General features: G+C 51.0%; 1 protein-coding gene across 1 annotated transcript; it reads left to right on the forward strand.

Moving 5' to 3' along the window:
- The first annotated feature begins 24,268 nt into the window (after positions 1-24,268).
- SH3GL3 (SH3 domain containing GRB2 like 3, endophilin A3) lies at positions 24,269-58,832 on the forward strand. The gene is made up of 9 exons (XM_090263586.1): positions 24,269-24,437; positions 35,852-35,920; positions 36,642-36,714; positions 38,996-39,139; positions 40,696-40,829; positions 42,007-42,165; positions 44,368-44,471; positions 45,188-45,297; positions 58,314-58,832. Exons 1-9 carry the CDS (start codon positions 24,393-24,395, stop codon positions 58,517-58,519), a joined length of 1,044 nt encoding a protein of 347 aa, XP_090119712.1. The 5' UTR covers positions 24,269-24,392; the 3' UTR covers positions 58,520-58,832.
- The last annotated feature ends 2,116 nt before the right edge of the window (positions 58,833-60,948 follow it).

Consider the following 60,948-nt stretch of genomic DNA (forward strand, 5'->3'; position numbering starts at 1 on the left):
ATATTTCTGTGAATGTAATTCCCTCTTGTAAGCGGTCACCTGTTATAAGAAAACATGTTTTCACTTTTATTCTCGTATTTACAATGAGGAAGATAACACTATAGCAGAATAGGATTGCTCTGAGCCTGCCTTTAGAATTGGTTCTTTTCATTCTTATAATAAAAAGGCTTCACACGAGGGACATGTCCCCTCTGTGCTGCACTTAGGCCCCGCAGGAAGAGCTCGGCTGTCTGTCTTGCCCGCAGCGGGCGAGCTCCTTGACATGAGTCCCCTGTCCCTCTGCCACTTTGCTCCGCGTCTCTGAAGTGCTGGCCTGTGCACTGAAGTTCCTCCTCAGTTACGTTTCTACTACACGGAACCCAGCCTCTGCTGTGACAGCGTCCCGTACTCACACCCACACCACAACTGACATTTTCACAGTGAAACTTGTTCCCCAGTGAGTTCATTGTTTTCACTTAAAAAAAAATTAATTTTAGATGGAGCATGATAAAACGTACCATCTATATTTTATTCCAGGATTCGGGGGCATGGTCTAGTGAACTATGATGGGGCCCACTTGCAATCCCGTGAATCAGAAACGCTGCTTTTGTCTGGTTTAAAAGTCTGCACAGAAGTCGAGGGTTCCAATTGGTGGCTTCATGTAAGGGGAGGGACCTGGGAGCACTTCCCTGGCAGAGAAAGGTGCTCCATTGGCCCACGAGCTCTCTAAAGATCTATGCTGTGTATATAGATATTTGAGAGAGAAAGAGAGAAACATCGATTTGCTGTTCCACTTATCTATGCATCATTGCTTGATACTTGTATGAGCCCTGACCAGGGATTGAACCCACAACCTTGGGGTATCGGGACGATGCTCTAACCAACTGAGCTACCTGGCCAGGGTCTATCTACCTCTAGTTGTTAAATTATAATTCAGGACTCCAAATGCTCTTTACCCTGAGAAGAAAGCATGAATTCAGAAATGTTTTCTTTCTTCATATTAAAAGAAAAAAAATCCTTATTTTTTTACAGAAAGGGTTAAGTACCTAAATGCCCTAAAGCCCGAAGGGCTTGTCTGGCTTCCTGTCCTCCTTTCTCCTGATGAATTGCCTGACACTTCCCCAATCCGCAGCCCTTCTCTTTAGAAAATACCATTTGGTTCCAGTCATGGCAGAAGCCCAGGCTTGGCTGATTTAAGGCCATGCAGGAATGTGACAGCAAATTTAAATAGTTTCGTATCTACAAGCGCACGGGGTCCTGAAACACAAGTGTTAACACAAAACACTCGACGCTGGCTGTAATCGTCTGTGGCTCCGTTACTCTGTGTATCTCTGATTCTCTTTAGGATCCGAGAACCTGGGTCCAGGTATAACTTTCTGTGTTGCTAGACAGACCGCGTGAAGGCTGAACTGTAATTTCTGGGTTCAGATTTTAATGGGTTAACTTGTAAGAACAACTCAGAAACACGTTTTCTCTTACTAATTTGATCTTGCTTGTCAGTGGTCACGCATGGAGTCCATAGAGAAGGGGTTTATCAATACATTGTGGGGTGTGATTTTAAGAGGCAAATGAACAGCTGTGCCAATAAAAGAGACCCTTTTCAAAAGACTCTCCCAGAAGGATCCAACAGTTTGGGCAGGTCCAAGGTGGGAGTTAAGAGGTAACTATTCCCTTTGCAATTCAAAAACGTAAATGAGAATAATTGTTTTAGAAAACAGAGGGAATGGGCTGATAAATTTGAGCTCTAATTAGTAGCCTCTTTTTCAGCTCATGCTTTAATTTAACTGTAGATACCTTTCCCCTTTGCTAATCAACATGAACCCGGACCCGTCTGCTTCAAGACCATGGGTACCATCCCTTCTTTGGGTTCCCAATGTGGGTTTCCGCAGTAGGCAGAGTAAAAGAGTAAAATGTTGCTTTGAATTTAAGCAAATCGTGAATTTCAAAAAAGACCTTGGCAATGTTTTTTTAAAATCTCCTCCTGGGGTCTCCTTAGCACGTCCGACTGAGGGTGAAAAAACTTAATTAATTCCCTTACCCACTAGAATCCGTTCCGGGCTCTGGTACGTCACTCAGGGGTCCCTCGTGCTCCCAGGTTCGGCTTCCAGAGGGGGCTTTTCTGTCTTCCTTCTCCCTCCCCTTGCAAACCCAGACGATCATTAAGTCCTGCCAACTATTGCTGTAATGCGTCTAGAGCATATCCTCTGTGTTCTCCACTTGAGAGTGTGTTGCAACCACCAGGGGAGCTTCATAAAAATGTACAGTCCCAGGACGTGGCCCCCCAGGATTCTGATTCAGGGTGTCTGAGGTGGGTCCTGAGGAGTCTGCATTGCTAACGCTGCCACCAGGTGATGTGGGGGCCTGAGGCATGAGCATTAGGGACCCGAGGGAGAGGGAGAGAGCACGGTCCAGGCAGCGAGGCCAGGAGGTGAGAACCCTGGGCAGGAGTGAGGAGGAGGAGGAGGTGGGGGCCTCCCAGGCCCTATGACACCGATCTGCTTTGGGGCCTGAGGTGCAGACGAGTCTCTGTTGGGAATACCAGTTGGCAGCGGGAAATGAGGATCAAGAGCTGAGGAGAAAGATCCGAGCTGGATTTGATCGTGAGCTCTTGGGGAAAGGGACTGTCCATGGGGATGAGAAGGGATTCGAGAAGAAACTTCATTTAAAGTGACTGGGAGGACCGGCCAGCGAAGAATATAGGAGGAAGGGAGACACAAGTGCCGTAAAAACCAAGAAAAAAAGGGAACGTTGAGAAAACAGGAAGTGGTTGACTATTTTGTAGTCACCTGAGTTATTTTTGTGCCCTGAACAGGGCAGGTACATAATCAATGGTTTTTAATTTTTAATTTATTGATTTGAGAGAGAGAGATTGATTTGTTGCTCCACTTACTGATGCACCGTTGTTTGAGTCCTGTACGTGTCCTGACCAGGGATCGAACCCGCAACCTTGGCCTATCAGGACAATGCTTTAATCACTGAGCTACCCGGGCAGGGCCCGTGTTTTCTGAACAGACCAGAAATGCTGCCCACGAAGCGGGGAACTATGGGGAGGCTGCTGAAGGAAGCCGTTGGAGGGTCCCTGTGTGGCCTTGGCAGCCAGCGTGGGCGCTGAAGAGGCCTCGCTGGGCAGGGGCACGAAGGAGGGGCGGCAGCTTCGCAGGGCGAGGCAGGTGGCTCTGCCGCGGGGCAGGAGTAACGGGGTGGGCATGGACGCGACTGGATTTCTTTCCCTGGAGAGGTGACCGACCTCCTTCCTTCCATGGCTGAAACTATGTCTTCTCCCAAGTGTGTGGCCTCTGCTTCCCGACCCAGTGATCATGACCTGCTGTGACCCGGTGTGATGTTACCGTGTAGCCGCCGTGCCTGCACGGCCCCGCGGCACCCCCGTCGGGTGGGGGTTCCTCTGCACACTGCTCCCCTGACAAGGCCGCCCTCCCGCCCCTGGGCTGGTAAGGGGTCCGGCAGGGGCGCACCTCGTCCTGTCTGACGCGGAAGGCTCGCTCCCCGACCAAAATGCCACGGCTGCTTTCCCCCCCGAGTTCCTGACTGCTGGGCATTCCAGACTGCTCCTTCTAACTGGGGTGTCGTGCCTTCAGTCGCTGAAGGCAAAGCCCTTGCAACTCTGCCTCCCCCCGCCCCCCGCAGCCCCCTGTCTGCCTCACTCACCCCTTCGCCAACCACACAGAGAGTCAGCAGAGGGGCTGCCGGCTGCTCCCCTCACAGAACCGCGTCTGCTCTGCTCCGTGCCTCCCGCCGGGGCAGGAGCATGCCCGGGCGGCCTCGTGTGTGGTCCGCAGCTCCCGGAGCCCCTTCCGTCCTGGGGAGAAATCGCATCCACGCGGCAGCGCCCACAAAAGGGGAGGCACTGTGGTAGGTGCCTGGTGCAGGGCACCTCGTTTATCCCGCCGGCAGCTGCAGGGAGATGCTATCACATCTGGGCTGCACGGTCGTGGCAACCATGCCTCAGGGAGGGAAGTGGCTTTCAGGACACCTGGTCAGGGCGTCAGAGCTGGCACCAGCCCAGGTCCACCTGCGCCCTAGCACCACCTGATGGTACCGTCCTTCAGCACGAGGATGAAACCCCCGCCCAGCGCTCTGCAGCCTCTGGCTGGGCTGCTCCCGGAAGGTCTCAGAAAGGAAGTATTGGCAAAAGCAATGCTTAAAACAATGTCTCCACTTTGCGCGTGACGCTGAGACCTGAACGGTTTACATGATGAGTCTATTAAGTCCCACCCGTCCCGGAGTCAGGGCCCCCCACCCTCGTGTGTAACACTGTCGCTCGCCTTAGTCACATCTCTGGACCTGGGCTGAGCGCTTCGCATGCGCGCGCTCTGTTTCCTCCCCACAAAACTAGGGGCAAAGCGTCGCGCCCACGTGGCAGACGAGGGACAAGAGCGTCGTCTCCATAACTCACCCAAGCCAGGCCAGGGCGGGGCTGGGACTCAAGCCCCGATCTGCCTGGTACTCGCCCCACCCTGCTCCTGAGCTCGGAGAAATGTCCTTGGGCTCACCCAGCCCTGTCACTCTGTCCTCTGCCCACACAACACCCCACTGATGACGTGGGCCTCTTTGCTTGTCTGTTTTCCCCACCAGACTGGGAGTGCCCCGGGGGCAGAGATTCTGAGTCACAGTGCCTTCCCGCACCCCGGCCCCTCCTGCTGTGTGGTAGCCACCAGCCTGGGGCTCATCATGGCGGCAAGCTGGGCTGCATCGGCGGCTGTTCCAGCAAAGTGAGGTTTGCCTCCCTGCACTATTCATCCATTCATACATGCATCCATCATTCATTCATGCATTCATCATTCACTCATTCATACATGCATCCATTCATTATTCATTCATTCATGCATCCACCATCATGCATTCATACATCCATCCATCATTCATTCATGCATTCATCATTCATTCATTCATTCATTCAACAAGTACCTATTCAGTGTCTTCACTGTTTTGGTTGCAGGACACACAGCAGAGAGCAAGGCAAACAGGAAGCTGAATTTCCAAGGGGAGCAGGCAAATGTATTCCCAGGACCTGTGCTTGGTTTCACTCTTCTTCCTCAAGGCGGGGACACGGGCGGGTGTTTGCTGCCAGACTTTTTCCTGTCTGCTGAGATGTATGGGTATATCGGCTGTATGCACGTTGCTCAGGCTAAAAAAGAACCTAATGAAGACTGAACAGCCCTGGCTGCTGTGGCTCAGCTGGTTGGAGCATCATCCTGTGCAGCAAAAGGGCACGGGGTCAGTGACCTGTCCGGGCATGTACTTGGGCTGCGGGTTCGGTGCCTGGTCAGGGTACGTACAAGAGGGTCACTGGTTGAAGTCTCTCTCTCTCTCTCTACCCCCTTTCCTCTCTCTCTAAAAGCAGTGAAAAAATGTCCTTGGGTGAGAATTTAAAAAATTTAAAAAAAAAGAAAGACTGAACAGACCAACTCCGAAAGCTGAAAAGTCACCTTCGGAAAGCCTCTGACGGCTCCGTCTCTAATCCGCATGTCTTGCTCACTGATCCCGAGTTATGGGAAACAGCCAGGTCCGGGCAAGGGCTGGGAGTGAGCCATGGGCACCCACACGGTCCTCGGATGTCACGGGAGAGGCGCCGGCCCTGCCCTCTGATGCATTAGGGCTACCTGGGGCCAAATCTCCTCCTCCCCTGTGTCCGCACCCCCAGCCCAGGAAGCCCACCTCGCCTCCACGTGCTGTTCAGGACGCCGTCCAGGGGGCGGGTCGTGCAGGCGTGTGGACCTGCTCTTGGGGAAGGAGCTCGTTTACAGCCGTGTGGGGGGGTGCAGTCTGGGTTTCCCAAGGCACCACGGGAAGGTCCAAAAACCCAACACAAGGGGGAGCGGAGGGGGTTGGCTGCCAGGTGGTCCCACTGTCGGGATCCAGGCTCTGAGTCTGTAAATGGCTTCGGACTGGCTATGCGCCCCTCTGGGGGACCCGCAGCCATGGCCTCGCACGTCCCTGTGCCACTCCCAGCACTGTCAGCATGAGGTCATCCTACCAGTAGGTACTTCCTGTCCCTTAAACACCGACTGGAGACGGTCCCCACCCTCTGCCTGGCTGTGGGCTCCCAGACTCACCTAACCCCTGTGGCGTTCCCTGCCGGCAGCACCAGGCCCTGCCCCTCGGCCTCCTCAGTGCTGGGACGGGCTTCTCTCTCCCGGCAGGAAAGGAGCCACGTAGGGGGGTGGCGGGGAGGGACATGTTGGGGAGCAGGCTGTCTGCACCCAAAGGGCCAGCTTTCCTGGGCAGCGACCCCACTAGGTCTCCCAGTGATTGGCAGGGTCAGTGCAGGAACGAGGGTCACTGGGGAAACTGAGAGCTGCTGAGGACAAGGGGCCCTGGGGGACCCCTCAGGGGTGCACAGCTTCCTGGAGGTGAGGCGGCTTTGCGCAGCAATTAGGAAGTGACTCTTAGGTCAGGAATGTCGGGACCGCACCACAGAATTCGTCTCTCCCTAGTCAGCCGATAGTGACACAAACCGTCCTGCTGGGGTGGGAACAGGGGACGGGGTGACCCTGGGTGTCACGTCTGTGTCAGCCACGCTGTGCACACAAGGGGCGCACGACAGACCTCTGTCCACTGCTGCAGCTAGGAGAGCAGTCATGTGGTTTTTCCTAGGGCTTGAGGCACTGCGTGTGCATATGTGTGTGTGCGTGTGTGTGCATGTGCGTGCGGTGGGACAGAGGGCGGGAGAGGGGACAAAATGGTCTCAGAAGTTCGCAAGCTCCAATGGGACCGGATCAGGACTCCGCTGTGAAGGCAGGAGTGGAGAGAGTGTTTCTGGAGGAGAGAGTACGGGGATCCTGGGGACAATGGGTTGAAGTGTCACGGGGTGACCGGAAGGGAGAGGGGCGCTTCTCCTCCGTCCGCCCTGAGCTCCGTGCGGCAGGAGCGCAGGCCGCTGGGCCTCAGGGAGCACTTGCTGCTCGCAGTTCCAGGCGATGGAGCCCCAGCGCGTGCCTCCTGCCTGGGCCGTCCCCGCGGTCACAGCACCACAGGCGCCCCCAAGTGGCTTCTCAGAAGGAGACCTGAAGAAAGAGGATGGCCCTCAAGAAGGTGAACACCCGGGACACTCCTCACCCCTCAAAGGTTTCGGCGCCGCGTTCTGGGACCAAGGAAGACCGATGACGGGCCCGCGTTGTACAGGCAGGAGAGACCTGAGTGACCCGAAATACTCGACTATGACATTTTATTTCTCTCTTGTCTCCAAATGCAATGACATTTATCACGTGCCTTCTGATTCCAAGTCAGGATTTGTTGATGGAGAGAAATTGGACACAATAGAGGAACCACAGGGGGAGAATCAACAGGACTCCCCCGCTGGTCCCCAGGAGCCACTGCCATGTATGTTGTACCGTATGACACGCGTCATTTTGTGACTTGGTTTCTCCACTTAGAAGTCTACCGTGCGTCTCCCCCATGACAGTAAGCCTTCTTTCATGTTGTTGTTTCATGGTTGTTGAGCTCTCCTTTCTGTACATCTGCCAACAAGTATTTAACTGATCCTCCTCCTGGACATCGTTAGGGTAGCGTGCCACGGCCAGCCGTGAAACGGAGCTGTGAGGGCCTGGCGTGGGCGCCACCCCTACGCGGCTCTCAGGGTGAGTCCCCAGGGAGAGGGGCGCTGGTCGGACGCTGTGCACGTCCTCAGGGAAACCGGCCTCCAGGGAAGTCTGCAGCGTGGAAGACGCACATGACCCTGAAGGCTGAGAGGAAAGGCTTTCTGTGACAGCTATAGCTGTGGATTTCAGTTCCAGACCCTTTTCCATTCACTGCTTTATTCTCGCTCCCAGAACAGTATGCGTGACATATACTTGTCACTTAATCGTGTGACAGATGAATATAAAACAAAAACAGTGTAGGCCCCAGTCGGGGAGCTCAGTGGGTTAGAGCATCGTGGCAACACACCCAGGTTGCAGGTTCGATCCCCGGTCAGGGCACAGACAAGAACCCACCAAGGAACGCGTCAATAAATGGAACAACAAATTGATGTTTCTCCCTCTCTCCCTCTAAAAAACAAAAATCATTTTTTTTTAAAAACAAAAGACAGTTGATGAAGTACCTGCTTTGTATTTTTAATGAATAGCAAGACATCTTTTCCCCCTATTAAAAACAGTCAGGCCGTAAAAAGAAAAGAAGGTGATGTCTGGACCTGCCTGAACCGCGATGGTTCTGATGCCGTGGAGCCCAGGCTGGGCCCGAGGTGCTGCGTTTCTAACACGGTCTCAAGCGGCCGGGGCTGCTGGGCTCCTCCCTGCTCACTGCAAGTTCGAGAACCAAGCAGCCGGGGAAGGATCTCCGGGCAGGAAGTGACTTTTCTGTCCCCATCTCTTTGCACCAAGACTCACAGCCAACATCTCATGAGATCCAGAAAGTGCCAGCGAAGGTCCCCTGTGGAAGCTGGTTACTCCAGAAGTTAACACACACACACACACACACACACACACACAGAAGACAATGTATATTTTGACTTTTTAAAAAGAAAAATGATGTTCTTGGGCAGCCTTGCTTTTCAGAAACAAAAGCTTTTCATCATGCTTTGATTAAAGGTAAGGCGTGTTCTTCATCTGGACCCACCGACAACCGCCGACACGCCCCGGTGTGGAAAATGATTGCCAAATGCTGTGGGATCCCCGGCCGTGCCGGTTCCACACCGGGGCTGGAATTCTGCGCCCGGGACAGATGGATGTGTGGGAAATTACTCTGCTTCACTGCACGTTGCCGACCCTGCGTGATTATTACCCAAACTGCCGCTAATGAACACGTACGGACGATGACTCATCCCCCCGACCCGACTCTTCACAGCGTCTGCTCCGCCGGAGCCGTCCCGATCGCTCCTTTTGTCATCGGACGTGAAGACGGGGGCCTGATACCCTTTGATATACTGGACATGACATCCTAACAAACCCTTGCCTTTAATCAAAGGAATCAGACATATGCCACCGTCAGAAGTCGGGCGGGGCGCACGGAGCAGATGTGTTCCTGCAGGTCAGATGGAATGAGCGGATTTGGAACGTACACTTGGCATAATCTTTAAATTAACCCCGGGATCTAATTTTAAAATAAAACCCCACATTTTTCACAGAGACGTCGTAGCCAGCAGCTTCTAAGAGCAGTGAGAAAGCAGAATTCCTGAGACAACTTTCCATAACTCCATGTGGAAGGACAGCGTTACCTGGGGACGTTGGCCATGGACGTCTCACGTTTTTCAGTATCTAAAGAAAAAACAAACAAACACCTCCACATTCAAACACCAAAAGGGACCTATGGCTATGGATTTCTAAGCAACCTTGTCATATAGGCCAATAGGCTACCTGCGTGCACATATTAATTTCTAAAAATCGTATCACCAGATGCATGTCTGCAGTAGGATTGAAATAGTAGTGTTTCCTGACAATTCTGCAGAGCTCTGTTCTTTTCAAAGGGGATTCGGGGTTTGACGGAGGGTCTGCTGTGGGGTGTGGGTACCAGTGCTGGGCCAAGGTGCAGACGGTGGCCCAAGGGGGCCGATTATGTAGAAACGGCCCCTGAAGTCTGTCTGACCCCCCTGACCCCCGTTTCCTCCACCCCAACTCCAGGCTGCTGCATGCGGCTGAGGGAGGGCCGGGCGCCATGAGGCTGTCTGCGTGCGCCGCCCCCCCACCCCGTGACCTGCCAGCTCTGCCCCCCACCCCAGTGCCACCTGTGAGCCTCAACACAGTCCCAGCTCTTCCCCAGCCCACCTTGCCCAGCATATGCCACCTGCTTCCTCCCAGCCCTTCCTTTTTGGCCATCAGCATTGTTTCTGAAAAGGGAGAGACCAAAGGAGCTGCTCTCTGTAGAATTTCCCTCCCTGATCCACACAAGGGCTCCTCATTTTCTCTGCTTTCATGGGGTGGGGGGGGCGCAGGGTGAGGAAGACCATCTCCTTTGCTTGTGTAGGTGGGAATCCTGGCTCAGCCGCTCGCTGACCGGGACCCTGAGGACACGGGCGAGTCTGTGGTGGGCACAGGCTTGTGGTTTGAAGGGCCCCCTCGTTGCTCCCGTGCAGGGACGAGATTAGGGGTGGAAGGCGGGCAGAGGGGCTGCAGGTAGGAGGCTGTGCATGCACTTGGAGAGAGCAGGTATATCGGAGAGAAGCCGAGGTACCATCAACAGGACACACCATGTAGTTTCGGTGGAAGAAGAGGAAAGAAAAGCGCTTGACGGCACGGGGAGGCCTCTGCTCCGTTTGCTCAGGATTACAGGCACAGTAGCTGCTGAGCGTATATTCTACTTCCCTCTCTAAGCGAAATGAGGGAACATGGAAGTACTTGCCGATTACAGAGTGATTCCAAGAAGAGGAAGAAAGGTCCGCTAGTACAGTGCGATGCAACGGAGGTGTCCGGCCCCAGGACCACCGATGCCATCTGCAGCGGAGCGCCCGGTGATGTAAGGAGAGGAAGCCCTGGAAGGGAGGACCCCAAGCCTCCCCAGGGACTGGAATGGCAAATGAGCAAAGGCAAACTCTCCAGGCTCCATTACGTTGTCTGTGCGCAGCCTGCCGCCTGAGATGGTGTGGGGGACCCCAACACGCCCCGCAGAAGCGGCCCGCTTTCCCTAGAAGATCACGGTCAATACTGGGAGATGTCTCCTGGCAGGAAGCTCGTACACTCCTGAGACCATTAGACAGAGCAGACGCGATCCGAGCAAATATCTCAGCGTCCAACTGTGAATGGATAATGGAATCTGTGAAGGCGGATCAATGAGCCATTGCCGTCTGCAGATGCAGAGATGGGCCGGTGCTTGGGGAGACCATTCAACGCTGGAATGACAGCTCGCTCAGGCTTGGACGAAATGGTTCAGGCATAAGGAGCCCCAGCCGCCAGCCATCGGGGCGGGAGCACAGACCTCACCACAGCACTAGCGGGGACACCCTGAGATGAGGGTCATGGCAGCCCCCTCTGGGAGCTGGACCTCCCACTGGGAGTAGAGCCACGGTTGGCGACAACGGTCTTGTCCATGGCTGGTTGGCTGGGAGCCTGAGAACTTCTCTGCCATTCTGGGGCGCAGGAGTCAGGCTGGGCTTTGGAGTAGGGAAACCAGGAGCCCAGGAATGCGGAATGTGGAAGGGCCAGGGGGAGTGGGAAAAACTGTCCAGATCTGCTAAGCTGGAAAAATACTGCTTTTGACTGCTGGTCTGATATTAAACAACACGCCTCCAGCGGGTGCCTCCCGCCGCCTCTCTCTGGAGGTGCAGATCTCTCCTTCAGCAAAGTTCTGCAAATTGGGGTACGCAGAACGCATCTGTGGCTGTGAAAATGCTCATTCTGGAACACTGGCCCAAGAGAGTCACACTCAGTGGGTCTGGTGGGGGGGGCTGGCTCTGGATGAGGGGTAGCTTAGGGGTCTGTGTTTTTTGAATTATTTGTTGATTTGAGAGAGAGAGGGAGAGAAACACTGATTTGTTGTTCCACTTATCTATGCATTATTGGTTGCTTCTTGTATGTACTCTGACTGGGGATTGAACCCACAACCTTGGGGTATGGGGACTCTACGCTCTAACCAACTGGGCTACCCGACCAGGGCCTGTCAGAGTGGATTTAAAAATTAATATGTCTTCTATAGGAAACTCGCTGTCAAACAGAGGCAGATGTGGGTTACAACTACAGCCCAGAAGCCCTGTCACGCCCAGCGATGGGGGTGCCTGGCTCTGTTTGTGCGTGGACTTGCCCTACTTCTCGGTACACAACACGGCCAAGTGTACCCCCTGGTTTCTAAGGCCACCTCCCCCAGCGTCTCCCCTGGGAGGCCAGTGTGGGAGGCAACTCCTCTGCTGCAAAATAAGCTATAAGCCCAGCCCTCAGCTGACCCATCCATTCCCAAATGGGTGCTTTCTCGTAGCTCTAGCCCAGATGGGCTTGTACGTTGGTGCTTTTCCCCTCCAAGCCACACACCGCTTTGGCCCCTGAAATCCACTGTTTTCGCCTCTTGGCTCAGTTTCCTGGGATTCAGCAGAGGTAGCAAGGTGCTGTGCCGCCCCAGGCAGAGCCGGCCTGTGGAAGGGTAGCCCCAGGCCAGCGACACAGATCCGCCCACATGGCCAGCTGCTGGCCCAGCTCCACGTCCTCCTCGTGTGCTCCTCGGGAGAAATCGCGCATCTGCTGGCGATTAGGGGGAGCCGAGGGGTGGTCTGATCCCCTCTCAGCCAAGAGCATGCACACACCTCATTCTGAAGAATGTCCGACAAATTCCTTTTAAAAATGTACCTTGCTCCTTCCTAAAGCAATACGTGCGCACTGTTTTCAAAGCCACACGGTATGGGGAAGTGAGCATCCTCTCTCCAGGACTTCCTGAACCTCAGCTTCTGCGCCCCGTCTCCCTGCTCAGCACAAATGCTGTCAACCTTGAGGTTTCCACCCAACATGCCTGTGTTACTGGTTATCGTTATTAAAAGTTTAGAAGTCACCTAAAGGAGACTTGCTGTTATTGGAGTCCGAAACAACCCACATGCCCGCTCCCTGTCTGCTGTGTTTGGTTATGTCGTAGTTTTCTGTTACAGTAATATTTGGATCATCATTATGATGTTTATACAAATATTGTTCACAGGTATAACATGTCCTGTATTATGATTTTATTCCCGTTATTGTACCATGTTTAATTATTAAGTTTTTGTTCACTTAGTTTTTCTTTAGGTTTTCCTAAAATCCTTACCTGAGGATATGTTCACTGATTTTAGAGAGAGATTAACAGAGAGGGAGAGAGAGAAAGAGAGAGAGAGAGAAACATTGATCGGTTGCCTCCCGTGCACGCCCTGACTGGGGGTCAAACCCACAACCCAGGCCTGTGCCCCGACTGGGAAACCTGCACCCTTGTGTGGCACAGGACAGTGTGCCCACCCACTGAACCACCCACCCAGCCAGGGCTGTTCACTGAGTTTTATAGCAATTAGTTATCACAGATTCGGTCTCACACATTCCAAAAGGCTCCCTGATGCAAACACGCCAGCTCGGCTGTCACTTCCGTTGGGGACAGCCCTCCGGGAGCGTGTGCCCAGCACCCTCCAGGGCGGGCGGCAATGGGCCTCCAAGCTGACTCGTCCTTCCCTCTCAGCCCCAGCTTCTCTGGTCCAGCCCAAGGAGAACAGGTCATTCACTGGCCGTGGGGGCTGGGCTTGGAGTCTGGGATCCCCACTGATCCCCATTCGGACCTGAAACCTCTCCCGCTTTCTGCCGACCTTCCGTTCTCTCTTTGGAGGCGCCTGAGCTCCAGCTCCCGAGACTCGCTGGCTGCTGCTCCCTGACTCTGAGCGGACGTGGCACTTCACTGGGTCAGCACCATTTCCGCCACTGCTTTCCGCTCTCCCAGGCTCGGTGGCCGTCTCTCGCCTGCCACCGCTTCTCTCAGTCCCTTTCCGTGCCGTGGGTGCCATTTGGGGAAGAGGCGAAGACAAACACGTGTGATGTCTGCCTGGCTTAACGCAAAACCTCCTTCAGTCAATTCTTACCTTTCTGTCCGGGTCCTGGCACCGATCTGCCCGGGGCACAAAGCTGGTGGAAATGAGTCCACCCACGTCACCCCCAAGCGCCATTCATGAGCAGCGGGCCTTACTCCTAGGGTTTTTGGCTGCCCTGGGCGGACCATCGTATTTGCCGGTCGGCTGGGGATCTCCTCTGTGCTTGTCCTCAGTCTGTAATAATCCTGCTCGGTGCCCAGTCCTCCTATCCCTCGTCTTGTCCCTGACAGGACCGCCCTTAGCCATGGCCTTGGGTGCGTACCCTCCGTTGCGGGCGGGGCCGTGGGAGCGGGTGTCTCTGTTTTGTGGGGACCAGCCCTGGAGACAGGGTGGAGGGGCCTCAGCTTCTGCCAGTGGGATGGAAAGAGGCCATTATGTTCATCTGGTCTGCAGGTGGCGTGCCTGCCATATATCAGATATCTTGCGCTGTTGGCGTATCTCCTGGATTTTATTATCCCGGACAGAGTCTGCCTTCTTCCCAGACGGGGGTGATGTGGGGAGCACGCTTTCCAGTCCTCTCAGCGTTGGAAGGCCCAGGCTCCGGGGAGAGAATGGAGGAGAGAAACCACAAAAATATTCCTGAAACTGAAGCGAACGATGTTGGGTGCATTAATTAGTATTTTGTGGTCCCTAATCCTTTATTTATTTTTATAGCTTTAAAAACAAAGTGCAGCGGAGCTTAACACATCGATGCTGTAGCTCCTGCCTCTTCATCCTCACCAGTGGGCAGACCTCACTAATATAGCATAAACCCTCTGCGCGCTATGATTTGCTTGCTGATTCCCTGCTGTGTATCACGTTCTGTAAAACAGATTTTTAAATAGTGAAGTGAAATTAAGACACTTCATAGTGAAACATTTGATATCTTGGATATAAATGCTGGGGATTCGTTACGTCAGTCCTAGAAACAGGAAAATAAAGTTGGTGTCATTAGAAGGAGTGGTTAAAAAATAGTTATTGATACAACCAAAGGATATCAAAAGTTCTTTGGCGGTATCAAAAATATCTCCAGCCCTGGCCGGGTGGCTCAGTTGGAGCGTCATCCCAGGCACCGAAAAGGTTGTGGGTTCGATTTCCGGTCGGGGCGCGTATAGGAGGCGACCGATCGATGCTTCTCTCTCACATCGATATTTCTCTCCCTCCCTCCCTTCCTCTCTCTCTAAAATCAATAGAACGTATCCTTGGTTGAGGATTTTTTTTAAATGAGGCCCCATTTCTGTCTGGATATTAACGAAATGCAAGACAGCGAGCTAAAGGTCAAGATTGTACAAAAGGTGACCTCAGCCAAGACCTCAGGGGAGGATCCAAGCGATGTCCCCCAGGGGCTGGGAAGAGGCTCAGGTTCTTTTCCTGAAATTGAAGACCTTGGATTGGGGTGGGGGGCAACATCCGGCACCGGCTTCCTGTGGGGAGGGGACGCCACCCCCCGGAGGGGGGGCCTTTGTCAGGGTCAAAGTCAGGGAGAGTTGCTGCAGAGAGGCCGAGGGGAGATGGGGCTCCCTTTCCCCACCGTCAGAGGGAAGGGTGGGAGGGAAATGTGGGTTCCCAGGATTTGCTCAAGTGGAGAAGGGGGGTGCCGAGGGGGACTCACACCACATGGACTCAATTTTCTATATAAAAATCAGGTGAGGTCATCGAGCCCGAGTCAGCGTTGGGGGAGGACGGAGCGAATGGAGAACAGAGAACAGGCGGTACTCAAGTTTTTAGCCTTAAATGTGGTGCATGGGGGTGGCCGGGACCCAGGTCGCAGGGGATTTGTTTTTTTATTTTTTGGGAGATTTGTTTTTTAAGCAGCAGGTAACGGATCTGCGAAGGAGAAAATTCAGGGTACTTGTTCCTCGTCCTTGATCTATGTGATGATTTAATTCCTGTTTTTCCCATCACTGCTACACATAGTCAAACTTCCAAAGTTACGAACTTCATGCAATTTCTTTGCGCATCTAGAAAAACGCATGTATCGTAAGAGTCCAGTTCTGTGTATTTTCACAAAGTGGACCCTCTCGTGTCCCCCACACCCGGACTGACACACATTGCAGCCCCACAAGCCTGCCTGTGACCCCTTCCAGCCGTGACCCCTTCCACAGGAACCCGGCATCCTCGTTTCTAACAGCTTAGGTCAGAACGTTAATGCCAATCCGTTCCTGCTCTGTAAGGCCGTGGGGAAGATCTCAGCTTGGTCATTTGTCTCAGATTTCGTGGGGAGACGGAGGTTAGGTCCTGTACAGTCAGTGTGTGTGTGTGTGTGCACATGTGTGTGTGCACAGAGATGGGCCAGACAAACTCCAGGGGTCGGATGGAGGTGGACGCTCTGTCCCCAAGGGCACCAGGGGCTGTGCTCCTCCACCTCTGTCCTCCCCCATCACTTAGCTGCATCTGTTCTTGTCCCCAGCATGGCTGTAAGTGACTGTAAAGTCACAGAAAGGGACAACGCTGCTCAAACTGTCACATGCCTATGAAGCTATTTTTCCAGCTCAGAGTGTGGTGGGGAGAAGAAAGGCCCAAGTCACTACAATGAAATAAGGGTCATTGTTGGGCACAGAGGAGCTCAGTCTCCAAATTCACAACAGAGAGTCCTGCAGGACCTATTCAGGGACAAGCACTTTGAGGGGTCCGCTCTGGAGACTCCGGGTTTTCCTAAGGCCCGGGGACTCTGTGTGAAACCTGCCCACTCACCTTAAATGTCAGCTCCTGCAGGACAAACCGATTCATCTCTGCTGGCCCAGCCCCCAGCACAAGGCCAGGCACACAGTAGGTGCTCAACAAGTGTGTCAAATGGATGAACCCAATGTACTGTAAAGCAATAGATATTCAGGTCCTTAGCCCCGATTCTCTGCAGGCTGATGGGTGGACTTCTGAGGCCAGAGCCTGGGAGGTGGGTTGGTCACCTGTTACTGGGGACACTCCCTCTCTCTGAGCTCAGTCTCCTGATCCCTGACGTGGAGATCACAGCTCACAGCATTTCCGTGACAGTGCTTGGGGCTGATGTGTCACGTGCACAACTGTGAAGTTTTCACTTTGCATACCCAGGGCTTCCTGTGGCCTGGACCCCCGGAAGTGACGCAGGCCACCAGTTCTACGCTTCAGGTGCGGTCCTGCTCTACTCTTGGGGCAAAATCTGCCCAGACCAGGTTCCAAATCTTACGCCCACCTTGACCAAGGGCGTGACAAATAAGATTAGCTTCCAAAGTTTGCCAGCAGAAGAGAGAAAACTTATGTCTCCACAGCCCAGGGGAAGACAGGTCTGGAAACGCCACCGTTTCGCATCCAGCCATGGGACCTGGGGGTTGTGCGTGCTTACTATTCATAGAAATAAAGCTGCATCCAGGGTGCCTGGGAGACTGGTGGGGTGCCGCAGCTCAAAGTGTGGTCCCTGGACCGACTGCATCTGTCGTCTGTGAGAAATGCAGAATCTCAGGCCGTGGGCATCTCCTGCAGACCCACGGAACCGACCCTTCATTCCCCAGGGGGTCTCTGTGCCCTTTAAAGGCTGAGAAATGCCGCTTTAGAGAACTTTGGACTCATAAAATTTGACTTTGTGCATTTTAAAGTTCTGTCGGTTAATTTTGCGGTCTTTGCTTTCATCTTGTGGCCATAGTTATAGTTGCAATGAGTTAACTAAAATACAAGTCAATCCAGGAAGAGATGCTGTAAAACCTTTTTTTAAATGATTTGAGGTACATACAGGACAAGTGGGAGATTCTTGAAATACTAAAAGCTAAGTGTATTGATGTTACATGCGTAAACCCGACAAAATTCTACACTTAAAGGGAACCAACCACCGAGAGAAGTAAAAAGAGAAATGGGAAGTCAATGGGGGGATTGATTTTTTTCCCCCAGAAAAATGGGGGCTCATAGAAAATGAGTGGATAAAAGTAAACTTTTATTTCTGGACTAGCAAACATTTTTCCATTAAAATGGAATGTCTATATTTTACTTTGAGGCTTTATTAGAATGATTCAGCGATCTCTAATTCTGTAGCAATTACTTCCAAGTCCTAGAATTGGTGTCTTCCATCCAGCCAGATGTGCTCATGGGAAATCCCTGTTTCTTGTGCTCCCGCCTTTGCTGGCCACCCAAGCAGGATCCCCGGGCCGTAGTCCAGCCTCTGGCTGCCAGCTCACGCCGTTCCAGGGACGTCAGTACTAGCAGGACCATAGCTCCCGTCACCCTGAATACGCAGTATGACCGATGGCACCTCACATTCCCATTTCCCGGGTCCTTTAACTCCATCTTTTCTTACTACAACTCTCCCCTCATCATCACCCCAACTTCTTGCTAATCTAGGTCCTCAAATGTCCTCTTTGTAGGCATTTATTCCATTTATTCATTCATTAAATGATTATGTTTACTGAGCAGTTCTGAGACTCCAGTTCTCTTCTGGCCTAGGAATGCCATAGTCTACAGAACAGAATAATCTCTTGCCTCTCTAGAGCTCCCACACATGGCTATTTACATTTTATATTTGAAAATGAAATAAAATTAAAAATTGAGAGCTGCAGCCTTGGCTTGTGTGGCTCAGTGTATTGAGTGTGGACCTGTGAACCAAAAGGTCATTCGTTCGATTCCCAATCAGAGCACATGTCTGGGTTGGGAACATGCAAGAGGCAACTGATCGATGTATCTCTTGCACGTTGTCGTTTCTCTCCCTCTCTTTCTCCCTCCATTTCCCTCCCTCTAATAATAAATAAATATTTTTTAAAAATTGAGAGCTGAACCTGACACCTTTTACGTGATTAAATGATCAACAGCTACAGTTGGCTAGTGGGTGTTGGTATGGGATGGTACACTTGTGGAAATTCCCATCATCACAGAAAGTTCTACTGGACAGTGCTGCCTTACCCATTGCGGTAGTAGGAATAGATGATAAGAATTTAAAACAGATATTACCATGGTACAGGTAGAGAAAGAGCTATAAAGGAAAAGAAAATGATTTTTAAAAGAGTACACAGTGATGGTACTGGGATGCAGGGACTGTGATTGTAACTGCTGACTCTAGCAGTCACTTCTTCTTTCTTGAAGTTCCTCCTTTGGTACCATGACACTGAACACTGTCTGTTCTTCTTCTACATCTCTGGCTGATGCCATAGTGATGGAAAGCCCTTCTTGACATTCGTACATTAGGAACGCAAGAGGCCCGGGCATTATCCGGGCTCCAGAGGTATCCAAACTGTAGCAGCATTTGTACACTCAGCATCATTCAAAAGAGCATCTGTGACAAGGCTAAGGTTGCAAGTGTGCTCTTTAAAAACTTTGAAAGGTCTGATAGGCTTATGGTTCCTAAAGGTTTACCTCTAGTTGCAATTTCTTAGTTTCACCACGAGGTGGCAGCATTGTCTTACAAAAAGTAAATGACAAAAAATTATTGGCCCATGTCAGGAAACTAACCACTGTCTGTTAGGCTTATGGTTCCAAAAGGTTTATCTCTGCTATTTCTCAGTATCACCACATGTTGGCACAATTAGTTTACAAAAATAAATGGCATAAAACTACTGGCTGATGTTTATGGTTTCTAAAGGTTTACTTGTGCCATATTTCAATAGCACCACAAGGTGACAGACAGCATTTTACAAAATTATATGGCAGAAAACTAACCACTGACTGATAGATATATATCAGGTTGGCCAAAAAGTTTTTTTCCCATAAGATTGCTGTAGCAGTGCTTAGTTTCTTTAACATCATTTGAAACAATTTTGTTATGTTGTATTGTGACAGCTGTCATATCAGCGTGCATTAAAAAAAAGTACCAAAATTAGTGAATTGTTTTGCAGCCATTTTAATATTGAGGATGGAAGAAAATACACATTTTTGGCGTGTTATGTTTTATTATTTCAAGGAAAGTAAAAACACAATTGAAATGCAAAAAACAATTTGTGCATTGTATGGAGAAGGTGCTGTGGCTGACTGAACATGTCAGAAGTGGTTTGTGAAGTTTCTTAATGCCATTGACAGTTTTGCCAAATAATTCTTTGCTGTGGGGCTGCCTTATGCATTGGAAGATGTTTAGCAGCGCCCCTCGTCTCTACCCATTAAAAGCCAAAAGCGGGAGACAGCCAGCAGGCCCACAATATCCAAATCAATAAAGTTATTGGTGAAAATGAAAAAAGTGGTTTTTATTTTACGGAAAAAAATTAAATGGACTTTTTGGCCAACCTGTGTTTCCTGAAGGTTTACGTGTGCAATTTCTCTGTATGTCCACAAGGTGGCAGCATTGGCTTACAAAAATATATAGCATGAGCCCTGGCTGGTATGGCTCGCCTAGGCTGCGGGTTTGGTCCTCGATTGGGGGCGTGTACAAGAGGCACCCGACTGATATTTCTCTCTCACATGTTTCTCTCCCAACTTTCCCCTTTCTCTAAAATCAATAAGCATGTCCTTTGAGTGAGGTTAAAAAACTATGCCATGAAAATAACCACTGACTGACATACCATAGCTTCCACTTACCTCTGCAATATCTCTTGGGCACTACAAGGTGGCACATTAACCTACAAAACTAAGTGACGTGAAACTAAGCACTGACGCGTGCTCGTTTCTTAAATGTTTACCTGTGCCATACCTCGATGTTACCACGAGGTGGCAGCATTGGCTTGCAAAAACCCCTCACTGCGCGCTAATTCCTTTGCCCCAGCAGAAACCTCCAGCACCATTTTATTAAAAGTAAAAAAGAAATCTTTAGGAGTAAATGTGAAAAATAAAAGTGGCATATCTGTAATGAGCAAAAGCCAACTAGAATTACAGCATCACCCAGAATTCTAGTTGAATATTTAAAGAATCCAAATAAGTGGAAGCATGTATTATAGATAATGAACTAATGCATATTAATTTACTAGTGAATTATTTTTGTTTTCATTGTGGAGATGGTACCCTTCACCTAATCTTTGTTTTAAAATACAAATATTTCTGATTTTTCTTCTATACACTTTCAAATGAAAAGAGTTCTCTGGCCTTTTCCTGAACCGATCAATTGATTTTCCACCAGCTTCATGTAAAACAGTAAGTGAAGAAAATCTATAGATTTGTCCCCCGTGGTGATCCCGCAAGTTCAAGGCAAACTGCCACGTTCAGCATCTGGGAATCATCACGTCTGCTGCGTTACCTCATAGAGGGGCACACATCATTCCCAGATGTATAAATTATAAAAGGCCGGTGACGTTACGAGGAAAGCAGTTCAGCCTTCACTCTCTCGAAGCTCTGTGGCAGGCAGGTATGCGGGGAAGGTAAGCCCAGGGCAAGGCTGGTCTCAGTCTGGTTTGACTAAGCACTTGGCACACTGCACAGAGGCTACACAGTGGGCCAAAGCCCCGCCCGTCATGCCCGAGTACCCGCTGCCTCCCCAGAAGGGAGGTGGGTGAGAACTTTTTTTGTAAGGGAACAATAGAGACAAAGCTAGAAGTGGAGGGGTCATGGTTAAGGGGACATTTCAGGGTTATTTAAGACATCAGCATTTGAACTCAGCTCTCCAAGGGCTGCGTGGAACTACAGTCTGGAGCTTGTCTCAGGCCGCAGGTTAACGACAGAGATGACAGTACCATCCCTCCTGTCACTGGTCTGTGCAAACCCCCAAATGCCCCAGGGTCCTTCAGTTTAGAGTGACACTTGTCTGTGCCCCAGGCACAGGGGAAGGGATTGAGGAGTGCAGACTGGCAGCTACAGAACTGTCACGGGGAGGTCAAGGCCAGCCCAGGGAACGGAGTCAATAATATGTAAGCGCTGTGCCTGGTGCCAGGAAGGTGCTGGAAATACCAGGAGGGACACTTTGTAAAGTACGTACATGATTGTCTAACCCCTGTGCTGGACACCCGCCACCAATGCAAAATAATATTGAATGTAAATTGTAATTAAAAATTTTTTTTAAATGAAGACTTAAGAATGAAAAAAGCCCCACTAGAAATATGCTCACATTATTTTGCACAAAAAAACCAGCTCTGAGAGCAGCTTTACAAAAAAAAAAAAAAACGTGGCAGCTGCGTGTTGCTATAGAAGTTAGTATGAAGTGTGTCTAAGTATTAAAAAGTAGTTTTAATAGTAAGCGTGTTATTTCAAGAGTGCAGGACTGTCAGCACATTCAGACTTCTAGGGCACCCTCTGGTGTGGCGTGTGGGGCAGGAAGAGAAGGGAGCAGGGGGCAGGAGGGTACGTTGGAACTCGGTGACTCAACGGGCGTTAATGTACTGGCTTTTCTCCAGGTTAACAAAGGCCGCCTTCCTATTAAAAAAGAAAGAAATTTCAGGACATGTTGTTTGATTATTGTACTATAAGTCTAGAATTTGATATGCAGTGAACAGAAGAAAGCAAAACATTGAGAAAGATTTTTTATTGATTGATTGATTTTCGGGGGTGGCAAGGGAACATTTTGTTGTTCCACTTATTAACTCATTCACTGGTTGTTTCCTGTATGTGCCATGACTGGGGATCGAACCTGCAACCTTGGTGTATTAGGACAGCGCTCTAACTGACTGAGCTACCCAGCCAGAGCCTGTGAAAATTGTCCCAGATAACATCTGGGTCACAGAGGAAATTAAAACTACAATGACAAGTTTATTAAGCAAATAATCAGAACTTCATTACACAGTGAAAACAAGGTGTGGAATCAAAACCATACTCAGGAGGTAAATTTACAGTTTCATACATGTGGATTATAAAACAGGAAAGAATAAAAATAAACCATACACTGAAGTGAAGAGGCCGAGGAGCCCCCAAATAAGCATCACTGAGCATTTGTGTTGCTGTTGTTTTTAGATCATTTTTTAAAAATCACAATTACTTTTACAAAGGACAAAATGCCTGTGAAATATTCTGAGGTTTGAAAACTATGAGAATACGATGTACAAATTTATGCTTCATTAGAGGAAGAGATAACTCACCAAAATTAACTGAAGAAGGAAACTTGACCATGCTACCAACCATGAAGAAATGCCAGAGTTGTTTACCCCCCCCCCATACAAAAGGCACAGACTCGGATTGGTTTAGGGGGAAGTTTCTTCAAACCTGTGCTATTGAAACAACTCTTGGATATGGAGGGGAAAAAGGCAGATGAGCCCGTTCCGAGCAGCCCTGGACTAGCCGAAGACAAGGGGGACAGGGCCCCCAGTCCTGGACGAAGCTGCCTTTGCCTCTTTGGGGGTGGGGGGAGGACGGAGCCCGGTGACCCATCTGAGCCCACAGCACTCGGGTCAACTCCTACTAACTCACCCTCCGGATGGCTGCCTTTATCCCTCCACTCAATTCATTAATTTTCTCCCACATCAGAGGAAGAATGTTCCCATCCACACCCTCTTCAGGGAAAGAGGGGAAACGGAGGCAGGGGGAGGCACAGTTACCAGCCCAGGGCTCCCTTGGAGGAAGTCAGGGGTAGGGCAGTTGTCAGCTAATGGCAAAGGCGAGGCGGGGTGACTTCTGTCCTGGAGAAATGCAGGCAGCCAGGAGTGGACACCAGGACACAGGCAGCAAACGGGGTGTCCGGGGAAAACGGGGGGTGGCGCGGTGGTGGGAGGCTCTTGCTCATCCTGGATGGGTATGCCAAAGGCCCACAAAGAAGAGCTTCTTTTTTTAGGTGCAGAGTGGAGGGGGGAGGTGCTTCAGTGTCAAGCATGGCTGAGTGGGTGGTAGGTGCTGGGAGCCCTTGGGGCCTTTGAGGTCAGATTAAGTGCAGATGCTGACCTGGACAGGGGGAACTGGGATGCTCTGCCCCCTGGCTGGGCCTTGGCGAGGGTGCGCACTTCTGGTCCCTGTGCAAAATGACACTGTAGGCGATTGCTGTGGCTAGAACTTCCAACACTATGTTGAATAGGAATGAAGTGAGTGGACATCCTTGTCTTGTTCCTGATCTCAGGGGAAATGCTCTCAGTTTTTGCCCATTGAGTATGACGTTGGCTTCAGATTTCTCGCATACGGCCTTTATTATGCTGAGGTATGCTCCCTCTATTCCCGCTTTGCTTAGTTTTCATCACAAGTGGGTGTTGTACTTTATCAAATGCTTTTTCAGCATCTGTTGATATGATCATGTGGTTTTGTCTTCCATATAGTTTATATGGCATATTACGTGTACTGATTTGAGAATATAAACCATCCTTGCATCCCTGGGATGAATCCCACTTGATCATGGTGTATGATCTTTCCAGTGTGTTGCTGGATCCGGTTTGCCAATATCTTGTTGAGGATTTTAGCATCTTTGTTCATCAGTGATATTGGCCTGTCGTTTCCTTTCTTTGTCGTGTCTGGAGATGGTTGCTCTTAAAACAGGTGTCAGCGGCTCAGCGCTCTGGAGAGGCGAGCGCTGTATTTATCAGTCAGTTACCCAGGAACTCCAGCTCCCCAAAGACCAACGTCGTTTGGGAAGATTGGCTCCAGAGCACCGTGTGGGGAGAGAAGAGACAGCCCAGCCGCCCACGGGCCTCTTCCTCCTAAGGCAAGTCAGTATCCTGCTGTCTCTCTCCTCCTCGGGGCATTTTGGAGATTGTGTCTTAAAACATAAACCTACCCAGTTGCGCCACAGGGAGGCGCAGTTGCCCGAGAGTGAAAGCGGGTTACCTGGCAACAGAGGCGGTGCCTGACTCCCCAGCCGGAGCCACCGCACATCAAGGTGCCGCTCCTTCTGCGCGCAGCCCGAAGCGCACTGTGGCTCCGCTCCCTGCACCCAGACCCCCGACCCCCGCGCACCCAGCTTCCCCCGGGGCGCTTCCCAGCCGCGGGGGGTCCGGAACGCAACAATGTGCGTGGGCGGCCCCAGAGCCCTCATTTGCATACGCCGCGGCTCCGCCAATGGGCTGCGCGGGGGCTGCGGTGCGCGGGGCTGCCAGCTGCGTGCGCGCGTGTGCGTGTGTGACAGCCGCGAGGCCGTGGCTGTGGGAGGCGGGCCCGGCGGACCCCTGCGCGCGGGGACCGGCCCGGGCGCCCGCTTCCTCAGTCCCCAGAGGCCGCCTAGCCCCGGCCGGGCGCTGCCGCGATGTCGGTGGCGGGGCTGAAGAAGCAGTTCCACAAAGCCAGCCAGGTACGGGGCGCGGAGCGCGGGGTCGGGGTCGCGAAGGGCCCGGGGTCCGAGGCCCCGGGGCTGTTGGGGCTCTGGCGCCCTAGGCGCCTCCCTTGGGCTCCGTATCTTCCCGCCTAGGAGCGCGCGCGCGGGTGGAGCGAAGGCCACAGGGTCGCTCCTCCTGGGTCCCCGCCCGCGCTCCCGTCAGAGCCGCTGGGATCCTGGGGGGGGGGGGGGGCAGAGGAGGGGGCGGGCCGCAGGGTCTCCGCGCGGGAGAGGGTGGGCGTCCGGAGATCCCGCTCGCGCCTCTCCCGCCGCTGCGGCCCCCACGCGGGCGTCGGAGGGCGGGGGATGCCGTTTCCTGGGCCCCGGGGGCTCCCCGCGCGCGCGTGCCTCGCGATGGACCCGCTGGACTGCGACCCGCCCCGGGCTGGGGCTCCCCACCGCCACCCCTCCTCCCCCACCGTCTCCGTGGGTCGCCCGGGGGTGGGCACCAGACTCGGGCTCCGAAAGGGGAGACGCCAGGACAGGCGTGTAAACAAACAGTGTTAGACACACCTCCGCGCGCGGAGGGTGGCTGATGGCACCGCGCGGGAGGGCGGGGAAGCTTCCCGGTGGGGGAGACGTCATGGGAGAGTAAGTACGAGGGGCAATTTGGGGTGGTGGGCGTGGAGGGGGTTGGGAGGGAAGGAGGAAGGGCGTTCTGAGCCAGGAAACAGGCAGACAGGCGGGGGTGTGAGTGTGGGGTCGGTTCCCACGCTGCAGCCTCTCCCAGCCGTGGCAGAGCGCGCCGGCACCCTGGATCCGCGGCTCCGTCCCTCCCTCCCCCGAGCTCCCCACCTCCCAATTGCCTAGAACCAGGTGAACAGACTTCATTCGGAACCCACATTTCCGAGGTCTCATCCTGCGTCCCCCACAAACTGGCCCCAGAAAAGCAGCTGGAAGTGGAGGGTTCTCTTCTTGCCCCAGTCCCCGGCTGGAAGTCACTGTCCTTCCCTCTCTCACGCCCTTCCAGGAGGACACCTGGTTTCTGGCGGGGGGCCTGGTGGACCATGTGCTCTTCAGGGAGATCAGGAGCCCCACAGGACCGGCCAGTTGGGGAGGGGAGACGGTGGGCTCCCTGCTGCCCCTGCGCACTTGGAGGGGTCTGTGGGGACATTCAGATGTCTCTTGGCTGGGGGCAGGTATGTGTCCTGACTTGGGGCACAGGGCGTGAGGCCAAGACTGGGTCTGCAGAGGGTTTGGCATTTCCCGCCTAAACGGATATTTAAAAATATAGGAGCAAATGGAAGTGAGAAAATGCGCAGTGAGCGGCGTATAGACTAGGGACCTGTTGAGCCCAGCACTTGGTAAGCGGGGTCACTCAATATACACCTACACGCACGGAATGGGTGCAACTTTGGGGTGCAGGGGCACCGGAAGGAAGGGCTGGGAGAAGACAGTGGGGAGAGGGGTGTTGTGGGGCCCCGGAGAGCGGGGAACTGTGGGTACGGCGGTGATGGTGTCCTCGCCGGCTCTGCTGGTCACACCGCTTCCTTCACATGGGAAGGGAACTAACCTCTTTCGAAAAATGTTCTTTTACTGCGTGTGGACGTCATAGGACAAACCTCAGAGGCGTCCAAGACATAAACCCTTGGATAATTCAGGTGGGTTTCTGGCCACTAACCAGTGGGGCGGACGGCAAACATCTTTGGAAGCTGCTGGTGTCGGAAATGTATCGTCCTAGAGGCGAGGCCGCTTGCTTCAGCCGCCCATGGGCAGATCATTAGGGATGAAATGAGCAGAGGGTCTGATGTAGCCTTTTTTTTTTTTTACATGAGCCAAAATCTTCTGTGACTTTTATCTGAAAAGAAAGCTATCACAGATTCTCCCCGGGCTTGGCAATGCCCATTTTGTGGTCGGCTTCTGGAAGTTCTTTCTAAGAACTCTTGCCATGTGGCAGATTCGGTGGAGAAATTAGACTGGGTTTGCTCTGGTAAGAGGGAGCAGGACATTTTAACTGCAGGTTTTCATTCCTGTAGAACTTTCCCAGGGCAGAGGATCGGGGGGTGTGGTCATGGCAGGGGCCTCATACTTCCCAGGGGTCCAGCCTGGCTCCGCCTCTGGCCAGCTCTGTGACCTTGGTTTCTCTCTTTGTGATGGGTTAGAGGACTTGGAAGCTGTGATGGTTTGCACAACTCTGTGAATGTACTAGAAACCACTGAATTGCACATTTAATGGGCGGATTGTGTTATGTGCTTTATATCCCAATACAGTGTGTATGTGTGTGTGTGTCTTCCCCAGCTCTGCCAATTTTTAAGTATAATAATCCACTTAACGTATTTCGCACAAAGTTGATGAGTTGGGTCTTTTATACATAAGGGACCATGACAAACAGATGGCCTCTCTCAGTGACGGGTGAGTTCAGATGCCTCATAAGCCCCTGGTTAGCTGGCCCTGGCTTCCCGATGCCTCACGACATCTGAGGGAAGAATTCCCTCCTTTTCAGAGAAGAAAGAACTGTAAACCCAAGAATTCTGCATCTCATTGGGAGCAGGTGGAGACCAGCAGGAAAGAGGGAGAATAAACTAAGGTGGGAAGTGTATAGTTACAAACAAAATGCAACACTTCCCTGCAGCATTGGGGACCAGAACCCAAGTGTGCCAGGTGCATATTCAATATATTTTTAAAAACTCCTGTTGGGGTGCAGCTTGCATCATTAGAGATACATATAAATACCTTTAAAAGTGTGTTTATTGATTTTAGAGGGGGAAGGACAGGGAGAAACATAGACAGGCTGCCTCTCATATGCGCCCTAACTGGGTACTGAACCTGCACCCTAGGCATGTGCCCAGACCGGGAATCGAACCCCCGATCTTTCTGTGTGTGGGATGACTCTCCAACCAACTGAGCCACACCGGCCAGGGCTACATACAAGTATCTTCTAGACAGAAACATGGGGCTTTATCAATAAAAATACTACATACAATAACTCTACCAGCATCACCATTCAGCAGTGTGCATGAATTACAGTATTCCCTCACTTATCGCAGGTATGACATTCTAGATGCCCCCGCCCCCCGCGATAGGTGAAAATCCACCAAATAGGAACCTTACATTTATGTTAGTATTTATATATATTTTAAGGCTTTATTAACCCTTCCCACACACTTATAAACCGTTCTCAGTCCCTTATTAACCTTTCCCACTCCCTTATCAACCTTTTCCACACTTTTATAAACACCACTTATGTTCTTAAACATATGCTACACTCTTAAACCTACGTCACTATAACAACATACATATACAGTACCGCAAAATCCCATGGTAGTGAAAAACCCGTGATAAATAATTACATATAATACTGCATTGCTGGTGCAGGACCTCCGGCCACACCTGCCTGGCCTGCCTGGACCTTGTGCTGATAGCCAGATTCTTCCTCCCTCGGGCTTCCATCCCTCCCTCTTTTTCTTCTTCTCTCCCCAAACTAAACCATACCGTGGTGACACTAGTGGGTGATGATGCTGTGGGCTTATGTTAAATTGACTTTTTTCTGTCCTTACTTAACAATGCCCTTCAACCTCTGTCATGTGACCCAGCAACCCTAGGGAGTGTGGGCACGTAACCCAGTTTTTCTGGGTAACTTTTCCCCTTTCCCTTTTAATGCATTAACCAGAAAAACGAGCGGCCACCAGGGGCCTGGACATTTATGGGTAAGCACTTCTGAGAAGCATATTCCCTGTGAATGATGAGACTCTCTAGGGAGGCCTTGGATGCCTCTTGTTTCATTTTCTCATTAAAGACAACGATAAAAATGCACTTTGCAAAATCCATAATGACTTCTTTTTCTCTTAGATGCATCAGAAAATACGTAAAGCGAAGACATTCTTGCTCCTGTCCACCTAGAGTGCTTGATGCATTAATTCACAAATCTATGTGATATTCTTTTTAAAGTCAGGGCACCAGCGTAGATGTGTTCAGACCAAATGGATTGTGATTTTTTTTTTCGTACCTGAAGGACATGATATAACCCAAGCATTTCTGACGTCTGGTGACTTTTTCCCTCTAAAAGCAAACCTCACTTAAATGCATTTGAAAGTGAGGATTTGGAGGTGCGGGTGGTAATTTTTTTTGGATTAATTTTTCAGTTTTATTGACAAATTGAATGTAAATTACATTTCCCAGAGTTACATGGTGGGGGGCAGTCATCATGCACTGGGGGAAGCTGTGGTTGGCGTGTTTCCTCAGAAAACAAAACTGCCAGTAAACAGAGCTGATAGACTATTTTATTTGCCTGCGTAATAGGTGAACGTATTCTAAGGAGTGTCCGTCAGCAAAACGTGGAGAACTGGGTTTTGTTTTCAGGAGAAGCCCAGGCAGGGTGTTGAGTTGAGGGGAGGGGTCTGGAGAAGCAGCGGCCATTGTTGCAATTCTAACTGGTCCCTGCCATTCCCAAGGCCATCACCGTGAGGTTTTATTTTATTTTACTTTATTTCATTTCATTTTATTTTTAAACTTCACCTGATGATATGTTCTTTTTATTGATTTTAGAGCGAGAGGACAGGGGGCGGGTAGAGAGACATCAGTGTGAGAAGCATCGATTAATTGCCTCCTGCAGGCACCCCGACCGGGGTTCGAACCGGAAACCTTTTTGTGGACAGGATGACACTCTAACCAATTGAGCTACCCAGCCAGGGCCTGCAGGTTTTAATGGATGAAAAAAAAAAAAATCAAAAGACCTATGTTTCATGACACAGGATAATCACACACACTTCAGAGTTCATAGGCACAAAGTTTAATTGGAACACCGCCCGCCATGCTGATTGGCTTGTGGGTCGTCTCCGGCCACATCTTCCCGGGAACAGTAGAGTAGAAGAGCGCTGACGAGACACCGTGGGGCGCAAAGCCTAAAATATTAGTATCCGGCTCCTTACAGAGACAGTTCTCGGACCTCTGCTCTGAACTGTCTGTCGGGGTGGGGTGGGGGGCTGGGATGTGTGTTTCTGAAGCCCGGGACAGAGCACTGGGAACGTTTTATCTGCGTCTGCCCTTGGGTTGTGCGTTTTTCGGGGAATCTCCAGTCACTTAGCCAATCTGGTCCATCCTGGTGGCCTGGGAGGAGCCTCGCTCTGGAACACATTCTGACTTTGTAACTCAGGAGACTCTGGGACCCTGGTCACCTGTGCGTGCGCCTGGCCGGCTGTCACCCACCAGCGCCTCTGTCCAGAGCTGATGGTGCTGGAGAGGGGGCCGCGGTCTGCTTGCCGGAACCCCAGAGCGTTTTCCGGTCACAGGTTGTTTGGCGTTTTGCCATGAGCCTCATTGTAATTCCCCACCAGGGGAGCAGTCCTCGCCGCCCCCTGCTGGGTTCACGCCACTTCCATCACGGGTCTCTTGTCGTAATTATTCCAACTTTATTTGGCCTTCTCCTGGCTGCATTTTGAAAGGGTCCCAGTTAGCTTTTCCCGCCAGTTCACTACTTACTTTTCCCAGGGCTCCAAAGGGTCCCTGAGGGTGACATCACTTTCATGGTTAGCTTTCCTCTCTAGCATCGCTTGGATTAAACATGTGTTGGTTTTCTTTTTTGTGAACAGTGCTTGAAGGGACTTGATCATCGGATCCCCTTGCAGGGACGTGGCCAGTTTCAGCCTCGGTCACCCGAGCCCTTTTGCACAATGGGGACGGGACGTTCCGCCGCCGGAGAGGCCCGTACACGTTCTATAGGCTTTTCAGAAACTTCATGCAGAAATTATGTGAACCAGATGGTACCCTTTTGAGTTGCCAGACATGCATAGTCTAAAGAAATACGGCGTATTTGTCTCCTTAGGAGACTTGGGAGGGGGGAGGGGGCTCTTTGTGAATGCAAGGCAGCTGAAGTGGCCTAACTGGAAAAATTCTTTGGAGTCCAGCATCAGAATAAGGAGCGTGATATCAGAAGAAAGACGAATGCCATATGATCTCACCTGATACAGGAACCTAATGAACAAACAAATGAGCGAAATAGAACCGGAGGCGCGGAAACAAGGAGAGACTGACAGTGACCAGAGAGGAGGGGGGACGGGGAGAAGGAGGGAAAGCAGGGGAAGGGTCTCGCCAAAGAAGGGCCAGTTTTCAGGACCCTCCAAAGGGGAGCCCGTTGGGATGGACAGCGAAGGACCATTTACACTGAAGCCCGGTGGGTAGTGGGTTCGGGGGTCCGCAGACTAGAGCACGGTTGTGCATTGTTTTTTGGGGGGTTTGAGGCCCCGGAAGCAAAGAATGAGTGGAGAGGGTGTTGTTCCGGCTGTTGCCGGTTTGGAGGTGACCCCAGGAAAACCATGGGGGGTGGGGAAGAGGCACTGGGAAGAAGCCCGCAGGCTAACTGGTTGGGTACCTCGGAGACACCTGAGAGTTTTCCCAGCTGGAGGCAGGTGCTGGGGCATTTACCTGCCAGCGGCCCCAGCCTCTCTGGCCCAGGGCTGCCTGCCCCACGGGCTGGGGGTGCGCACGTAGCGGGAGGAGAAACTACAGCAGCAGGAGCGACAGACCCGGCCTGGACCTTGCAGGCTGGCAGCAGACAGCCTTGAGCTTGTGGGGTGAGTCCTGGGGGCCCCCCCACAGCGGCCACTCCTGCTCTGTGGGGAACGCGGCCTCTGCCACCCGCCAGTTCTCTGGCCTTGGGAATCCGGCTTATTGGGCCCCGGTTTTCTCATCTGTAAAACAGGCACAGTAACGGTACCCTCCTTCCTAGACTCATGGCGCGCCCAGAGGGGGCACAGAACGTCCGCGTGGCCGCGTCTCGTCCCTTCGATTGTGCCTCAGTGTGTCTTTGTAACAAACCCGAAGAGTCGTGTGTTTTCCCGAGTTCTGTGGGCGGCTCCAGCCCATTGTCGCCAAGGGCAGGGAACCCGGGGGCCCCCTACCTGTGAGCGGCATCTGAAGTAGGGCCGCCTGGCGGGCGGAGCCTCTGCACCTGCAGAGCCTGAGGCCAAGTGCAGGCAGTTAGGGTCGGGTGGGGCTGGAGGCCGCCCGGTTGGTGTTGGAGCACTGGCTGTTGCTTGGAGGGGAGATCTCACACGTTCGGGGTCGGGGTGTTTCAGGGAAAAGCAGGTCACGGTGTCCGATGGCTTTCCGATGTGTAGTCTGGAATGTCCCCGTTAGTTCTGGGTGACAGGGAAGGAGCTGGCCTCACGGCGGCGGCCAGGAGAGACTCCTCCCACCAGTGGCTGGTCCCTGAGCCATGCCATCAGTCCGTCTTTCTTGACAAGTGACTCGGACGACATGCACGCGTCTGGAGAATGTTTGATTTAGGTGGTTGGACATGGCCTTGAACGACAAAGTCCAGGGGGGCTCTGGAAATCCCCTGCCTGCCCATGTTGCAGGACACGCTGCTTCGGACCAGACCCGGCAGCGCTCCTCCCGGAGCCTCAGTCCCGTTCCTGTGCCTGGCAGGGCAGTGGCCGGCCAGCCAGAACCACCGGCAGGGGCGCCCGGCCCCGCTGGGCCTCTCTGTCCCCAGCCCCCCGCATGTTCCTCAGTATTTTGTGCCCACCTGACCTGTGGTGGGCCAGGAGCTCTGTCTTTTCCCGTTCCTTCGTTTTGAAGGTCTCAGGGCTCCAGACGGGAGATCTGTGATCACCAGTATGTTATCCGATATTTAATTCATTAAGTAAAGTAAGAGATGTGAAAACTGGTTCTGCCTTAAACTTTATAGAACAACTTATACGTCTTGTCAATTTATTTGTACATCTGGTCATATTTGCGTTAAAAACGTCTCACTTCACTTGCTCTTTAAACAATGCTCAGTTTATAAATGTTGCCAATCAAATTTCTCAAACTATTCATACCCTTTTATACGTTCTGCTCCTTTCTCTTAAACGATTTTAGGTATAGTTGTAAGCTCCATGGGCGTGGTTCTCATAAAGCTATGGATTCCAGCTTTAAATTCATTTAATTATATTTTCTGCTCTTTCCCTTTGTACTAGCTGTTCATCCAGGAAACCAGACCTTCTCGGTGGTCTGTTGCTCAATAGTGGGATTAATTAATAACTTTGTTTTTAAGTTAAGACTTGTTATTTCAAAGCTACTTTTATGGGTGGGATAAGTGTTCGTTCCTGTTAAATTTAAGAACTATATTAAGAACACTTTTAAGAAGATGATTTAAACGTCTGGAAAAGGAAAGAGGACCACGTTCTGTAAAGAATATGGCCTTTTTCTAAGGCCTGCCTAATGAGCTGGAATTATGAATAATTCAGGGGTTTCACCCTCGCATACGTAGAAGCTAGCTTGCTGTTTCTTGAAGGAGTTTGCGATTCCTTTGGAGAGATTCCTCCCCACTCCAGACTCTTGCACGAAATCTATTTTAAATGACACGCTTGGAAACAATTCACCCAAAAACAGTGCCTGAAATATCTGGTGCAGTTTCCTGCTTGTTGCCCTGGGTCCACACGCTGCCCCTGTCCCGGTGGCACGCCCGGGGCCGCAGCCGGCGATCACACGGCTGTATGGGGTTGGCCACCGAGGCCCATGGCGAGGGGGAAGCAGGGGAGGGTGCTGTGGCGGGCGTACGGGTGCCGATTTCCTGGCTCACTGGGACAAAGTGCTTTCTGTCTTTCGTGCACGTGCGTCATCAGACCACTTCAGCCGCAGCGCACAGCCTGGCGCCAACCGCCTCGTTTTGTGCAGAAGCGCAGCGCGGCTTCGTGGAGACAGAGTGGGGGCATCTTTGCTTCATTCACGTGGGCATAAAACGTCTTTGTTCCTGAGAAAGAAAAGTGCCTTTTATTGTTTGGGAGCTGTGTGAATTTTAAGTGAAACGGACGGCCACTGTATTACATCTTTCAGGGAAAAGAATGAGCTTTGCTGCCTGTTAATGAGAACGCATCATAATCCGGGAGAAACACAAGTGCATTGTGGTCAGGTCAGGACTTCGGGGCTCTGTGTGTCTGCGGGTCCAAGACCCTGTACAGAGGCCCACGGAGGGGTGTGGTCAATCCAGTGTGTTGACGTTGAGCTTCCTGGCAGCCAGAGGGAAAAGAAAGTGTCTGCTCCTCCTTTCTGGGACTCCGCAGGCCCAACTTAAAACATGTCCTTCTCCAGGCAGGGGTGCGGCCCTCGGTCTGCCCTGGAGAAGGCCGGCCAGTCTGAAGGCAGGTTGGGTAAGGGATGCCGGGATGTGGGGGCTCCCCGTATAGAAGGCACCCCCACTGGAGAGCCAGCCACCCCCTGGCTGCCCAGTCACATGGTTCTGCGGCGACTCATGTGAACTTTGAGGAGCTCACTGGTCCTCAGCAAAATGAGAAAATATAAGGACAGAGAAGGGAAAAATGTTGAGTGTCCAGCAAATCTGAATTTACTTGGTTCCAGAGATTTGTGCTTCCTATGATTTTAGTACTTAAAGGACCTTTTTTAAAAAAAAAATATTTATTTATTTATTTTTAGAGAGAGGGGAAAGGAAAAGAGAGGGAGAGAAACATCACTGTGTGGTTGCCTCTCACTCGCACCCCCAACTGGGGACCTGACATGCAACCGAGTCATGTGCCCTGACTGGGAATCGAACCAGTGACACTTGGCTCGCAGGCCGGCGCTCAATCCACTGAGCCACAGCAGCCAGGGTCTTAAAGGACCTTTTTATTAAAAAAAAAAAAAAAAAAGTTCTTTCCTAGGAAAATGAAATTTTATAGTGTTTTATAACAACAAATATTTTATAATAGAATTAGAAAATAATTCTATAATTTATAATAATAACAAATGTCATTTATAGGACAAATCGCTACAAGGTGATTTTTGCATCATTTAGCCCCCTTTCATCTTCAAAGACTTCTTGGGTGAGACCTTTAAATCACTGAATTTAAATAGGTTTTGATTCATGAAAACGAGATTTACACATACATTTCCAGGGACCTGTCCCGGAGAGCAAAAAGAAGGTAACGTTCCTTCTCCCTTTCTCCTAAAGAGCGTCTCACGGGTGCAACAGAGCAGGACTCCTCCCCGGCCAGGAGGGCGCACCCAGGGGCCAGGAGGGAGGCTGGCACTTCTGGGGCAGGGGCTTCTCGGAGTGGGACCCCCCTCAGGTCACCGCTCTTCTGTGGCTCATGGGGGCGGGGCGGGCTCTACCGGGTAGGTACCTCTTTGGGAAGCCACCATGTCCATGTTCATTTTAAAGCCTCTGAAGAGTGTTCCGGTAAAGAAATCTGCTCTGTTTTCGTGTCAAACTTAAATGGTCCCGCTGCTGTCCTTTGGCCTGAGTCCCCTCCCACGCAGCCGGGGCTTTGCGGCTCACTTATTGCGAAGGACGGTTCTGCAGGGCTCTAACACCCGGAGACGTACAGTTTGCTTTTTCATGTTTTCTCCTCGGTTCTGCTGTTTAATTTCTTGCTTCATAAAAGGGAAGAAGATGGCGAAACCAGGGTGTCTTTGAAGAGATACTTGTACAAGGAGAAGGCCCAGCCTGGGTTAACATTTACGGGTAAAACCCCAGCGGTTCTAGATGGTAGGCCACACGCACAAGCTTCGCGCTTCCCAAATAAACCTTTCCCGTCGCTGCCCGGGTGTAGTCCTTGGAAAATGGTGTTTTTTTGTTACTGATGCCATGGGAGCCTGCGGAGAACTATAATGGATGGAGAGAGAGAGGATTTTACGTCCGGCCAGCACCCGTGCGCCCTGAGATAGGTCTCCCTGCGTGTGCCGGACAAGCTCCCCTCCGGCCTTGGTGTGATCTGGCCCGGCTTCTGTTCCCCTTCGCTCTCCCTAGAGCACCGTTCGTTACGGCTACACCGAATTTCAGGCTGTTTCTTGAGCCCGGTTCCCAGTGCCCGGAGACATTTTCGGTGGTTACCGGCTGGGTGCTTGCTGCTGACGTGTCGTGGGCAGAGGCCAGAGCTGCTGCGAACCGTCCCGCTACGCCCAGGGCAGCGCCCGCCACACCGAACGTTCTGCTCCCAATATCCAGCGGCCCAGATCGAGAAACTCGGTCTCACCCAGAGTCTTCTTCATCCTGACTTTGAGACGCCCGCTGAAATGTCTTCCGCGCAGGCTCGGAGTCCTTTCCGTGGGCCGCTGACACGCCCGTCACCTAGTATGTCTGCGGTAATCTGCGTCCAGGACACCTCTCCTTTACTGTGTTCACCGTTCCTCCTTGTGTTTTGGCTGGGTGTTTCCCTATTAACTTCGGGTTCCTGGGTGCCGGGGGCCCTGCCTTATTCACTTACGTTTCCGCTGGAGCACCTGCCGCGTGCTTTCCACGTGGTAGAAGCATAATAAGTACGTCGAGTGAGTGAGATCATGGGCCTTCCCACGTCCTTTGATACATTTACAACTTCCGGAAATTTTCTTACAGGTCTTATTAAAAAAACAAAACAAAAACCCAACATGCTGAATCTGTGGGGTTTTCTTTCTCGTGTGTTTGTGATCATTTGGGTCAGAAACCGTGGTCACCAGTCACCGCCCAGTGCGATAATTTGTCTTTATTTCTGTAGCTTTTTAGTGAAAAGATCAGCGGCTCTGAAGGAACGAAGCTGGATGACGAGTTTCTCGACATGGAGCGGGTAAGAGAGTGTTTTCCTGTCGGGGATGGGGGGGGCGGCGCAGCTCTGCCTTGTCTCATGACGTGAGGCGCTCTGGTCCCGGGAAGGCTGTGGGGGCGCGTCTCGGGCGCTGGCCGGCAGCAGCCCTTCCCCACGCGTGAGCCCTCCCCCAACGGTGCAGGTGGGTGCTGCGGTCCACTGGTTCCTCTGACAGACAGGACTCAGAACGCTCAGAAGATGGTCCGTCTTGGCAATCAGTTAACAAGGCCAAGGTCATGGTGCTTCTGTGCCCTGGGGAGTCCGAGCGTGTTTCTGGGATGAGACCCTTCCGGTGTAAACACGCTGAGTCCCTGGGTGGAAGCCCTGAGTCTGTCCCCGGGGTCGCAGCAGCTGCGTCATGAGCCACGGTGTCCCGGTGCTGCCCTGGGACCGGGCGTGGCACAGGGTGGTCCTGAGGGCGCTTCTCACCTCCCACGGCCCTCCCGACACCTGTGCAGGACACTCCCGTGTGCAATAGCTTTGGGGAAAACGGGACAGACTCCCCCAGAAGTGACGGCGCCATGTTCCAAAGGGAGGTGGTGACCCTCTGTCCCATGTGGGACATCCCGGGGTCCCCAGGGCTTCCCAACCTCCTCAGCTTCCTTCCCTTTGTTTTGGGTGAAAATGACAGCTCTTATTTGTTGTTCTGTGAATTCCTTGTCATTCACCAACATGGTATGTATTTCTGTTTTTTGTTTTTAAGAAAATAGATGTCACCAACAAAGCTGTTGCAGAAATTCTTTCCAAAGCCACAGAATATCTTCAGCCAAATCCAGGTAAAGTCAGAAAATGTCTCGAGCTGTTCTATTGATCATTCCCGGGGAGAGACGCTGATAACGCACGGTGACTTGGCACCTGCTGGAGCTGATCTTTGAGCCGATCGAGAAACAATGCCCTTAGTGTCCCCATCGTGGCATTCGGTGTTGTACAGTCTCGTCTCCAGCCACTCGGGAGCTGTGTTGGACCCTAGCAGACAGGCAAGACCTGGAGCCAGCAGTCCCATGACCCGCGGTTGCGTCCTCAGGAAGGGGCCGGGGCCCAGCAGCCAGGCACGGCGCAGGGAGGACATTTTTTACGAGATGCTTCAGAAACCCACGAAACATTTTGTAAATGCTTGCCTACTTAGTCATTTCCTCCTTTAAAAAAAAAAGGCTTACGCCATCCTGTCCTAAAGGCGTCTTATTAACCTGAAATGGCTTTCGCTTTGTGACTCAGACCCTAAGGTGATGAGGTGTGATAATGCGAAAAGCAGGGGGAGGTCCAGGGGTAACATCAGCTTCTCCACAGGAGGATTTTGATTCCTAGCTCGTGAGGCAGCATTCTTTAAAAAAAAGTTTCTTAAAAATTAAAAAAATATGTGATTGATTTTAGAGAGAGAAAGGCAGAGAGAGCGAGAGGGAGAGAGAAACATCGATTGGCTGCCTCCCGTATGTGCCCCGACCGGGGATTGAACCCACACCCTTTTGGTGCACAGGGACAACGCTCCAACCAGCTGAGCCACCCGGCCAGGCCAGGGAAGCGGCATTCTTGATGGGCTGTATATTACAGAAACCGATAGATGCGTCTAAGCTGTGAATCCTGTGGATTTCTGAAACTGCCTTTACTTTTTTAAGAATTTGTTATTCACCTATAGTTCCTGTGACCACCCCCTCTTGGCAGTAGGGATCAGCACAGACCGAACCATCTGAAAATCTCAAAAGTAAAAAGTTTAAAAATACCAATTTTATAAACCTCATGGCGCGGGAGGCTGGTGGGCAGAGCATCCTTTGGATCTGTGTCGATGATTAACAGTTTTAAAAGCCGCGATAATCTATCTTTTCCCCTCTTGAGAGCTTGAGGTGAAACACACAAGTTCCTTTTCCTCATACGTCGGTCAGCATTTCCTGGGTTCTTGGGCCGACGGTCAAGTTGGACCGAGATCCTGTCCACAAAGGACTGACCGTGGGATGGGACGGGGAGACGCTGGCCAACAGTGACTGTGTCCACTTGGCCAGGGGCCCTGGCTCGTCCCGGAGGAGAAGGGGAGGCCTCGCAGCCTCTAATCCCATTGGCCGGCTTCAGCTGCAGGCCGCTACACGTGGCTCTTACCCTGGGAAAGAGGAGCATGTGTGTGCATGCGTGTTGGGATTGTGAGGTCCTGTACCTGGGGGCTAGCAGGATCCCCGCACTGAGGCTGAGGTGGGCGGGACTGTCCACGGCTGCCCCCGGGAGTGAGTGTCGAAAGCCTCGCGGCTCTCGGTGTGGTCCCCGCGCCAGCAGGATCGGCATCCCCTGCAAAGCCGTGGGCAGGAAATCCAGGCGTGGGCTCCTCCCAGGCTGACTGCGTCAGACTTGGCATTTTAACAGCATCTTCGGGGAGCTGGTATGCGTGTGACGGTGTGCAAAGCACTGGTCTAGAAGACATGAAAACCAATAGGCGATTATTAAAGTAAAAGAAAATAAAAGTCTGCACCTTGGCTGGGCAAATGCACTTCCAAGACTGCACGCTAGTGTGTGATTCACTCTGTGGCCCATGGAGTGGAATCCCAGATCCTTAGCTTGGTGTTCCGTCCATAGTCCACATTCCATAGGCGTCTTCCGATGTGTCCTGTGTTCATTTCTTCTGAGGTCAAACCGGCCTGCTCTTTGTGGTCCAATCCCGGAGCCTCCCCTCTTCTACATCTTAAATTTCTGCCCATGTTAAAGGCATCTTCCCATCTCTTGTCAGCATCTTGCTATGTTCTTCTTTCCGGACACCACCCCAAACGTCATTGGCATGATGACATCTTGTATAATCTGCCTTCCGGTAGCTAGACTGAGCCCACGGAGGGCAGACGCTGTCTTAAGTGCTGAAAGCCCACAGGACTGCAACCAAACGCTGAGCACCCACCCCGGTGGGTGAATCGCGAGGGTCCCAGGGGAGACTCAATAGGTCCCACATGGCCCGCTCTTGCCTCAGGTCTCTGGCATTTGCTGAGGGTGACCCCGATGTCGCGAGCCACGCCTGTTCAATGCGCTGCGCCTGTCCCTGCTCCTTGTCACTTTAAGGAATTACCACTGACAATGAATGTCTTTAAGCATACAGAGCTAAGCTGGGAATGCTGAACACTGTGTCGAAGATCCGAGGGCAGGTGAAGACCACCGGGTACCCGCAGACGGAAGGCCTGCTGGGCGACTGCATGCTGAAGTACGGCAGGGACCTCGGGGAAGGCTCCACCTTCGGTGAGCGGCACAGGCCCCCTGGGGACCGAGGGCGCATCCCTTGTTGCCTGTAGGTTATCCACGAAGCCTTTATTTTAACAACCCGTAATTTTTTCTCTTATTACTGAAGTCCTACGTATTTGTTACAGGGCGTGTAGGAAACCTAAGCAAGTAAGATCCCAAATCGTACCTGCAATGCTGTGGTATATCCTTTATACCCTGGGTCTTCTTCCATGTGTTCACATACACCTTTAAAAAATTCAAGTGCGATTATAGTATATACAGCGGTCCCTCTCTATATCGTAGGTCACTTATTGCAGCCTCACTGTATTGCGGGATTAAAAAAAATATTATATTTAGTTATTTATCGCAGAGTTTTCGCTATATCGCGGGATTTTTCAGTACTGTATACGTATGTTGTTACAGTGACGTAGGTTTAAGAGTGTAGAATAAATGTAAGGTTCCTACTTCGCGGGGGGTCTAGGACATAATACCCATGATAAAGTGAGGGAATATTGTATGGCCTCAGACCCTTTCATAACCTGTGTATTCCCATTGACTGTAGTATGAGTCATGTCGTTTATTTAATGATTTGAGAGAGACAGAGACATTGATTTGTTGTTCCACTCACGGATGCATCACTGGTTGATTCTGTTATGAACCCTGACCGGGGATTGAACCTGCAACCTTGGCCTATCAGAACGACGCTCTGACCAACTGACCTACCTGGATAAGGCTGCAATATTGTTTTTAAAGGCTGCATAATAATTCATAGACCCCAGTTTGTTCAACCAGTCCCACTTACTGGATACTTAGATGCTTCTCTTTATGTAAAACATTTTACATAGCTTCTGTGGTAATCATTTTTCATAGATCAGTCTCCTGGGGTATGCAGAATTATGTTCTTCGATGTGGAATTGCTGGACAAGAGTAGGCATGTCCCAGAGAATTTTTTTTAAGAGAACCTGCAACCTCTCTGGGACCAGCTGCAAGGATGTCCTCTTGCAAATGCATGTGGGTTAGCTGGTGCTCGGGTACCAGGGGGTAATTCAGCCAGCGCTGCCCACACCACCCTGGGAGACCCTGCCCACCCTGCGGGGAGTGCCCGGTGGTGCACTGCCGGGCTTTCCCTGACATCAGGGGAGGACGCGGGGAACCTTAGAACCATCCGCAGGACTGGGTGTGGCCTCAGGACCATCTGCCAGCAAAAGCCGAGATGAGATTTTGTTCATTTATTTCCATTGTCATCTTTATTGGCTGAGGCTCAGCCCCGATGATGACGCAATCCTTTCATTGTTGACAAAGCGGGGCTGTGTTCTGAAGCTTCTAAGAAACGCTTGGTACCAGGTCACAGAAGTACACTTTCAAAAAATGGAGCTTTATCCCCATCTAGTGGCCAGAATGGTACGTGCCTCGGCCTGTCAAAGTCGATTTTTTAAAGAGATGTTCCGAGTCAGCCCCAGAGCAAAAGACCTTGTTCAACCGTCATCCGCAAACTTTGGGAAAGAAAGAAATATCACTGCCAACCTCAGTGTACGCCGCCAATGGACCCTTTTTGTTGGCATTTTCTCTTCCAGGCGGTGCGCTGATAGAAGTTGGCGAATCCATGAAGCTAATGGCCGAGGTGAAAGACTCCCTTGATATTAACGTAAAGCAAACATTTATCGATCCACTTCAGTTACTACAAGAGAAAGATTTAAAAGAGATTGGGGTAAGTTTTCTCGGCCGTAAACCCATCTGTTGCTGCTTAAAATGATGTTTATGTTTAGAGGCCTGAGGACAGTTCTGTAGGTCACCAGTGAAGGAATCATCCCACTGTGGATGGTGAAAAAAAAGTCACTCAGTGGTGTTTACCTGGCTGCCCGGGCGGGAGCCCTGGGCCAGTGAGCCCTTTGTACTGCGACTTCTTGAAGTCAGGGAGAAACCAAGCTGAAGGGGCCTATTTCCAGAGCCATTCCTTACGTAAAATGATCCCCAAACTGTGTAGTGGATTTTTGATAACAAAAATTATATCATATTCATTCGACACATTGCACAAGTGGTCATTATTCCCCATGACTTCATTTTAGTGTCGGGAGGCTATTAGAAACACACACCCCCCACCCCGCCCCTGGAGCACACATGTAGGACGTGTGGCCTGCATTGATTGCAGCGTGGCCTCAATGTGTTCTGAAATTGTTGGGGGACTTTATGGAAGATGCATAACCGGTCTAGAGGATACCAGAATTTGTGTTTTTATCATCTGCGTCTTAGTGAGGAGTTGACCATAATGCCGAAAGAAATAGCCTTGTTTTTGGTATAGTTCGTGTGGTTGGAAGGGACTCAGACCTGAACAGAGCCCAAGTGAGGGGCCCTATAATGAACTTTGGAAAATGGAATCTGAGTGCCGGTACTGTGTCCTTATGCTCCATACCGACTCTCATTCATTCTGTCATCTATCCATCCATCCATCCATCATCCATCCATCCATCCATCCTTCTAACCATCCATCCATCCATCCATCTATCCATTCATCCATCCATCCATCCATCTATCCATCCATCCATCCATTCATCCATCCACCATCTATCCGTCCATCTGTCCATCTATCCATTCATCCATCTATCTTTCTATCCATCCATCCATCCATCCATCCATCCATCCATCTACCCAGCCACAATCCATCCATCCATCTGTTCAGTTCATAAACATTTCTTGAGACTTTGCAGTGAAAGGAACCCCTAATAGCTGCTGAGGTGCCTACCAACCCAAAATGTGGGATGGCTTCCCGCCCCCTAAAAGTTAGGCTGGGAAGAAATAATGGTTCTTCTCGTAGCAGCGAGGAAGGTCTCCCTGTGCCATGCTTTGAGCGCAGCAGTTCATGAAGGTCTCTCTCCTCCGTCTCTTAGCACCACCTGAAAAAGTTGGAGGGCCGCCGCCTGGATTACGATTATAAAAAGAAGCGAGTAGGTAAGATACCAGATGAAGAAATCAGACAAGCGGTAGAAAAATTTGAAGAGTCAAAGGAGTTGGCTGAAAGAAGCATGTTTAATTTTTTAGAAAATGATGTAAGTATTTAACCCAAACAAGAGGCTTTCCTGTGAATGAAAACATTGACTCTATGTTTGTGGAGAAGCTCTTGAGCCTTTGTTGTTAGAAAAGTTTCCAGAACTTTCTGCAACCATCCTCTCCTGCCTAAGAGATAGCTTCAGACATTCAGCAGGTCCCGGCTTGGATCTCAGACTTTGGGGCATCCAGTTTATCTCAGGATTGCTTCCCAGCTGTGCTGGAGGTGGCCCCAGGGAGGTGGGGCGTCTTGGGAATTACCCAGTTGCCGGCCTCTGTGTTTGAGGCTGTAGCGTTGCTGGTTTTGCAGAACAGAAAAGCCCACGTCAGTTTTCCTAGTGAACCGGCGGGACATAAAAGCAGGACCGAGGTTTCTCAGCTGTGCCACGTGGTGCTCCTGCGCTCGGTGGCAGTGAAGGCATGGGGACAGGGTCCTTGGAAGTGCTGATGCTCTGCGTGCTGTGACACTCGCCACCAGCTTTCTTTGCCCAACAGGAGTTAGAGTACGTGGGATTCAGGGCAGTGGTAGTGGGGAGGTTCTTCGGGTTGGTGATGAGGAGTCGTTTGGCGTTTTTGGGTGCCCGAGTGTAAGAGCCTGCGCTCAGCTGCCTCCCCTGGAGGTCCTGCCTTCGGTCGGGCTGCCATGGTGCTGTGGGCCATCGTAGCTCGGTGCTCGCTTTGGACCTATTTGCTGAACTTTTATTTATTTAAATTTTTTTTATTGATTGATTTCTTTTAGAAAAGGCGAGAGAGACAAAGGAAGAGAGAGAGAGTGAGGGAGAGAGAGAAACGTCAACTCGTTCCACTTATTCATTGATGTGTTCTTTGGTTGCGTCTCGTACGTGCTCTGACTGGGGATCGAACCTGCAACTTTGGCTTAGCAGGGACAATGCTCTAATCAACTGAGCTACCTGGCCAGTGTACTATTTTAAAAATATTTATGTCCATGCACACAAATCAGAGGATTTATTTATCTGCAAAACTATGTTCTACTTAAAATAGTTCATTAAAAGGCACAGCAAGGTCTCGCAGGGTTGAGTCACGTCAAATGAAGCGGACTGAGCATCTTTCTCAGCTGCGGTGATGTGATGGGAGGGGTGATGCCCAGTATCAACCAGACATTCCCCCGGGAGGAAGCGATTTGAAATCCCTATGTGCATTAAACCTGAGTACTCAAAAGCAGCCTCTGTTTTGTGTCTCCTCTGAAATATTTGATCAGGTTTTTTAAGTCTTATGGGAAGTGGGAAGGGGTAGGGCCGCTTGCTCTGTCTGTTTGTTTGTTTTACCCTAAATGTATAAAATACCTCTTGAAAGTGTCCCTAAGCCATAGGCAACTTTGGTTTGGTTTTGTCTCAGGCTGCCACCTTCGATTTGGGGGTGTATTTGGAAAAGTGTCTTCGGTGTATTGCAGATCAGATGCACGTATACCACCCAGCCCTGCGCCCGTGAGTGGCGGTTCAACCCCTCGGGCTGAGTCCCACGTGAGAGTAGCGGTCTTACCCACATGGCCGGCCATCGGGGGGCCTGCCTCCCCGGCTCTGTTCTTGGTGGTTGACCCAAGAGACCTCCGTTTTCCCATCAGTACCAGCCCAAGGTCAGAAGTGATCCTTCCTTATAAAAGACACGTTTCACCTTCTGGCTGGTTTTGGCGATCACAAAGCCTGGGCTTGTGGCTCCCTTGCTTCTTCCTGTCCAGGTGTTTAACTCTTACATGGGGTTTGGGAAGCAGAGGCCACCTACCCACAGCTGCACGGCTCACTGCTCATGGCCGGGGACAGTTGGGAGCCTCCGCTGTCTAGCAGGGGGGGGGCAGAGAAGCCACCATGGCACCCCGTGTCTTCATGGTCAACAAGGGACTCAGCGCGCAGTGGCCAGCTGTTCCCTAGTGCCATGGAGCCCTACTACGTGGGTGCTCGCTTTCCAGATCGCTGCCCTTTATAGCATAAACACCTGAGAATATCATCTCATTAGAATAACAGGCGTTTTATGGCATTAAATCTAATTTAGAACCAGACTCCGTTTGAACATGCGTTGCCAGCACGTCTAGCTCTCTAGCAGGACCTGCGTGACCACTGCCAGGTGAAATGAACCGAGATGCGCCAGAGCCGAGGTGGACGCGGGCCTCCCTGCGAAGCCGGCCTCCGTCCTGCCTCTGCCCAGCGCGGGCTCTGGCCACCAGGACTAACCTCCCGCTTCTGCTGCAGGTGGAACAGGTCAGCCAGCTGGCGGTGTTCGCCGAGGCCGCCTTGGAGTACCACAGGCAGTCCGCCGAGATCCTGCAGGAGCTCCAGAACAAGCTGCAGATGCGGTAAGAGCCTCCCGGGCCCAAACCCAGGGGATGTGGAGAAGGGAGAGGCGACACTTAGAAAGGGGGTCAATATCTTGACAGCGACGTGGTTTACGCCCATAGCTCCAATATCGCGCCGTATTCATAACCTGACTCTGAGAAGCCCTGGGACTGAGAAACACCTTCTGAGCGGTCCCAGGAAGACGGCTGTGTCCCTTGTGCCTCTAAGGATCCGTGTCCTCACTCCTGTTTTGAAAACCAGTGATATCATAGAGAGTGTGCTCAGTAACCCTCTTCGTTAAAATAAGGGGTTAAAACAACGACCCTAGTTTTTTGACCGGGTTTGATAACAAAATTGTCTTGCCCAGGATTATGCTAATGAATAAATTTGGAGGGATTTTTGCTTAAATCAACGTCATCTGGCAGAGGGAAGACCAGAGGTGTGTGCAGTCAACAGGGCATCCACTCTGGAGCCCGCACGCGCGAGTCTTCATTTTCTACCCCTTTTCAGGGAGAGAGAGAGAGCGCAGTTATAAATGTTGGCCGCCCAGAGAGACTTCCTGAGAGACGGGTTTCAAATCCGTCACTGGACAGCGACACTCGGAGGGTATTCTGCCGCAAGCACTTAGGGCTCCTTGAGAACTGGCGTGAACGCTCTGTTTGTGGGTCCCCCGCGGCGGCGCCCGCCTGTGATCTGCTCCAGCAGATCCCGACTCCTCTCCCAATGTGTGTTACAGAATATCGGCTGCCTCCACTCTGCCCAAACGGGAATACAAGCCACGGCCCCTCAGAAGGAGTCTGAGTGAGCTCAACGGGATGCCCACCACGTCGGCAGCGAAGTCCACAGGTGAGACACCCATTCCGTGGGCCAGGCTTGGGCGGTGGGAGGGGCGGTATTTGCTCACCGCATGCGCCTCTGTTCTGTTGGATGCCCTGAGACCCTGCTTTTTTTTTTTTTTTTTTGGTGACCCTCCCCCCCCCGCCCCAATACAAGATCATACCAGGTTCCTATTCTGCACCTTGCTTTTGCAAATGTGTCCCTACTTCCTGGAGTTATTTCTATGCCACGTGTATAGATCTACCCCATTTTTTTTTTTTAGCAGCTTCCTAGTTTTTCCATTACACATACCCTTCCCTGTGAATGAACATGGAGATCATGTTCAGTTCAAGCCTTTTATCTACAGAATGTTTTATATGCGCTGATGGGCAAGCCCTTCTTGGAAACGAAGGTGCTTTGTTAGAGTGAATGCAGGTATTCAGTGATAGTAGATGTGGCACAACCAGTGACCTTCCCTAGCGGGCACACGGCTACTCATGCCATGATCAGACTTCCCTTTTGGCCAGGCATTCATGGGTAAAAAATGGTACCTGATCTTCATTTGTCTTTCTGTGGTTAACTTGTGAAGTTAAATTTTTTCCTGTATTTAATTTGCCATTTGTATTTTCTTACGTCTGAATTGTCTGTTCATGTAATTCATTTGTACTCTGGGTGTTTCCTTTGTGTTAGTGACTCACGCGAATTCTTTACATAGGGGGAAATTACATCCCCCCTCCCCCAATTTGTTAGTGAGTTTTTAGCATCCTTCCTATATTTTAACTACAAGTCCGTGGACATACAGGTGATTTACAAATATTTGCTTTCACTCTGTAACTTCTTTGTAGCCTCTTGGCAGTGTTTTGATATCAAAATTTAAAATTTTTGATGACATCCAATTTATCCATTTTTCCTTTGATGTTCATGCTGTCGATGTGAGGTCTAAGAATTCTTTTCCTGGCCCCAGGTCCCGAAGATTGCCTCCCATGTGTTTCCCCCAAAGTTTTCCACTTTTATACATTTCAGTCCTTGATCCACTTGGAGTTAGTTTTTGTGTAAGTGTGGGACTTGGGTCAAAGTTCGAGGATTTCAGATTTCTCCTCCCTGACACCCTTCCCGTAGAAGCTCTGCAGGCAGGGTTTTCTGCTATTGCTGTGCTTTAAGATTTACGTCTTTAATCATTTTTAAAAATTTTCAATCACAGTTGACATCCATTATTATAGGAAGTGAAAACATAAAACAAGATGGTAATAAATAAGAGCACAGTATCGCAGTCACACTTACTGGGTACTGACTGCGGGTCAGGTGAGGGACTGAATCCGTCTCACACGACCCTAGTGCTGCTGTTGTCCCCATTTGACAGACGAGTAAGCGAGATTTTCTCAAAAGGTCCCAGAGCCCTAAGGTAGCAGAGCTGGGTACTTTTAACTGATACTTCATTTTCTGTCATTCAGAAGGGATACTGGGGCGCAGGGGGTGTATAAAATGTTCAAGAGCCTCAGGAATGAATTTATTTTCAAGATTCCTGATCCCAGGGAGCCCATGGCATGGGAGAAGGAAACCTGGAGGGGACAGAGGTCTTGGCTTCCTCGTGTTGACTGTGCTGCTAGTTCTTGGGTTTTTCCTTCTTGGCCGGTAGCTGGGTCCCTGGGCAGATGAAGCTGTGAGCCAGAGATCACAGATGCGCAAAAGATGGCTTTCAGGAGGCTCGGCGTCTCGTAACACCGCCGTCAGCCACTGTTTGACAGGGGCCTGTCCCTCCTCAGCGTCCCAGCCGCCTCTCCTAACTGGCCTCTGGCGGCAGCGCGGGCCCCCAGCCTCAGCGCTCCGGCCTCAGCCTCCCTGCTTTGGGGTTGGAATTTGCGAGAGTGGTGGGGTCCCGCCCCGTTCGTTTTGGAGGCCCCGTTTCAAAAGCACACGGCATTTTATGATTTGATGGCCTGCGTTAATGGGGAATTACTTTCCATTAGGGTTCTGAATGATTTGCACATAATGTTTATAAAGTGAAGGAAAAATGTCAAGCATTTCACTAACGATTTAAAGCAACGCTCACAGGACTCCGCCAGAAATGAAATCCAAGAACATTTTCTTCATCATTTCTTCTCCCTACAGGAAAAAAAAAAAAAGAAAGAGGGCAGATGAAGAACATAGGTCAGTCAGACAGAACCCGTCGTGGGGCTGAGATGGAATCTTCGATAATATCATTTCTAGGCACTTAGAGAAGGGGGAATGAGCCAGAAGTGGGGAAGCGGGGGCGTGAGTGGAAATCCCATCTTGAAATAATGGATTGCAGCCCAAATCCAAGGGCAGGCCCTGGCTGGGAGAAAGCGCCGCCTTTCCAAGCCTGTGAGTGTGGGGTCGTGACGCTTCATCAGCTTGTGCTGTCCTCCAGCAGAGAAGGAGGCCAAGAAAAGTCCTTGAATAGAACAGGGTGGCTGAGGAGCTCCCAGAAGCCCCCTGGGTTGGAGGAACACGGTGTAGGAACCGGTAATTTTGATCAGGCCTAGAGAGTCTCTTAGTGAATTAATGATAAATTTAAAGACCAGAGGACAAAGTATATTTTATATACTTTTTATCAACTTATTTTTTTATGAAGGTTTACAAAATTTTTTTTTTTTTTTTTTTACTGAAGTTCTTCAAGGGGGTACAACTCTATATGATCCCACCAAAGGGTTAATATGCTCCAAACTGGGATCGGCTTCCAAAATGAGAAAGGCTGAGGTTAGTGAGCCACGGTGGGTCCCCAAGGTGTGCCCCTGGCGTCCCGGAGCCACACCGCATAAATCTTTCAGCTGGCTCGCGTGGAGACGTTCTAGCCCCCTTTCGGTATAAAAGAGACGTTTATGAACTTCTCGATCCTTCGAAGGCGGCTCGGAAATAATGTCTAGAGCCGGTCATTCCCCTCGCTGGAACAAAATCTCTAGGATTACCTGAAAGGAGACATCCTCTTTGCAAGCAGACATGCATTTTTTTAAAACCGAAATTTCCAAAGAGGAAATTAAATGTTCACGCAGCGGTGGTGATGGCCGTTGCTCAGTCAGGAGCTTGTTTCCTACTTTTCTTTGCCTCCCACGCTTTTGTTTCTGTTTCTGGCTTTCTTTTTCCTTGCTTACCACTCGCTGCCCCTCCCCCCAGTGTGTCTCTGTGAATCATCAGAGCTGGTTCAGAGTTAAACAGTTATTGACAACACAGAAATAAATAAGGAAACAGGAGTCAGTCCTGCAATGTACAGTTCAAATTCTGGCCCTTTATTAGCTGTGTGACTTTGGGTGAGTTTCTTAACATCTCTGGTCTGATTTGAACTTGTCCCTAAATGAACTGATTGGACTTAATACATTCCAGGGTTCGTTCCCAGCTCTAAATTCTGGGGCCGCAATATTTTATATGCACTTAGCATTTTTAGAAATTGGAAAAGTACACAGGTTGAACATTTTCTAATTCCTGTATTTAAAAAACGTTAAAAAAATTAATATGTGAGCTATGATTATTACTGTTTATCAGTAGCCATTGATGAGGGAATGGGGACGAGACCTTTTCTTATTTCTCAATCCAAAGAAGCTTTGGAGTAACAGGCTGTCTCCTGGCAGGCGGTTTCCCACATCGCGGCCAGTCTGTCAGAAGAGCGTTTGGGAAGCCTGCAAGCTGTAACTTCTGACCTAGTGGTGGGAGTTTCACCATCACTTGGCTAAAAGGCTGATACGATTCTATTATCTCAAACGCTGCACATGTAAGAATCCTACCAGATAACCCAGAGTGATATGTTCGGTCTTCAAGCTAAAATATAACAGACCATCATCTAAGCGGTAAATTAAGTATCATTATGTAAGTACTCGTGTCTAAAAAATAGCATAGAAGTCAGTGGTTTCCGGGGATTATAAACATGGCGGCTGTGTCCATAACCGCGGAGGGCTCTCTGAGTCTGCACGACATGACACCCCCGATGCGGCCCAGGCACCAGCCCTAATGCTGGATTTTGGGGGTTGAGAGACACAGGAAAGGGCAAGGAAACAGCGCAAGGCCGGTGACAAATGGCTGACACCAGGCCTCCAAGTCAGGAGCGCGCCTGGGGGAGACGGGCCAGCAGCCCGTTAGAGAACATATGTAGATTTAGGTGCAATCTCGTGATTTTTAAATATTGGCAACTAATGCACACAGTGCAAAAAGCAAAGAGCAGCCCCCCCCCACCCTCCCAGAACCCCCCACCAGCTGGTCCCTCTTCCAGAGGCCAGGAGGCCACATTGGATTAAGGCTGTGACTTGTCTTCCCCGGTTCCCTTCACTCAGAAGGGCAGAGGCGGCCGCGGGCCTGCCCCTGGGTGTGGTAGACGGGTCACCTCCCAGGACGTTTCGGTGAAAATCTGCAGTGGCTGCAGAGGCCACCTCAGTATGGCAGGTCCTCCAATAACGTTGCTTTTGTTCAGCATCAGTCATTATAACATTGTTGAGACGTGGTAGAGACTCAGTTCCCGGGGGAAGCGATTAGGCCAGGGTGCAGGGGTTTCATCGCACGTCATTCTGCTTCAAGCCGCAGATCCTGCCGACACCGCTGAGCACTCACTGTCCCCAGCCCAGCTTTGCAACGTGGAGGGCGCAGACCTGGCTGGTTAAACCTGCGGGAGTTGTGGAGGGTGGGCACTGAGGTGAAAACAAAGCACACACTCCCTTGGATAGATTTCCGTGATGAAGCTGGAGTTCCACCGATGGGTCGTTTCAATGAACTGCATCTCCTGTGCAGAACTAGAGGGTTCTTATCTCCTGGAAGGCAGTTCATGACTTTTACTAGATGTAACTTAGTTGTTCCTTGCTGAACTGTCTCCATCAGCTTGCACGGCTCTCACAGAGCACCGTGGACGGAGTGGCTTACACCGTGGGCATTTGCTGCTCACCGTTCGGGGGGCCGGGAAGTCCAAGGTCAAGGTGCCAGCAGATGCGGTGTTCGGTGGGGGCTGACTTCCGGGCTTGCAGGTGGCTGTCTCCTCCTGGGCCCTCCCACGGTGTCACTGTCCCACTGATGGGGGTTCTGCCCTTATGACCTAATCACGTCCCAAAGGCCCCACCTCCAAACTCCACGGCATCGCAGGTTAGGGCTTCAGCGTAGGAGTTTGGGGGTGACACCGATATCCAGTCTGCAGCTTGCATTAACCATGGATTCATACTTCAAGTTTGCAGGTAAGGAAATCAGGACCCAGAGGTGACCCATAACTGGAACCCAGGGATCAGAAGTTTCTCTCCAGTATGTTCTTAGCCATAGCAAAAGATACAATTTTGGCGCTGTGGAATGAAATGGGTTCAGGATTAGACGCCTGTGCTCTGCCTGGGTCAGCGACAGGGAAGGTGTCATCTTTGAAAAATTTTTTTTGCTATATTAGCTTGAGATTTTAAATTGGAACAAAGATAGTCCAGCTGTTGAAGGGCACTAGACCCATCGATGCTTGTTCTAACTTAAGAGGGATGGTGCCTGGCCCAGATTCTGGACCAGAAGAGTAAATGAGAGAATTGCAGTCAGGTTTTTGCCCCGGTGTGCCGGAGAGAAACTCTGTAGTCAGACAGTCACATCTCAGGGTGATCTTGGTGGTCGAACCGAAGCCTCCAAAAGGAGACTTGGGTCCTGCGCCTGACTGGACCGCCAGCTCTCCCGTTATCAGGCCCCTTCCTCTCTGCTCCCCATGGGCCCTGCAGGTGGCAGGGTCCGCAGGAGACACTCAGAACTTCTGGACTTCCAACCGGGAAGTGAGCAGAAGGAGCCCACCTGCCAAGACGGGTGTCACCTGCAGGCCTTGCTGTGGAGCAGGCTTTGAAGTCAGAGGGAGGCCCAGCCCCCGGCTCCATACCACGGGGTCTAGTCTTCACTCCAAGAACGGGAATTATCCCCCCGACCACGCAGGGTTATTCTAAGCATTAAGTCCGCTTGCGTGAATTAGAGGCGCGGGGCGCCCACGGGCCTTGGTTCTGAGTGAGAGCCCGTTGTTCCTCGGCTGTGACAGCAGCTGATCGGTTGTCTGATTTCCCAGCCTACAGCCGCCTGGAGGCAGCAGAGTAGAAAGGCCTGGGGGACTCTTCGGAAGGAGGAAGTGACAGGTCGCAACTGGATCCAAGGGAGGCAAGAAAAAAAAACCTATAAAAAGCGGGAACAAACACTCAGCAGGCTCAGCAGTCTTGGGCATTTGTTAAAAGACAAAGAGGTCAGTAGCTTCCCGGGGAGGCTGTCCCTTGTCCCCTGGTAGGGACTCACATTGGCATCAGGTGTATGGATGACGTCTCTCTCTGTCCCCTCGCCCCCAGCAAGGAAGGGGCATGAGGGGTCTACCTGGCCTTTCTGGGGGGATGCTCTCATCCAATGCCTACAGTGGATGGGATCCCCAACGTCAGGGTCAGCTGAGGCGGAGAGAATTCACTGGGCTCCTTGGGAGGTCTGGTAATAACCCAAGTTCAGGCACCCACAGGAAGGCTGTGGTTTTTAGTGCCCCCTGCCCTGCTGGCCACCCCACCTCTGCCTCCAACTTGGGATGAGAAGGGCCAGCTGGACAGCAGACTCCCGGATCCTGGTCTGCAGTGGAGAGAGAGGGAGGGAGGGAGAGAGAGGAACATCAGTGTGAGAGAGAAACATGCCCAGTGTTGCTGGGTGTGCGAGTGACCCCTGGCATCGGGGACTTGGGGACAAAAAGGTGGGGTGGGGGCGGGAATGCCAAAGAATCAGAGGGGACCCGATACTGCTAGAAACCGGAGGGAGGGCCATGTATTTTAGAGAGAACGTGACTCCCCCGCCCTGGGGGCAGTGACTGATATGCACCTTAACCCCCCTGTGTAGGTTCCCCTCCTCCTTCCTTGTCCCTTGTGGTGCAGACCAGAGCCTGGATGCTAAGTATTTCACAGAGACGCTCCTTTTTCTCAGTTAAAACCACCTTCCTTCTTCAGCGCTTTGCCAAGGAGGACCGCCTTGTCCCCGCCTCTGCTCCCTGGGGGCAGTAGGCCTGGGGGTAAGAGGCACTGAACGCGGGGCTGGGCTTCTGCTACGCGTCTGCGTCCGCAGGCCCAGAGCTCTCGTGGGCGCCGCCTTGCAGAGGTGCCGGGCCAGCTCCTGAGCCCGAGGGACCGCGGCGGCAGAGGGGGTCGCCCTGGGTCGAACTGTCTTTCCTTCCCGAATGAGCCTGGCATGTGCCGGCCCTGCCCCGCGTGTGTCCAGCCCAGTGTGAAAGACCCCCCTGAGGAGTGTAGCCAAGTCTGCCTGGGCGTTGGCATCTCCTCCCTAGGGACGGTGACTTGTCTCTCCTTGGAGGGAAAAGCCACATTGTCACTCAGGTGGGCAGGCACTTCATTTCTCTTTGACTGAACTTGCGGAGGAGCCCCCATTTCGATCAAGGGTGGAAACAGCTTAATCTTTTTTTCCATTTCTAGTTGGCCAAAAAAAAAATTTATATACATGTATCTTTTTTCCATTTCTTCTAATGGTGGAAAAAAATGTAATCTTGCCATTTCAAGGTAACTCCATGTCTCCCAATAGAAAGCGTAGACTATCCATTTATTACCCTGTCAAGTCAGGACGTAACCCGGTCAGTTTGGTTGAAATTCCTTGATCAGGGATGTCGGTTTTTTCCTCAAAAGTTCTCTCCTCCCCACCTCTTCACCCCAAGATGCTGCCTGGGTGCCATGGGGTGTTTACAGGACACCCCGCGGCCAAGTGAGGAGGCTTGTCCTTCTGAGCCTTAACCTTGTCTGCAGCCGAGATGATGCGTCACCTCACGCCTGGGCCCCTGAGTCCAGCCTCTGTTCCAGCGGCCTCCTCTGCGGAGATGCGTTCCCAGTTCATGGGGAACTGGGGGGCTCACTGAGCCCCCCTCTCTCAGTCGGCCCCCGAGCTCCCAGGGGGAAGTGGGGCCTCAAACCCCGTGCCCCCGGGTGGAATTCAGGGAGCGGTCCATCCTTCTTGCCCACCCCCTTCCCTCTCTACGTCCCTCCCCACCTTCATCAAGAGCTTCCATGGCTTCCCTGGATGCAGCCCTTCCCTCTCCGTAGCCATAAAGAAATCTCTACGCTCTGAGTTCTGCAAGCTCTGGTTCCTTGGAACCCAGGGGTCTCTGTGACTCTGTCAAACCTCATAAAAGCCTTTCTGGCTCAGGCACAAAAGCCAGAAAGCCTTGGCTTTCACGGCACTTCCCAGCTGAAATGGTATTAGTTTGGAACTGAAAAGCTAAACATTGACTGCTTTGTTCCTGTGCAGGTTCCAGCCTCTCCCTCAAGTAAGGGGGGCTGCGGCTCCCTGGGTCGGGGCCCCAGATCCGGGATGGCAGAGGCACTGGTGGTATATCAGGGTAGTGTCCTGCGGGGTGTGCCCTCCAGGGCAGCAGCCTGAGTCCTGGTGGGTGCAGATATTGCTGGTGTCCACACCCATGACAGCTGCACCGGGGCCTGGGGCTGCACAGACGTGGCCAGAGAGCCGGGCATTCTGGCCCCAAGGAGTCAGGGAGATCTTGCCCAGGGCTGTCTCCATGTGGTGTTCTCGGGGGCGACGCTGGGTTTCAGGGCCACTTGCTGATGGAGTGTGATAGACCTGTTGGTCTCCTTCCAGTTCTTAGAAAAAATCCAAGTGGGCAGGGTGGCCAGTGCCCCGTGCTTGGAATATGTGAAGGGAGATGTGAGTGATGTGTCGTTTCTCTGATCTGGCCACATGCGTGTGCAGGGAGTGCCCACGCGTGCACATGTGGGTGTTGACATGGATGAGTGCGGGCCCGCTGTGTGTGTGGGGGCTTGTTTTCATCAGTGCAGGTGGCTTCCAGAATGGGAGGGGAAGCTGTGTCAATTGTCCTGGGGTCAGTATGACCCTGTCTAGGTGGCACTTAGTGATGTCATAGATTCCTGTAGGCGGTGACATCAGGAGGGCAGGTCACGGGCTGGGGTCCAGAGCCCTGGGGTCTCATTCTGGCTCCTTTTCAGTAAGAGGTGGGTTCATGGAAGACCCCATGGTGTTTAAGACTGTGCTCCCCAAGACTACCCTGTGGTTTGGCACCATGGGGGTGCATGTCACCTTTGGGGGCCTTAGCAGACTGAGGAGGGGGGACTCCCTCTTCCCAGACACACTCACTCACTCTCGTAACCTACCCTAGAAAGCATTCTATATTCAGAGATTCATAGGCCTGGGTAGCTTGGGGCAATTTTTTTTTTCAAATCTTCAGGTTTGACCCATTTAGAAAATAGAAGAGTTTAATTTGTTTTATAAAATAAAAACGATACCAAAACCTGACCAGAATATTAAAAAGGGACTCATTTCATTTTTACATACAGATGCGAAACACTTAAACAGTAACCAACTCAGCCTAGCTGTATAACACATAAACGAGTGTGGTCTCTGTAAGGCATGCAATAATCATTGCTTCTTTAAGAATCTTATAAGATTAATTTTAGGATTACTCAGGGATATCCAGTTAAAATCAAAATAAGATTTTTGTGGGACTTTTGGCCAAGATAGAGGCGTAGACAGACATGCTGCATCTCCCTCCACAACTAAGAAGGAATACAACTACCTCAAAACTAGAAACAACCAGAAGTTCCAGAAAATCAAACTGCATGGAAGTCGAGCAAACAAAGATATAAAGAAGAAATACTCATCCAGACAGGTAGGAGGGGCAGAGAGGATGCAGTGTGCCGTTAGTGGCAGCGGCGGTAGCAGTGACGGCAGTGGCAGGCCGGCAGAAAGCGCAGTCACATGTTTTAAAAAGTCAGCAGGGACACCTGGGGAGCGTTCCCAGCTCCTCACCAGACCTCGAAGCTCACGGTCCCAGCACTGGAAAAAATCAAGCCTCATTACTTCTGACTGTGCAGACCCATGGGGGTTGGAGTAGAGGCAGAAACTGCTGGTCTCTCAGCAGAGTCCGCTTGTTTAAAGGGCCCCATAGTCCTAGAACATCCGCAGACCCACCCACTCTGGGAACGACAGCCTGTGCAGCAGCTAGAGGGGTGCCAGTCTGGTGCGGAAGTGGGAGGGGTGCCTGGAAAAGGGGCAAGTGCTGGTCAGATGGCATTGTTCCCTCTTGGACCCCTCCCTCACATACAGTGTCAAAACGTGGTGAAACAGGTTGCCCTGTACTGATGAATCCCTAAGGCTCCGCCCCTTACAGCGTAACAGATGCGACAGCGCTACCTGGGACGCAGAGGCAAACACACACAGGAGCCTGTCAGAATGAGGAGACAGAGAAGTATGGCCCAAAAGGGGAAACGGATCAAGGTTCCAGTGGGAGAACTAAGTGATGAGGAGATAGCCAACCTAACAGATGAGGAGATAGCCAACCTAACAGACACAGAATTCAAAACACTGGTGATAAAAATGCTCACAGGCCTGACAGATATGCTTGAGTACGGCAAACACATAAATGAAGAAGTGAAGGCTATGCTAAGTGAAATGCAGGAAAATCCACACAAAACCAATGGTGAAGGGAAGGAAACCAGGGTTCAAATCAATGATTTGGAACATAAGGAAGGAAAAAACAGTCAACCAGTGCAGAACGAGGAAGCAAGAATTGAAAAAAATGAGAAAAACTTCCCATATTTTGCAAAGGAGGTGGACATACAGGTTCGGGAAGCATGGAGGGTCCCGGATGAGCTGGACCCAGAGGGGACCACACCAGGATGCATCATGATTGAGATGCCAAAGGTGAAAGAGAGTCCTGGGAGCCGCAAGAGAGAGGCAGAGAGTTGTCTACAGGGGGGCGCCTATAGGACAATCAGCTGATTTCTCAGAGGACACTTTGCAGGCAGGAAGGGACTGGCAGGCAGTTTTCAGTGTGATGAAAGGCAACCTACAACCAATATTGCTCTATCCAGCAAGGCTATCATTTGGAATGGAAGGGCAGATGAAGTGCTTCCCAGACAAAGTGAAGCTAAAGGAGCTCATCATCACCAAGCCATTATTATATGAAATGTCAAAGGGACTTACTTAAGAAAAAGATCAAAACTATGCACACTAAAATGACAACAAACTCACAACACTCAACAACTGAATCTAAAAAATAAAAACAAAATCCAACTAAGCAAATGAGAATAGGAACAGAATCACAGGTATGGGGATCATTTGAAGGGTTATCAGCTGGGAGAGGGGAGGGGGAGAAATGGGGAAATGGTGCAGGGACTAAGAAGCACAACTGGTTGGTACAAAATAGACAGGGGGATGTTAAGAATAATATAGGAGAGGGTGAAGCCAAAGAATTATATGCATGACCTGTGGACATGAACTAAGGGGGGTGGGATTCCTGGAGGGAAGGGGGTTACTGGGCAGAGGGGAGCAAAGGGGAAGGAAATGGAACTACTGTAACAACATAATTAATAAAATATACCTAAAAAAAAACAACAAAAAAAGATTTTTATGTGTGGGGGGGAACTTGAAAGGTTGCTGCTGAAATTTACCTGGTTGAATGATTTTGTGAACATAGGAAACTTTGAACTAGAAGCATAATGAGGAGGAACTTGCTTTACTAGTTGTTAACATTTATTTTAAGGCCAGAGTATGTTAAACGATACGGGAGTTGCCGAAATGGATCAGTGAAACAAACTAGAAAAATCTTAAAATAGATCCAACTGCTCATGATAATTGAATATATAAAAAAGATAAAAGTATTTGAAGGCAGTGGAGAAAGAACAGCTTATTTAATAAAATGTGTGGTGAAAAATACTGAAACATTATTAAAATAAATGATACCTGTATTTGCCAAATTCCACATAGATGAAAAGAAGAGCGTTCATATGAAAAATTAAATTTAAAGACTGTGATAAATTTAGTTGAACATTAATGTATAAACGTGGAAGAGAAGCCATGAATGAAACGTGTGATCAATCTGACGGGTTATGCTGTTAAAAATTTCCGTCTGTGCCAGAAACCAGAACCACCTTCCTGAAAACAAAATGAAAAAACCAGACGATAAGCTGGTAATCATGGTTGGACGGATAAAGGCTTGATATTTACAGGATCACAGGGGCTTCTAAAGCTTTGCATGGAAAGAATGCTAGAAAAATAAATTGATAATAAATATGAAAAGTCTTGGAAACCTGCATGTCCCGTGACCAGCACAGTCCTTTCTAGAAGTTCACCCTCAGGAATGAATCGTACACGTTTGTGAATACATGTATGCGAAGGTGTTTTTCACAGTTATCTATGAAAGCGAGGGAAAACAAAAGGAAGAAATAGGAAGGAAGGCAGAGGGAGAAAGAGGAAGGAAGGGAGGGAGGAGGAGAGGGTTCTCTAATATCCAACAGGACATTGATAAAGACATTATGTTTTAGTTACGTATAGTTGACAACAGTCAGTAATGAAAAGCAACCTGAGGAGACGGTCACTGTAATATATAGGAAGAGTCTTTGATGGAAACAACTGTGTAAGAACACACACAGGTATGATCGCGAAGCTACCTGGACGTTTCTAGGCCAGAAAGTGAGTTTAACGTTAGTTATGCCTGGGCTAGTGGGTTATAGCTGACTTTTCCTAACTTTGCATGTTTTTGCTCTTCTCTCTCTCTCTCTCTCTTTTTTTTTTTTTTTTTTTTTTACCATTACTGTGTTTTTGTTTTGAAATTGAAAAATAAATTATTTTTAAAAATGTGGCTCTGAGAACTTCTGGGTTAGTACAATAACCCAAGGAGGTCAGGCAGGTGTGTAAATGCTCCAGCGCCTGGTCACCAGCTCTGGGGAGCTGTCCCCGAGCGCCGGGCCTTTCCCACTCCTTCTCCCTGAGCTGGAGTCACCGGAGCGATTCCACCGCATCTCTGTCCTCTCCTTGTTTTACCCGTAATGTCCAGTCTCCGCAGAGACGGTCTCAGCCCCCAGAGGGCACGGGCTGGGCCTTGCAGTTCCCGGTGTCCCTGGGCTGGGGGAGCTGAAGAGAGACGCCCTGGGCCGGGAGGTCAGGAGGGGACAGGTGGGATAGCTGAGGAGGACAGAGGCCACAGGCCAGCCCCGGGGGGCTGGCGGAGCTGCAGTCCTGGTCCCACCCAGCCCCACACCCGCCATCTCTCCGTGGGTAACCCGCATGCTAACGCGTGCTTTTCTGTCTCCGTGCGGTGCGGACAGGCTCACGCGCGTCCCTGGACCAGCCCTGCTGCCGCGGCCTCTACGACTTTGAGCCGGAAAACCAAGGAGAATTAGGATTTAAAGAAGGGGACGTCATTACGTTAACGAACCAGATAGACGAGAACTGGTATGAAGGGACGCTGCGCGGGGAGTCCGGCTTCTTCCCCATTAACTATGTTGACGTGATTGTGCCTTTACCTCAGTAGACGTGTGACTCGGGCTCCGGGCCGGTGCTCGTAACTCTGATCAATTCCCACCCTGTTCTCCCCCACGTGACGTCCTTGCTCTGTGACCAGCTTAATGACTTTTGTACGTGTGTTCCCTTTATAACGTATTTTATATCAAGTTAATTTGTATAAATGACTTTCTTGTCGTAGCTCCATGACGATAGAGTTTTCTTTTTTTGCTTATTGCTCTAAAAACACACGAGTGCTTTCGGTAGCTGAAAATAAATCACGCCCGTTGCAGTTACGTCAGTGAATTGCCAAAGGCAAGACAAGAAATACTGAATACGCTCTTTCTTGATGTGACGGACGGTAGCGGGTCATTTGCCTGTGTCGTGTTCTTGCTGACCTTGAATAGCCCAATAAACGCGACCCTCTGTTGGCAAATGGCCTTGGTTGTTCTTAACGTTCAGCTGATTTTGAAGCACAGGGTTCCGGCTGCACACTCCTCTGCCCCGCGGCTGAGCAGGGGCCACAGCAGGGACGCCTGGCTGCGTGCCCCGACCTCATCAGTGGGCCCCCGAGTGGGCCTTCCCTCTGCACCTGACTCAGACACAGCGCGCCCTCCTGCCCACTGGTGATAGAAGGCCGTCCCAGGCCCTGTCGAGGTGATCTGTAAAACAACGTCACTCACGCCTCCCTCCAGCTCCACCCAGAGCAGACGTGACGATCTGATTCCTGGGTATAGAGGGAGGCGTGTGTGTCAAGGAGGGGCCCCCTCCCTTCTGACCCTCGATTGGGCCTGTCTGCTGAGAGTCATGTTCTGAATCCCTCCTGGCCCTGCTGTGCACTTAGAGACAAAGACCCTGCCCTGTGGGTGGGGTCCGGGGCGCTCCAGGCCTCCTGTGACTGGCTGGGTGAGTAGCATTGATTGTGGGGTTTAGCATGAGGTGGCCCTGAGAGCTGAGCTACACTCCCCAATACAGCCTTCTCCAATAATAAGATGGGTGTGGTTTCCCTATTTCTCACCTTTTGTCTTATCACTTGGGTCTTAATTGGGCTTCTTTCTTTCTTTTTAAAAAGATTTTATTTATTTATTTTTAGAGATGGGGGAAGGAACAGAGAAAGAGAAGGAGAGAAACATCTCACGCGGCCCCCACCTGGGGACCTGGCCCACCGTCACCCAGGCACGTGCCCTGACTGGGAATCGAACCAGTGACCCTTGGGTTTGTGGACAAGTGCTCAATCCACTGAGCCACACCAGCTAGCACGGTCTTCTTCTTGACAGGGTCAAAGGGGGTGGTTCACATGGCACAGCCCTCTTCCCTTATCCTGGGGGCCATTGTTGCCATAGCTACAGCTGCATCTTGACCCTCAGAGTCTCAGTTGTGGGGTGACTCCCTTCCCCACTTTCCAGCATTAATACAGAAATTTCTTTCATCTCCATTTAGTGATTTCAGTGGGGAATGGGCGGCTTGAAGGAACCATTTGAGCTCAGATCACCTTCTTGGAGCAGAAGTCTTACCCGACCTGGAGTTTTTAAAAATCTCATCTCCTCCTTCCTTATGTGTGCCTGGCAGAACACGGGACGTTTTGTTCTCAGTTCGCCTGACCCCATGCATGGATGTGGTAATATTTGTTTCATGATGTCTTTTGGTTTCTTTGTTAGTTTTTAAAAACAACAATAAAAATACCCTGCTCTGGCCCCTGTTTCACGAAGTAGCATTTAGCAATTTCATGGGAAATGCCGAGCAAGCCCCACTCTTGCTTTGATGGTAAACCAGCCAGGCTGGGGCTGTGTCAGGCTGGCCTCGGAGGCCTCAGGGCCTCTGGGTGTGTCTTTCAGGCTGACGCTCATACTGGAAGAGCAAGGACCAGAGCTGAGGACACATCACGGGGCCGAAGCCTCTGAGCCATAGGAGCCAATAATGTGGACGTCAAAAGTGGGTCACAGTCATGGCTTCTGAGTTTTGTTTTTTAAGAAAAAGACCTTCGATGTTTTCACTGTTCAGGGGGAATTATATTACATGCCCATTATAGAACATTTAGAAATGCCTTTTCTGATCAACAGAAGTATGGGTAGAGGGTGGATGGATGGGTAGTGAGTTGTTTTTATCCACACTACCAATTCCCGTGGCATCGTATGCTGACAAGTCCCCAAACTAAATGTCCAGCCCAGGTGATCTTCCCAATCCTAGCCCCACAGGCGTTTCCAACTCAAAACGTCCCAGGTGAAGCCATCCCCTCGACACTGCCCCTCCCACCCAACACGCTCCTCCTCCTCTTAACGTTTGCACATCAGTGAAGGACCCTGATGGCCACCACGCTGGCCCGCATCAGAAACTAGGGCGCCAGCCTTGACTCGCCTCTCTCCCTCCTTTGGGTCATTCCCAAAGTCTAATCAACGCGTCCTCTCTCCCAACTTTCGAATCTGTCTTTCCCTTTTATTCCCATGACCACCGATGCAGGAT

This window comes from Furipterus horrens, unplaced genomic scaffold (assembly GCF_987537825.1).
Source record: "Furipterus horrens unplaced genomic scaffold, mFurHor1.1.pri manual_scaffold_16, whole genome shotgun sequence".
Taxonomy (NCBI): domain Eukaryota; kingdom Metazoa; phylum Chordata; class Mammalia; order Chiroptera; family Furipteridae; genus Furipterus; species Furipterus horrens.

Bases quoted from the DNA above. Each gene is read 5' to 3' on its own strand.
- SH3GL3 (XM_090263586.1), top strand. From the start codon at position 24,393: ATGTCGGTGGCGGGGCTGAAGAAGCAGTTCCACAAAGCCAGCCAG. The intron at 42,166-44,367 runs GTAAGTATTTAA...CTTCTGCTGCAG, and splicing joins TTAATTTTTTAGAAAATGAT to GTGGAACAGGTCAGCCAGCT. The intron at 45,298-58,313 runs GTGAGACACCCA...CGGTGCGGACAG, and splicing joins GTCGGCAGCGAAGTCCACAG to GCTCACGCGCGTCCCTGGAC.